The sequence below is a fragment of the Sceloporus undulatus genome, chromosome 2 (genome assembly GCF_019175285.1).
Source record: "Sceloporus undulatus isolate JIND9_A2432 ecotype Alabama chromosome 2, SceUnd_v1.1, whole genome shotgun sequence".
NCBI lineage: Eukaryota > Metazoa > Chordata > Lepidosauria > Squamata > Phrynosomatidae > Sceloporus > Sceloporus undulatus.
The window spans coordinates 181802547-181865546 of NC_056523.1; the positions used below are offsets into that span (position 1 = coordinate 181802547).

General features: G+C 43.9%; 1 protein-coding gene and 2 long non-coding RNA genes across 3 annotated transcripts in view; 1 reads left to right on the plus strand and 2 right to left on the minus strand.

Moving 5' to 3' along the window:
* Window positions 1-2436: 2436 nt before the first annotated feature.
* Window positions 2437-8442, minus strand: LOC121921546. Its single transcript, XR_006101966.1, has 2 exons — window positions 6905-8442; window positions 2437-3395 (listed from the first exon to the last, which is right to left on the minus strand). It is a non-coding gene; the product is annotated as an uncharacterized LOC121921546 (long non-coding RNA).
* Window positions 8443-19830: 11388 nt separating this feature from the next.
* LOC121920473 (gametocyte-specific factor 1-like) lies at window positions 19831-49612 on the minus strand. Its single transcript, XM_042447616.1, has 6 exons — window positions 49481-49612; window positions 47549-47675; window positions 44133-44216; window positions 43500-43560; window positions 37040-37134; window positions 19831-22777 (listed from the first exon to the last, which is right to left on the minus strand). The coding sequence occupies exons 1-6, from the start codon at window positions 49610-49612 to the stop codon at window positions 22764-22766; spliced, it is 513 nt and encodes a 170-aa protein (XP_042303550.1). The 3' UTR covers window positions 19831-22763.
* An 11480-nt stretch (window positions 49613-61092) lies between these two features.
* The window catches only part of LOC121923876, an 11707-nt gene continuing 9799 nt past the window's right edge, over window positions 61093-63000 (plus strand). Inside the window, exon 1 of the long non-coding RNA XR_006102482.1 lies at window positions 61093-61133. This is a non-coding gene — a long non-coding RNA (uncharacterized LOC121923876). The remainder of the gene's footprint in view (window positions 61134-63000) is intronic.

A 63000-nucleotide genomic window follows, 5' to 3' on the forward strand; every position in this document is an offset into this window, starting at 1 on the left:
CATGATCCTTGGAGCCATGGGGCTGGAGACCCTTGGGGCTGGAGACCCATGGGCTCAGCCAACAATGGCTGATTAGCATAGCCCTGAGGTCATTTGAAGTCAAAATGGCTTAGCTGGCTGCCTGAGCCATAAGCTCCAGAAGGCCTAGGCATTTGGCCTTTGGCAGCCCTACGATTGAGACATGATATCTTTTCCATTGTGTCTTCGATCCTGGCTTTTATCTGGGGATGTCAGGAGTGAAGATCGTTTTGTCGAACAAACATTCCTTCAGACTCGGCCCTGACAATCTCGCCCAGGAGGTGTGGATACAGGTGCAGGACGGGGGGGCTGCATGGTTCTGCTCGCCATAGCTGTCCTGGCATTCTTCCTTGCACTTTCCGAGTCCGAACAGAGAGACCTCACTGCCCCCACGTAGGTGAGGATGGCGCCCAGCGAGGCAGGTGAGTAGTGGCTGGCGTCTCCCATCTCCTGTGAAAGGTCGCACCTTGAATATAGCTTCTCCCTAGTAGGGAAGTGCACTTAAAGTTGTTGCACAGAAAGACCTAGAGACCTAGAGAGAATGCTCTACTAGGCCTTTGTATCTCCCTCAGGGCAGTTCTATGGTCATTGTCTGTAGGACGTTGGCCAGAATGCACTGGAGAGGACCTAGAGATTTCTAGAGAGGTGTCCTCTCAGGTAAAACCATGGTGGTTTTGTTATTTGCGGTTTTCCATATTTGGGGTCTTCTGCCCTACCTAGCGAATATGGAGGGACAAGTGTAATATTAGCAGTTTGATGATCAAGGGCGGGATAGGCAACCTGCGGCCCGCGGGCCGGATGCGGCCCGGCGAGGCCTTGGGACTGGCCCCAGCCTGGTCCTGCGCCGATTGCCGCCTGGGCCTTTGGCCTCTCGCGCACAGGGGCAATTGTCTAGAAGAAGCCTCAGAAACATGCATTTATATTAACATTTTTAAAAAATAAATATAAATAAATAAAAAATTATTTGTAGATACCGCCCTTCCAGGATCAGGGCGGTGAACAGCAATCAAAGACATTACAATATAAACATCAACAGCAATCAAACAATGCAAACAAAAATCAGCAATTTTTTTTTTAGTGTCCTCCATTTTTTAAAAAAGAGTCCACCATTTGAAAATTTTGTCCTCATTTGTCCCAGTTTATTTATTTATTAAATTTATGAAAATTATTTAATTATTATTTTTTGGCTTCGGCCCCCCAGTTGTCTGAAGGGACAGCAACCCGGCCCCCTGCCCTATGGTTATTTCTTCCATTTATGCCCAGGCTTTTCTCCTGGGCTAATCAAAGGTTTCTTGGTTCTGATTTTAAAAAGGAATGCAAGAGAGCACTCTGGACATGCTCAGGAGCTCCCAGGATCAATCATGACCATTAGTCATATATATAGCCTCATTAGTCTGTAAAATCAGTGTCTTACAGCACCTTTGAGACTAAGTGAAAGAAAGAGATGGCAGCATCAGCTTTCGTAAAGTCTAATTCCTCAGATGCATATGGCCACTAGGCAACATGGTGATGTCTGGTCTGATATCATAAGACCATAACATCCATTTTATTGTATTGATAAAATCGGTTTCAGCATGGCACAGTGGGCCCTTGGTATCCGATGGGGTCTGGTTCCAAAATTCAAATTCACGGATGCTCAAGTCCAGTTACAGTAGTCCCTGCTTATCCATGGATTCTCCAAAACAAACCAACTTACATTTGGTATTGAATACCTTACTCTGCAATTACCACACATACATACGCACACATGTAAGCATCATGTAACACTATGTCTGCATAGGCCAGCAGGATTCCAATCTACACTTCAAGTTTCCTCACTGTGTTTTGGATTCCCAGACTCTGCCAGCCAAATTCCTGGTCTCCTCCCCATTACCTTGTCAGACTCCCTGTTTCCACAACTCGCTTTGTTCACCTCTTACTAAAATATACAGCTGCTGGTCCAAGCATCATTGGATTTAGTTGTACACTACACAATTTTTTTCATTCTCTAGCAAAGCTGTGTAATGCTTTAAATTTTATAACAACACACAGGTATTTCTTGATTCATGTCATAAACTGTTTAACACCTAGTACAAGAGTAACATGCAGTTTCCCCATGACAAATGTCTCCACACTCTTGAAAATGGGGACAAGTGCCAGAAAGAATGCCAAGGAGCAGGAAAAACATATGGAGCTGCCTAAAATGTCCTCCTTCCTTCTAGGCTCCCAAAAGAAGCCCATGAGTGCTTCCTTTATCTTTCAAGGCTATCCCAATACCTCCTTTTGGGCGGGGCTCCTTGTTAATATTTTCCTTTATCTGACTTCAAAGATTTATTATACACCACCAGGAACAAACATCCTCTCATCCATACCCTTCCTCTTCTTGTTAATATTTAATAAAAGGCTAGAGGCATTACAAATCAAATTATTGACAGCATGGAAAATATGGAAGCATTTATTGCACATTGGACAATTTAAATTAAAAAGCAACCCCTGTCTCTGCTATTAGGAGGCGGCAGCAGCTTCCTCATTTCTTCTTCTTCCTTTTTAATTAAAGTGGCATCTGAAAAATAAAATCTCTAGCAGTTTCCGGAGATCAGTGCGAAGACTGTCGGCAAGTCCGGGCCGACACCGGGCGATGGCTTGGCTTCCCAACGTGGCAAATCTTTGGCATTACAGGAGCATCCGGCTTTCCCAGCTTAAGTCTGTGTCCCACGTCATTCTCCCCAGGAAGCAGGCCAGGGGACGACTGGAAGTGAAAGCCCAGGACCTTCCATTCCGGCCTGTGGAAGGGAAAGGGCTGGACTTGGGAGGCGATTGTGCTTTTCTTCTTCAACAGCATCTTCCTTTTGACCAAGCTTTTCAGAGAAGATTGACAGCTTGGAAACTGTCCAGGACGACACTCCTTTCCTCACAGATGGACGGAACAGGCAGCTTGACAGAGGGAGCCTGAGATCAGGCCAGCACCGGCCGCTCCAGCGGCTTCAAGTATTCCCTTTGACTGGGAGCAAAGGCTGCTGCCAATCTCAGTGAGGGCACGACGTGTTTGTAGGATCCAAGTCCCAAGGAACGGGGAAGAGAGGGAGGGCACTGAGCCTCGAGCTTACAACCTCTTTCAGTGAGGGGGAGAGGTGCCTGGCACACCGGTCTTTGTGGCAGTCCATTGGGGGGCTCAGCCGCTGTGGCCCTGCCCTTTCTATGCCCTGCTGGTGTTGGCTGTGCTCCCCTCCCCGGTGCTCATGGCAGATGATACTGGTGCCCCTCTGCAGGGCAGCAGCGACAACACACATATGCAGAGGGCAATGCTGGACATGCTAGGCCTCTGACGCTGCTTGTGGCTTCAGCTGAGCCTTCTCCATGGCCGTGCCGTAAGGAAGAGAGCGTTTGAAGAAGCCCAGCTGTGGAAGGAAATAGAGAGGTGGTCAAGGTCTACATGGAGAAAAACATCCTGTGATTGTCTCTAGAGCAAACCTCATTGAAATTAAACAGCTCTTGTGCAAAAACCCTTTTAGATTAAGTTCCTCACATTACAATGTGGGGCAAAAGGGGACAACCCCAGAAAATTCTTCCTAGGTCATAAAATGCTTGGGAAGGGCAATGCCATCCTTTCAGCATGTGTTATCACTAACACAATTTCATAGATCTTGCCTCCAAATCCTTGAAGACAAGAAAATTTAATATATTAAAGAGGGAGAGGTTCCAGGGTTTTGTACAAGGTACAAACATATCAAAAAGGCAGAACCGCCTTGCCTTCCACCCCATGCCAAAATCTACATTCAGAATAAATCATAATAAAGTGATGACATCAGCGCCGAGATCTGGTGAGGTCCCTCAGCATTCCTCTAAAAGGTATGCCTGGCTGTGGGACACAGACAGACACTTCTCTCATCCTGTCCACTCCCAATAAAGCACAGAATGGCTGTGTGGGCTGGTTTCAGCAGCTTTTTGCCAAGTCATAGCGGAACATCTTTAGGCGCTGCACAGGGAAGCAGGGAACAACAAACCCAGCAATGCCCAAACAGGACATCTGTATGTGTAAGGGGCACTTAAGCATCTGTATGTTCCTAACAGAATTCTGGCCATTATGTGTATACCTCAGTTCACGGTTGTAAAGACCTTCTTTGCACACTGCAATTTTAAGTATCCAATGAGTCTGAAATATGAGAATACAGCAAACTTATGTTTTGAAATAAACAGATCACAGAGGTACATTGTTCCCTCTGTGTTGAGTATCCAGGTGATGGCAAATTTGGATGGACCTCTGTCTCAAAATGTGTGTTGGTGCAGAACTAGAAAAGGTGTAGAACCCAGAGAACACTGGAAGCCATTGAGGAGAGCAGAAACCCCACCCCATGATCAATCCTTGGGAAACTGCAAAGCTTTCTTCTGGTTCTTCAGGTTGCATTATAACTCTTATTCTTTGCTATCTTTCTCTCTAACCATGAAGTCTAGAAGTATGGGCTTTTGGGTAGAAAAAGAAGATGGCCAGAATTCACTTGGGGACTGACATCATCGTAAGTGGACTTACATCTGTAGGAAATAGTACTGAGTAGTTTTGCAAAGTCTGTTATTACTGACTCAGCTTCCTCTCACTCTGAACCCTATTTTAGAACCAACTAAGGCCTGCTGTGACGATTTTAACAACTTTTTTGCAGATAAAATCTCTCGGATAAGGGCTGATCTTGACACCGGCATTACAACAGAAACAATAGGAGAGGCATCCAGAGCTTCCGTGGACTCTATTAAATTGGATCACTTTGAGTTTGTACATACTGATGAAGTGGACAAGCTTCTTGGAAGTGTTAAGAAGACAACGTGCTCTCTCGATCCCTGTCCTCCTTGGTTGACCGCCCAGGATGGTGATGCAGTAACATCATTATTACAACTCATAATTAATGCATCCTTCAGGGAGGATAAATTTCCATTGAATTTGAAATTAGCAATAGTTAAACCTTTGCTCAAGAAACCCTCCCTGGACCCCCTGGTGAGAAATAATTATAGACCGGTCTCTTTGTTGCCATTCTTAGGTAAGGTGATCGAGAGAGTGGGCATCGACAGGGGAAGTGTGACCTTGTTGGTGCTTTTGGACATCTCAACGGCTTTTGATACCATTGACCACGGTATCCTTCTGGAACGCCTGAGGGACTTGGGTATCGGGGGCACTGTGCTCCAGTGCTCCGATCTTACCTCTCTGGCAGATTCCAGATGGTGAAGCTGGGGGACACTTGCTCCTCTAAGAGGGAACTGACATCTGGTGCCCTTCAAGGAGCTATTCTGTCTCCCATGCTGTTCAGCATTTACATGAAACCGCTGGGAGAGATAATCCGGAGACATGGTGCGCGGTGTTATCAGTATGCTGATGACACCCAAATATGCTTCTCTATGTCTCTGACTGATACAGGGACTAAGGATGGCATCTCTCCTCTGAATGCCTGCCTGGAGTAGGTAATGGGCTGGATGAGGGAAAACAAACTCAGAAAACGGAAGTACTTGTGATAGGTTCTTTGGGTCTAAGGAAGGAAATTTGCCAACCTGTCCTGGACGGGGTCACACTTTCCCTGAAGGACGAAGTTCGCAGATTAGGTGTACTTCTGGACTCGTCCTTGCAATTGACATCTCAGGTAGATGCGACGGCCAGAAGTGCTTGCTATCAACTTTGGTTGATACACCAACTGCAACCCTACCTGGGCCAAAGGGACCTTGAAACAGTGGTACATGCTCTGGTTTCTGTAATGCGCTCTACATGGGGCTACCCTTGTATCAAGTCCGGAAGCTTCAGTTAGTACAAAATATGGCAGCCAGATTGGTCACCAGTGTATCTAGGTTTGACCATATAACACCTATCTTGAGAGATCTTCATTGGCTTCCTATTCGCTTCCGGGCATAGTACAAGGTGTTGGTTATCACCTATAAAGCCCTACATGGCTTGGGCCCGAGTGACTTGAGGGACCGCAACTCCCTGTATGATCCACCCGCACACTCAGAACATCTGATAAGAACTTATTGGAAACACCATCTTCCAAATATGTTTCCTCATCCCAAAAGGCCTTTACTCTAATGGCCCCGCGGATCTGGAATAGCCTACCGTATGTACAGCGCTGTGTAAATTTACAGCACTTTATAAATAAAGGTTAATAATAATAATAATAATACCTGAGGAGCTCCGTCTCATGACCTCCTTGGAAACATTTAAAAAGAGACTTAAAACGGTACTCTTTTGTCAAGCTCCCCCCCCCCCCCACCGAAGAATGAAGACCAATATCCCTGCTGACCACGATATTCTGCCTTGCCCCTGGATGCTGGATGGTTGATGGATTCTTGTACTGTTGTATTGATGAGTGTTGATGTAATATTTTTTATGTTTTTATAAGAGTGTTATATGTATTGATTTTAATAGTCTGTAACCCTGCTTCGATCCACTGGGAGAGGCAGGGAAACACAAATAATAATAATAATTATTATTATTATAATTATTATTATTACAATATGCATGGGGAACTGATACTCAACAAGACTAGATACATAATGGCACTGATGTGCATTGGGATTTGATGATCATTGGGACCAATGCACAATGGGAACCAATGCATGGGACTGAGGTGCAACAGGAAACTCTTGCCAGTGTCCTAGTATGTTTCTTTGCAATTCACTAATAGGGTTCCTTAGCCCCTCTGCTATGTAACTAAGTACATGTAAAGTTATGCAAAGTAGACTTCAATAGAGAATTCTGGCTGATGATTCTCAGCTAAATCTGCCAGAGAACATTGGAGCAACCATCCTTTCTGATATACACAAATGTTGCAGTCCTACTTGCACCTAGCATTTCGGAGATTCTAAACCCTTCACTGCAAACATGAATGTGCCCCCCTCCCTCTTCGTGGGATTGCTCCCCAATCAGCTATCTCACCTTGTATAGTACATAGATGAGGAGTGCCAGGAGCAGGAGTCCAATCAGAATGGCTAAGATGATGATCCAGAGAGGAACCCCTTGGCTGGTCTCTCCCTTGGCCCAGTGCAGTGACGTTGACACCTGCCGAGAGAAAGGAAGTACGGCTAAGGCCTGATACTAATCATAAGCCACTATGGAGCCAAGTATGGTCTTGCTACATTGGAAGAGACCCACATAAAAGCCTTAATCTGTTTTGTATCTTGAGGACAGTCTATCTGGCAACACTGTTAGTCAGGAAAGTTAAATCAGTCTTCTCTACACAGACTAAGGGTTCTTGGACCAAGAACGAAGTATTGTTTCATGCTTCCTGGCTAGGCTGTATGAGGCACAGCTGGCTGGCTGTCCAGCTGTTGTTAAAATCAGAACACTGAGCTACAAGGACCTTGGCAATAGGCTGCAAGGCAATTATAAGAAGAACCCTTTGCATCACACTAAAGGCCCATCTCTGTAACACATAATCCTTTTTCCTACTGCAGCCAATGGGAAATCCATGGGAAACCAAGAGGGCCACAGCACACATTCCCCCCCCCACACACACACACACTCCTGCTCACCAGGGTGGAGAGGCCCAGTTCAAGGGTGGGCAACTACAAAATGTCAGTGATCCTGCCAGTTTCCTCCAAATTTGGCCAACATGTGGCCAAATAATAATAATAATAATAATAATAATAATAATAATAATAGTAATAAGCCAAATTAGAGGCCAAAAAAAAAAGGCAAATAATCTTGTCCTCCATGAATTTGACTCATGGCCTTTAAAAGCTATCTAAATCAGTACATCTTGTGGTAGTAGACTCTATCATTTAACTGTAAATGGTGGCCCAAATATCTCCCTGTTGCGCTTCATTGGACAACACTGAGTCATCTAGGATCTAGGAAAATGTCTCCCTATCCACTTTTTTCACATCACATATCATTTTATGCACTTTGATATCCTGCCCCCTCATACATTATTACCCTTCTTTCAATACCAAATAGCCCTAGATATTGTAATGTTTCCTTTTAGGAAATTGAATCAATCTACCTGTGGTGTGGTCTCCCTCTTTTCCTACTGCCTTTTGCTTTTTCCAGAATTAGTGTTGTTTCTAATCAGACAAGTAGTCTTACAATATATCCCAAGTATGATAGCCTCAGTTTAGTCATTCTGTCTTTCAGTGAGAGTTCAGCATTTTGTCCTTGGACCCCCTTTATTTGTCTTTTTGGCAGCCTGAGAAAGTGTGGCAGCCTGAGAAAGTGTGGTTTGCTTAAGGTCATCCAGTGCTATCCATAGCTCAGCAAGGATTCAAATCCTGATTAAAAAAACTAATTAGAAATAGTAAGGCCGAATCACATGCCACAAAAGGAGTGATCTCTGGCTACTACAGCTGCAATTGCTCCAGGACTGTGGCAACCAGATGTCCCACTCCTGAAGCAAGCTGCCGCCGTAGTCTCAAGGAGACCATCAGCAATAGTGGATTAAATCCAGTCTTTTTGCCGGCAGCTTTGGGCTGCTTTAGGCAGTCTCAGAGTAGCTTCAGGCTGCTTCGGGGATGTGCGTTGTGTAAATGCCATGCCCCTGAAGTGGCCAAAAGCCACTCTATTTGGCCCATCTCTTTCAGGCCATAGTTGGGGTTTGGAAAAAATCTCTTGCAAAATGAAAGCACAAGGGCTTATCAATTATCCTCTCCCTAGAGTATGTAACTAAAACTCTTTAGGATTTTACTACTGTGGCATGTTTTAATATACAGCGCAACCGCGTCATACACAGGCATGCTATACGTGGCTTTCAGCTTATGCTGAAAGCCGCACGACAAAGAATCAATGGTGCACCCCCCACCACCACATCACATGCATGAGCCCCATTGGTTTCAATGGGGCTAAAGCACATGTGGAACTTGACTTACGTAGCAGGATCCAGAATGGATCCTCATGGAAGGCAAGGGCACACTGTATAATAATTATAGAAAACACAAAATTACAACTGTATTCTTTTTAGCAGGGTACAGTACTAAAATGTGGCCAAGATACCTGTCACAGTGTTCCACCATGAATACCACTAAAGTATGACTTTGGCCTGAAACAGATGGGCCAAATAGAGCGGAGTGCGGCATTTAGACGCATGCTCCCAATGGGGCTGGAAGCTGCTCTGAGGCCACTCAACCGAAGCTGCCAGCAAAAGGAGTGGATTTAATCCACTCCTGTTGGCAGCCCATATAGGACCATTTGAGACCATGATGGTGGCCTGCTTCAGTCACCACAGTCCCAGAGCGATTACAGCCAGAGTGGCCACTGGCCACTTCTTTTGGCCTGTCTGCTTAGCCCTTTAGTCACTTTTTGAGTGCCCCAGTAGTCTTGAACATTTCCTATCCTCAGTTCTGCCTTTATCAAACCATTTGTCAAAGGGTGGATGAGGGGGAGGAATTGGGTTGGGGTCCTGCTGTGGAGGATGACGTGCCGAGGGACCCAGGAGAAACCAAAGAAGAGAGGGCTCAAGGCGCTACAGCTGGCACCAGGGCGGAGGCTGGGGAGGCGGGAGTGCCAGAGGGTAGAAAAGGGCCAGAAGGAGCCCGGGAGAGGGAGGAGAAGTGGATAAGGAGTGTGGAAGGTGAGACCGGATATGAAGGGGAGGTGGAGACCTGTGTGCGGGACGCTTGGTCCGCCAAGGTGAGCTGGCGCTACTTGTGGGGACACAGCGAGAAGCCCACTCAAGGGGAAGACCGAGGCCTGCAGATAGAGAGCTGCTTTGCTGAGAAGGTGCATCCTCTAGCATTGGAGGAACCTAATGGGCCTTTTCAGGCTAGGCCGGTAATAAATCCGGGGCCCCGTCTGTTGTTGGACATTAGGGGATGGTGTTGGCCCACCCAGCGGGGAAGAAGAGGACAAGCCCTGAAGTTAGAGGGGTCCAACCCAGAGGGAGTGTCTGAGGAGGAGGACTAATTGTAAGTGTTGGTGGAGAAGTATCCTGTTTTGTGTTATTCCTGTTTGAGCACCAGTTATTCCCTGTTTAATTAGAGCACTCAGCATCAGTTGGACTCCTTGTGTTTTTGAGCCATGGACCCTCAGATAACGGCTGCAAATGGAGGCACACCCAGGGGCCCGGCGACACCATTGTTTAGTATACAACCTCCAAACTGCTGCTTGAAAACAGTTTGCAAAAGTTTGCATGCCAGGAATTGTTCGACAACTTGTATATCCCAAAGAACTGGATCAGATTTGGAAGAAGGAACCATAAGTGACAGAGGATGGTGTGAGCCCGTAGAGGGAGTTCCTGTTGCCAAAATCTTGATAAAGGCATACATCAGCTAAGAAAGGGTTTTTTAGACATTGTTTTTTTTCCTAGCACGACTATGTGGAAAATCTCACTCACACATTCCTGTTTTGTTGTTCACAGTAGTGTCCTACACTGGGGTGTCACCTGGTATAGAGGTGGGGTTTTGGGGCAGGGACAGGGTGTGTGCCAGCCCCTCCCTCCTTGATGCACACCATGAGGTAGCTGCGGTCCCAACCCTACCGGGGCGGACTGACCATTTGCTTCAGCCCAATGACTCTGGAGACCAGGGTTTGAATCCTGGCTTGGGGGATGGAGCAGACAGGCAGGAAAAAGAGGCTCGATCTTGCTTTTTCCGAAAGCCAGCCAAACCCCCACTGCCTGCACCAAGGTGGGCTTAACACCCATGGTGAGACCGCATGGCACAGCATAAAGCTTCCCAGTATTCCACAGCCTTGAGCCACGCCAGTTAAAAGTGGGGTCAAAATGGATATCCCTCATACGTGCCCCCTTCACCTCATGCCCCCTACTGGACTGCCTGGTTTGTGTATATTGTAGTTACATCCATGGGAGCTGTCACATTTTCCTTTGCTTTGCCGCTGCCCTGCATTTGCATTGGACCATTTATATGTAGATGAGAAGGTGCACATTTTTTTTGCTTTGCTTTTTAGCCCTGGACTGCATCTTTGTTTCAGTCACATGGAGTGTCCTGTGGGATGGCAGCTGGGCGGAAAGAGGTAATTGGTGGTCACAGATGGTGCGTTCATCCGATGGTGTGCAAGCATGGTGGAGAGTCGGGGGGGGGGGAAATAACCAAGAGGTGTTCGGCCTGCCTTCGGAGCTGGCCATGCAGACAGCGGGGCTTCTACCTACTTTCAGAAAAAAACTGGTTTTTTCCTAGCTGTCTGCTCAGCTCCACTGTCCTTCTTGCATGCCAATACTTTGAAAGCCTTCTTGCTGCCCCTTCTTTCCCCTCACCACCCCCCTGGATCTTTCCCCCACCCCCAGGGGGGCATACTACCCACCTTGAAAATCACTGCCTTAAACCATCTAGTTAACTCTGAATGACTCACTGTTCCAAGCTTTTATCTAGGACAAGGTAAACATAAAAGTCAGCCTGTGAAAGCTGTAGGGGGCCAGGGATAGGAATGGCAGACAAAGAAGATAAGCATACACCCCCACCCCAAATTTTGCATTTTTAAAAGAGACCAGTTCTCTCAGATGCTGTCCCAGCTTTCCTACCAAAGGCTGCCTGGCAAATTATGAGAACATGCAGTTCCCAGAAGATTTCCTTGGAGGGGTTTATAATGAGTCTAGGTGCTTTTATAAAGTGATCTCCCGCCAGGCTCAGAGATAACAGCCCAGCCCTTGACTATCAGGAACAAACCTGTGGCGCAGAGCACAGCAGTAAGTGAAAACATTAATCTAGATCTTATCCATTCCCAGCTACCTGAGAACAAGTGATGATTATATTTTAGGGATAGAGAAACTGAGGAAAACTGGTGATATTTGATTTTTTTAAAGGTTTAACTGAACCCATCTGTCTCAAGACAAGATAAACATGTACCTAGTGTTTGAGTGTTGGACTGTGACTCTGGAGACCTGGGTTTGAATCCCTCTTCAGTCATGTAGACCTGCTGGGGGACCCTGGGCAACTCACACTCTCTCAGCCTCAGAGGATGGCAATGGCAAACTCCCTCTGAAGAAGCTTACCAAAACAAAAAAACCCAAAGAATACTGCAATACGTTTGCCTTAGGGTCACCCTAAGTCAGAAATAACTTGAAGGCACATAACAATAACGATCTCTGCAAGACAAGATACATTTAAGCACATCTTGTGTGCACATCTTGTGTTTCATGCTTAGCGCCATGGGTGTCATCTGTGCCAGAATCTCCTTGCTAGCAACAAAGACAAAAAAAACCAACAAATTTTATTCACTAGCCCATAAGTTTCCTTCCATACATAAAGCCATAACATCCCACTGAGGAGTCATTCAGATGTTGCTTTTGTAAAATTGACTATGAGAATAATCTCACTCATGTTTCAGGTTTGTTATTCACACTATGGAACCACATCTCTGTGAGTTTGGTTGATCTCACATGCCAGCACTCATGAAGATGGAATCAACGATGCAAATGTATTCAACACACAATCAAGGCATGTAGTTTTAACCTGGATCTATCTGAACCCGTTATTCCTACTTCTGACAATGAGAATCTTTTTAAGTGGGGTTTTCAGTAGCCCCCCCCCCAACTTAATCGGGTGCATTTAATAATAATAATAATAATAATAATAGGTTTTATTTATATACCACCCAATCACTGGGAATCCGAGCGGTTTACAATACAGGGGATAACAGACAGTTCCCTGCCCACAGGCTTACAATCTAAAAGACACGACACAAAAGGAGAAGGGAATGGTGAGGGGGGGGAGGGAATCAGGTCCAGCAATTCTTCTCTCCCTCTGAGGCCTGGACCAAGGCAGATGGACCGGAGGGAGGGCTCTTCTTCTTCTTCAGGCTAGCCCCTGATGGAACTGGGCCAGCCTTCTCTCTCCCTCAGAGGCCGAAAGATGACAGTTAGGGAGGGAGGAGCCTCTTTCTTCAGGCTAGCCCCTGATGGTACTGGGCCAGCCTTCTCTCTCCCTCAGAGGAGAGAATTTAGAATTTAGAATGAAGGTGAACCAAGATTCAACCTGGATTCATCCTGGGTTATTTTTACCATCTGAATAACCTGAGACTCTCTAGGCTTCTACAGATAGCCCACTGAAACATACTGAGAATCCACCTTTGAAAGATGGAAGCAGTGCTCATACAGATGTTTGGAGCATCCTTGGACAATATCCTCTCCTTATCATCTCCTCCCTTGCTATTATTACTGCCCACTGTCCAGGCCCTTTTCTCAAGGCCCAATTTGCAAGGTTAACAGAAGGGAATAGGCTGTTCTCCTACTTCATGTTCCCTTGTCATGTCACTTGTTCTCATCCAGAAACCAGCCCCCCCCAAATCACAATTAACAAGGGAAATGACAGGTTGCTTACCTGTAACAGTATTTCTTCGAGTGGTCATCTGCGAATCATACAAATGGGTTTCACTGCGCCTGCGCAGTGCTGCTCGGAACCTGCTGGAATCACTGGGCAGAGTTTACTCTGCAACATTTTGAAACTTTTTGGCGGTAACTCCGCCCATCCGTTATAAGGCCCCTGCCTTCCCGCTCTTTTCCCCAGTTCCGCAATTTTTCCGCCAAGCAGGCGATGGAAAGAGCCAATGTGAGCAGGACACTGAGGGGACGGACGGGTGGGATTTGTATGTATTCGCAGATGACCACTCGAAGAAATACTGTTACAGGTAAGCAACCTGTCCTTCTTCTTCGTGGTCTCTGCGAATCATACAAATGGGTTTAGACTGACAAGCTAAGGTATGCGGCAGAGGGAGTGTCCTGAGACCAAAGCTATGGTGAACCAAAGGTACAGTGGTACCCCGAGATACGAATGCGCCGCCTTACGAAATTTCCGGGTTACGAAAAAAATCTATTTAAAAAAACTGTTCCGGGTTACGAAAAAAATTTGGTTACGAAAATTTTTTTGGTGCTTTTCGGCGCTATTTCGCACCAAATCGCGGCTTTTCCCCATTAGCGCCTATGGCTTTTTCGGCTTACGAAGCCTTTCGGGTTACGAAAGCGGCGGCGGAACGAATTATTTTCGTAACCCAGGGTACCACTGTATATTTATTACAATAAAAACACCTTGAACCATAAAAGAGTCAGTCTTTTTGTTCATGCACAGATCAAATAGCAATAACGTTGCTAAACCTGAGGAGGGAACAGAGCTCATGCAAGACCGATCCCATGAAACTTGTGCAAACCAACATTCAACAAATGTCAACAGTGTCAACTGTACAAGAGTAGTAAACACAAAACATCAGTAGTGCAATCAATGCAACCCTGAAACCAACACAGCCCTCCCGAAAGCTGCATCTCGGATGGCCCTGGTGTCCAACCTATAGTGCTTAATAAAAGTCAGAGGTTGGGACCAGACAGCAGCCTTGCAGACATCCTCCAAAGGAATCCCCGACAGGAATGCAGAGGATGCTGCCATTGACCTTGTGGAATGGGACCGAACCCTGCCAGGGAGAGGCTTGCCTAACAGTTCATAGCAGAGGTGGATGGTACCAGCCACCCATTTGCACAACCTCTGCGCAGACACAGGCAACCCTTTCTTCGGTTCCGAGTAGCATTGGAAAAGTCTCTCGGACCGACTTGAGGCAGCAGTTCTGTCCAGGTAAAATGCCAGTGCTCTCCTGACATCAAGAGAGTGTAGGCGTCTCTCCTCATCCGACGTCGGGTTGGATGCGAGAGTGGGCAACACAATGTCCTGGCACATGTGGAAAGCAGACACAACCTTCGGCAAGAAGGTGATGTCCGTACGGAGGACCACTTTGTCCTTGTGGAACCTCAGGAATGGCTGGTCCCTCCGTAAAGCACAGAGTTCGCCCGCACGGCGGGCAGAGGTGATGGCCACAAGAAAAGCGGTTTTCCAAGTCAACAGTCTCGTCTGCTGTGGCCATCGGTTCAAAGGGCTTGGATTGGAGAGCGGACAGTACCGACACAGGAGGATACAGGTTGGCACAACCCTTCAGGAACCCCTTCACCAAGGGGTCTTTGAAGAAAGAAACCCTCCCCCCGAACTGGTATTTGGCACAAATGGCAGACAGGTAGCATTTGATGGATGTGAGGGACAGCCCTCCATCCAAAAGTGCCATCAAAAACTCCAGCACCACTGGAGTGGACACCTGTGCAGGAGACAAGCCCTTTTGGTCAAGGAAGAGGCAAAATCTCCTCCATTTAAGGGCATAAGAGCGCTGGGTGGAAGGTTTCCTCGCAGCCAGGATCACCGTCCTCACTGCCTCCGGCAAGGCAGTCAGGGCCGAATCCTCCAGGCTACCAGCGGCAGTCTCTCGATGTCGGGGTGGAGAATTCGTCCGTCCTGGATCGACAGCAGGTCCGGGCGAGGATTGGAAGGAGGAAGCATCTCCTGGAGAGGTGGAGAAGGGATGCGAACCACGGCTGTCTCGGCCACCACGGGGTGATCAGGATCGCATTCGAGCGGTCCGTTGTCATCTTGGACACCACTCTGATGATGAGAGGGAACGGAGGGAAGGCGTAGAGGAGCTCCCCCGTCCAGAGGAAAGCGAATGCGTCTCCGAGGGATCCGTCCAATCGCTTCCTGGAGCAGAACTGGGGACAGTGGCTGTTCCACCTGGTCGCGAAGAGGTTGATCCGGGGGGTTCCCCACCGATCGAAGAGGTCGCTGACCGTCTCGGGATGGAGCCTCCACTCGTGGCACACCGAAGGAGATCTGCTGAGGTGATCTGCCAGCTCGTTGTCCTCCCCGGGAAGGTGAATCGCCTGGAGGAGGACGCGCCTCTGGATGCACCAGTCCCAGATGTGGAGCGTGAGGTCGAGCAGGGTCCTGGATCTGGTACCACCTTGTTTGTTGATGTAGTACATCACGGTGGTGTTGTCCGTCCTCAGGAGGACCACTCTTCCTGTGACAGCAAACTCGAACACCCTCAAAGCCTTCTCCACTGCGAGCATCTCCAAAGCGTTGATGTGGAGGAGCTTGTCTTGTGCGGACCACCTGTCTTTGATGACGAGATCGAGCAGGTGGGCATCCCTCCAGGGATGCATCGGTTGTCAGAGTCAGTTGTGCCTGAGGCTGATGAAAAGGCATCCCGGTGCAGACGTTGGAGCTGTCTAGCCACCATCTGAGGGAAGCGGCCACCGGTCTTGGTACCGTGAGCCACGGAGAGAAGACGGAGAGGAACCAGGATTGGAGAGGTCGAAGACGAAGTCTTGCCCAGGGAGTGACGAATGCCGTCGATGCCATGTGGCCCAGGGTGACTTGGACGTCTCTGGCTCTCACCCTTCTGTGGGAGATGCACGGCCTGAGGGACGTTGTCAGGGCCTGAAACCGGTCCGGAGGGAGGAAGGCTAGGCAGTTTTCGGAGTTGAGGATGGCCCCGATGAACTTGACCTGCCTGGTCGGTGTGAAGTGGGACTTTTCCATGTTGACGACCAGCCCGAGGGAGTCCAAAAGGTGCAAGGCGAATGAGACTGCTTCCTGCAGCTCGTCTTGGAATTCGTCCAGGTAGGGAAAGACCATGAAGCCCTTCTGATGAAGGTATGCCACCACTGGTGCCATGCACTTTGTGAAGACTCGTGGAGCCGTGGCCAAGCCGAAGGGAAGCACGTTGTAGTGGTACGCGGTGGAGCCGACAGCGAAGGCGAGGAATCTCCGGTGGGACTCTCGGATCCCGATGTGGAAGTAGGCGTCCTTCAGGTCGACGGTCGCGAACCACAGGCCCTGGTGGAGCAGAGGCAGAATGGAAGCCAAGGTTACCATTCGAAAACGGCGGTAGTCCAGAAACAAGTTCAATTGTCTCAAGTCCAGGATGGGCCTGATGCCCCCATCCGCTTTCGGTACCGTGAAGTACCTGGAGAAAAAGGCCCGAGAACATTGGTCGGGTGGCAAAGGGGAGATTGCCCCTTTACCAAGCAAGGTGCGCACTTCGTCGAGAAGGGTGTCCAAGGGGGGAGTGGACATGAAGGCTCCAGTTGGAGGGAGCTCTTGGAACTCGAGGGCATAACCCCTGCGGACGATGTTGAGAACCCACGAGTCCGATGTTATAGAGGCCCAGGTGTTAACATAGGGCCTCAAAATGTCCAGGAAGAAGAGGGGTGAAGGAGAGACGAAGCGCGCTGTGTCCCTTCAGGCTCTCTTCTTCCCCTGGTCGGTGTCCTGCCGGCGGGACTTGCGGTACCGAGGCGGGAAGTTGCGACGGCCAGAGGAGGAGGAAGACTGCGAGGGGAAGCGGTGTCTCTGGGAGCCCTGCTGCTGGGACTGCCGATCCCGGGGGAAGGTCCCCTGTGACTGACCTTGCGGCTGCCACGGGCGCTGACGCTTCCGGAACGGAGAAGCCGGTGCTGAGGACATGCCGTGCTTTTTCGCCGCCGCCTTCATCCTAAACTTGCGGTTCCGGCGGTCGTTGGTCTCGGCGTGGAAGAGCCCGGTCCCGTCGAGCGGCATGTCCTCGATGGCCGCCCTGACCGTAGGGTTGAGGTCGGAGGCCCTCAACCAGGCGTGGCGTTGAAGTGCCATGGATGCTGACATGGCCCTCCCGGAGCAGTCCGCCATATTCCTGGAAGTAGTGATTAGCCAACTTCCAATGGAATGGGCCTCGTCCCTGATCTCCACCAGCTGCCTCTGGATGTCATCTGGGATGTCCGGGACGAGGGGGGAGATCCGTTCCATGAGGGTCTGGATGTAGGTCCCCATGCAGGCGGTGTAGTTGGCAGCCTTGACCCCAAGAGCCGATGCCGAGTAGACCTTCTTGGCCAGTCCGTCCACCTTCTTCGCCTCCCGGTCGACAGGGGAGGTGGCCTGCTTCGGGACGAAGCTGTGTTGGGCTCCCTCCACGATGGCAGAGTTCGGCCTGGAGTGGTCGGCCAACCAAGGGCAACTCGCCGGAGGCGGATCCTATAGAGCGAATCCACCTTGCGGGAGGGTGCCGACAGGGTGGCCGGAGAGTCCCAGGACCTCTTCACGATGGTCTGGAGAGAGGGAAGGAGAGGCAGGCACGGCGGAGTAGGCACCCGTCCGTGCACACGACGCTCAACCGGGTCCTCGGCGTCGTCTTCCGCGGAAGCGAGCTCGATGTCGAGGGCCCTCGCCATCTTAACGACGTGCTCGGTAAAGGACCGGACGTCGTCCGATGGGGAAGACGGCTCTGGGTTGTGCATCCTCTGGGGGGAGGCTGGGTCCGAGAGGACATCCTCATCCGAGGGTGCCTCAGAAGGAAGCAGCGGCTCGTCTTCGGAGTGCAGGTCGGAGGAGAGAGGGTCCGTCACTCTAACCTGGGATCTCGGGCGGGTTGGAGCGAGGTCAGCTGAAGACCGGGAGCGCCTGCGGGGTGGAGACGGCGACCTCTCGTAGACCGACACGGTCGGGACCGATCTGGACGGGGTGGCCCGGTCTACGGGATGGGGGTTCAGCCTGGTGAACTCCCTCATAGCTCTGTCCTCCGAAACAGACACGTAGTACCGGCGCGACTGCGTGTCGAAGAAGAGGTCGGGAACGTCATGCCCGCGGGGCTGGTCTTCCTCGTCGTTGGTTGCCGGATGGGAGGTCGACCGGTGCTCCGGGGAGCGAGGAAGAACGGTGTCGTCCGTCCCGTGGACAAAGTCCATGGTGGGCAGAGGCAGTGGAGTGTCCGGTACCGGGGTCCCCCGGTCTACCGGCGTCGGCTCCGGGTCGCGGGGAGCTGCCGAAGCGGAAGCGCGGGCCTGTTTGGACGGGGAGCGCTTCTTCTCCTTCGCCTTCAGTGGATCGGTGGCGGGCCGATCCTTGGAGGGCTTGGACTTTTTAGGGGCAGGATCACGACCGGGGTTGTCGTGGTGCCTCTTCTTCCCAGGCCTGGGAAGCTCCTCCGTTGGGAAGAACGGGTTGTCCGGGAGGTCCAGGAGGCCAGCAGCCGCTGCCGACAACGAAGACCTTGGGGACTTTGCCCCTTCCACAGGCCCAGCCAGCTCCTTAGGCTTCGCATGGCGAGATGCCTTGGAGGATGAAGGCGAGGCGAGGTGGACCTCTGGCTCGGTGGCCTTCTTCGGACGCGAGCCCTCCGATTTCCCCGCCGGTTTGGAGGTCGGCTCGGTAGCCTCAGTCCCCGACGACTTGTGGGGGCACTTGGAGGGTTTGTCGGTGGCACTGGGCGGTTTGGAGCCACGGGCCACATCGGAGGTGGTGGAAGGGGTCCCGGCCGGGACACACACCACGCTGGGAATGGCGGCTCTCCCAGATCCGACGCTGGACACACTGGCCCGAGAAGAAGAGGCGGGGGGCGCCGAAGGCGGGACAGAAGATGACCGCGAACCTCCCTCTTGCACCTTCCCCAGGGCGATCGCCGAAGTGAGCCGGGACTCACGGTTTTTCCGGGCCTGGGAGGAGAGGGATCTGCAGAGCAGGCAGGCCTTGGTGTCATGGTTCTTGCCCAGGCACAGCAGGCAGGAGGAGTGCGGGTCCTGGACGGGCACCTTGCCCCCGCAAATGTCGCACTTCTTGAAAGGCGCAGGCATTTCCAAAGTCGTCAAAGCCAGTGGGAGAATCCGTAAACGAGGTCAACAGTCCGAAAGTCCGAAGTTACCAGGGGCGGGAGACAAAGAATGGTCAAGATACAGTCCGAGGTCAAAAATCGAAAGTGATTCCAAGCAAGCAAAAGTTCCCTGAAGCAGCTAGCGCGGCGGAAAAAAGGAACTGGGGAAAAGAGCGGGAAGGCAGGGGCCTTATAACGGGTGGGCGGAGTTACCGCCAAAAAGTTTCAAAATGTTGCAGAGTTAACTCTGCCCAGTGATTCCAGTAGGTTCCGAGCAGCACTGCGCAGGCGCAGTGAAACCCATTTGTATGATTCGCAGAGACCACGAAGAAGAAACAAAGAGACCTCTTCCCTGAGGCTAAATGCCAACCCTAGACCCAGAATCACAGAAAGGAAGAGAGCCCAAACCTTTAGCCACGGAGGCCTATCAGCTTATATTCCTTGAGTGTTCACTTTAACAGCTCTTCCTGAAATTCAGTAATAAATGAGTCAACTCAAAATTATTACTAAGAATGGTTTTAATGAACAGTTCTTTTCAATTCTTTCAAATTTTTACAAACAGAAGAGAGAACAAACATAAGTGTTCATAAGAACAGCTTTCTCAGCATCTATAACTAAAATGCCAAAAAAAAAAAAAACAATCTACCAAAGCTTATTAAACAAGAAAGCCCTCTGTGGGATGTATTTGAGGGGCTTAATCTTAGCAAGCAGGCAATTCAATTAAAGACATTCTTCAAATAAACCTTTCATCTTTATTCAACAAAGAATCATGTCTCTTCTACTGATGCAATTGACCCACAGGCCTGTGAAGTCAGAGAGATGATCAGTAACCAAACTGTGTTTGCCATTTTATTGAATGCAGTTAGAAAAAGAAACAGAGGCTGAGCATTTATCAATGAAATATATTCAAAATGATCCCCAAGCCCAGTTCATATTTATGGCACTAGCTTTATTATCATGCATGACCAATAACCCTGCTATGTCAGGGTTAAGCATGCAGTTGCCCTTATGCAACCTTCTAGACAATTCTCACAATTCCTGACCCACTGGCCATGCTAGCTAGTGCTTATGGCAATTGTAGTCCAACATATCTGGAGAGCACCAGGTCAATTATGGCTCTACTAGAATTTCAGTACCAGCATGAAAAGGCAGGCAGCAGAACAAACCAAAAATGAAGTAAGAGCAGATTCACACAACATTTTAGCCAGGGAAGTGACTTCCTTTAGAGTTGCTTTTTCATTCAGCAAACTGATAATGGGAAATCATCATATCTTTCACCCATGTCAGCTCTCTACATGTGTGTTCAGAGATAATCAATGTTGTAACTTGCTCTAGCTGCATCTGTTCACTCCTTGATGTGTCTAAAAAAGTGCCAGACCTACTTAGGGGACAGTACAAACCAGCATGAAAAGACTGCTTCCAGTCAGCTTGGGGGCATAGCATATGCATGACTCATGCCCCCATGATGCCCAGAAGCTGGCTTCATGCCTGCACAGCAACCGGCTTCAAGGCACTCAGGTGGCACAGCATTTAGAAGCCACAGACCACTTGAGCACCTTAAAGCCATGGTGGTGCAGAAAAGCCAGCTTTTTGCCAGCACAGAAAGGAGCGGTTCTTTGTTGCTTCTTTTTGGGCTGGCAAAAAGGCCGTGACGTGTGACTGTCATGGCCTCAATCTGGCTTTTTCAGATTTCGGCAATCTGTTCTGCCCCAAAGAATCAGGACACTGACTGAAAAAAAAAATTGATAGGTTGGTACATGTCAAATTCTTTCATCCTACCTTTGGTGTCTTCCAGTTGTATGAGCAGCTCTTAGATGACAAGAATATTTAAGAAGTCTTGAACACATATGTTGGTTCCAACTGCACAGGCCCTTCTCCGGGCATTAGAAGATTTCCAGGAGATGAGAACCAGTACAGTACTAAAGGAAAGGGACACAAAAGCTGCTCCTGCCAGTTATATATTCCTTTCAATGTTTTCTATCAAATAGGATCTGCTTATATAGAAGTAGCCCTCCCTGTCCACCTCTCAATGTACATGACTGAAATTTTAGGGTGGGTGTCAGCATCTTTTTCACTTCTGGAAATAAAGTATCAAGATCCAGTGTGCCTTTATATTAAGCCATCAATAATAGCCACAGGTCCACAATACTGCAGGTGCTGTATTCAAACTTCTTGTCCAGAGAACAATTTATCATTAAATGTTATTCCTCAACCTATACCACAAAGGGATATGAGCAACTTATGGCAGGGTGATTCAGGTGAATAAAGAGAGTTAGAGAGGGAACGAGCAGGAAAAGAAAGGATCTGACTGCAGAGGAAACAAAACCTGATATAGGCTGCATCCGCACTTCAAAAATAATTCAATTTGACAGCACTTTAACTGTTATTGTATTCTGGGAACTGTAGTTTTGTGCATTTAGCTTTCTCTATCAGAGAGCTCTGGTGCCAAAACAAACTACAATTTCCACAATGCCATAGCATTGAGCCATGCAGTTAAACTAGTGATGTCAACCTAGATTATTTCTACAGTATGGATGGCCTCTAAATATACCATTTCTCATGTTGTTTAAAGATATAAGACAGAATTTAGTACCTCAAGTGGCATTAGGGGATGCTGGAACAGAAGTGCCTAACAACATGGTGATTCAATCCTTTAAACAAACACAGAATAACACTGCTTTTAAACATAAACACACACACACACACACACACACACACACACACACACAAAACCTTTTGAATTGTAAAGTATTTTGGTTGTGTGCAAAAAACTGACCACTCCATCACATCAAAGGTTGTATCCTGAACCTCCATAGAGGCAGTTAATGATATCCATCAACTAGGAATTTATCCTGCTTGTCTTTTAAGGACATGTCTACTTCACTCGTTTTTTCTTTTTTTAGGGAACCCTTTGTAATATAAGGCTCATTCTGTTCTGGTAAATAGGCAAACCAAAAATAGTAAAATAAAAATTGCAAATTACTACAACTATTTTAAATCACAACCTTGGAACTGTAGCACTAGTTTTGTTTGTGTGCTGAGAACTGATCCCATCATTTAGTCACCACAGTAAGGATGTATCCTAAAACCTTTTACCAAGAGGTTAGACGTACCCCATCAAACTGTAATTTCTTTTTTTTTTATCTATGGCTTTTGTAAAAACACTGTCTACTTCAACCAAACTTTTAAAGGAGGAGTTCCTGATGTATAATGCCTACTAACTAAAATAGTATAGGTAACCATACTGTTAACTGCTACATTTAGGATTAAGAACTTGGATTTTTAGGGCTTGTTTAGTTTTACAAACCCCCAAAAGAACACAAATTTAGTCCAAGACTCTCTGCTGGCATCTCAGTATTTTTGTTAGATTAGATAATGAGCACTTGATAGCCACTGGAAAGGATGGTTTCTGTCGTGGTCTTCAATTTCCAGCATCTGCAATTAAATTGAAAGCAAGCAATTTTAGTCCTCAAAATAGAAGTCATGATAATCAATGTGCAAAAAGTGTCAGGCCAAAGAGTTTCATAAGTCTACTAATGTGGAGGCCATTATCTCAAGACATTACCACCAACCTTTAAAAAGTTAGCTTGCTCTCAGAAACAAAATGGGCAAAATGCTTTTCTGATAGATTAAAAACCAGAACCACGAACAAATTCAGTGTTTATCTTGTCTTTGTTATGCTTTAAAGGCCAACATAGTGAAGCTACTGTATTTATTTTTAATAATATTAAAATATCAATATCCAACCTTATAACACAGGATCTCAGGACAGTGTACTTTTTTGTCATGCAGGAAAATAGGAAATTGCATAAGAGTTTTGAAGTCCTTTTGAACAACAGGAGTTCTGTCAAACCAGCCTTCCAATTAACTCTAGGTCAGGGTGGGAATCACACGTGCCAAATGTTGTTGGACTGCAAGTCCCATTATTCCTGACCATTGAATATACTGACTAGGGAAGGACTGCAATCTTAACTGGATATACAAAACAGCAGCCCTTTGGACAAGTCTTAAGAGGAGGCAGCCTATCACAGGGGTAGGCAACCCCCCGCCCGTGGGGCACATCCGGCCCGGCGAGGTGGCGGGACTGGCCCCAGCACGGTCCTGCCGCCGCCGCGGTGCCAATTCCCTGGTTGGGGCACGGATTTTGCCTTGGCTGCGAGCCGGGCGGCGCTCCTCCTCCTCCATGCGCTCCCGCAGCGGCCACCCACCTCCTCCTCCCCCACCTCCTTTCCTTTGGGTGCTGTGCGGCTGCACAGTCCGCCCTCTTCCTCCTCCTCCACGGCCCACCTACCTCCTCCTCCTCCGTGTTGGGCCGCGGGCACTTCCGCTGCCCCTGTGCGCGCCCTTGCAGGGCTGTGCACAGGGTTAAGGAGGTGGGTGCCCGTTTACAGTATTTATTTTGGTTAAGTGTGCTGTTTTTAAAGTGCATTTTTTCCAATATTTATTTTAATTATATGTGTTTTTAAAGTGCATTTTTTCCAGTATTTATTTTAATTAAATGTGTTTTTAAAGTGCATTTTCCCCCAGTATTTATTTTAATTACATGTGTTTTTAAAGTGCATTTTTTCCAGTATTCTGCTTTAATAATGATAGTGGTGATGATGATATCAGTCAGTTTCTGAGACATGCACTCTTTCTGAAGGTGAGACAATGTGACTTTCCAAAGTGCATTTCTGTGTATTTTCAGTGCTTTTAATGCTAAAAGGTCCGCTTTAACAATGATAGTGATTTCGGCCCCTTGGAGCCAGTTCGGCCGAAGGAAGGGGCCGAGGAGGAGAGGGCAGGCACACACCTCCTCCTCCCCACGAGGCTTTGGCAGCCCTGAGGTGTCCTTCGGAGGACACCTCAGGCCTGGCAAAGCCCCGAGGACAGGAGCAGGGGCCATGCGCCTGTTGCTCCTGCCCCTCACGGGCCCTTACTAGTCTCCCCAGCTGTCTCTGAGAGGCAGCTGGGGGCCAAAGGAGGGCAGGAGGAGCAGGTGTGCGCCTGTCACCCCCTCTCCCAATCCCCCCCCCCACTTCTAGCGGTCTCTCAGACAGCTGGAGGTCGGGAAAGGGAGCAGAGAAAGCCTCGCCTCTGGAGGGTGGAAGCTCCACCCTCGGCATGCGGCTCCGCCCCCGGAGGGTGGAAGCCCCCCCCCCAGCTTCAGCCCCCCAGTTGTCTGAGGGACAGCAACCTGGCCCCTGGCTCAAAAAGGTTGCTTACCCCTGGCCTATCATCATCATCATCATCATCATCATCATCATCATCATCATCATCCTGATCCTGCTTTTCTCCCAAAATTGGGACTACAAGTGGCTTACAATTTAAAGCACAGTACAATTAAAAAATATGAAAGTGACCATTAAAACATAATTAAATTAGTACAATATTAAACTGATCACTTGTTTTAAAAACAAACAAACAGAAAAAGCACTTAAAACAGAACAACATGCCCAAGACATTCTTTGTTTTAAAATTCTGTTTTGAATTAAAAAAAAGTCTTACCCTGCCGATGGAAGGACAAGGAGAGGGCCATTCTGGCCTCTCTGGAAAGGGAGTTCCAGAGTCTAGGGAGCAGCCACTGAGAAGGCCCCTCTCTTGTGTCCCCACCAACCATGCTGTGATGATGATGGGACTGAGAAAGGAGCCACTCCGGATGATCTCAGAGCCCAATCTGGCTCATACAGGGAGATGTGGTCTGCCAAATAGCCTGGATCTGAGCCACATAGGGGCTTATAGGTTATAACCTACTTTGATAGACCACAGGCAAAGCTGGAAATATGCGGGGGTAGTTACTCCACACGCCAGTGTGCTAGAACTCACTGTATTATAATCAGAGATACAACTTTGAAAGAATTCAGAAACCAGTTTTTTTAAGTAACAGTGTCAACCCGAGTATCCAACGTCCCTTGTCTAACCCTGTATGTAGCCCAGCTAGGGAATTCCTGCCTATGCCACAATCACCATCACTATTAAGTTTTCATCCATTTTCTTCTGCTTTCAGAAAACTGACTGAAAGAACTCAAGCTCAGGAGTCAATGACTACTCCTGCAACTCAAGGCTGGTGTAATGCATCACAGACTGTGTGCTTAGTTAGACTGAAACACTTCCATGTAGGAAATAAACACGTGATCTGCATGTGTAATTTAAGAAAGTTACATGAGGTGTTTCGCAGAAAGTCCTGTTTAGCAGAAGGCAATTAATTATGTACATTTGCCACTTAAGGTTAGTTTTTAGCCATTACCTATCACTCAGTGCACTAAACTCTCACGTATCATTATGTCAAACAACAATCCCGCAAATGAATTACGTTTCTCACCAAGATTTGTAGTAACATACCTGCTTATTCATGTTACTCATAGCCAGAGGGGCAGGATACAAATAAATGTATTATATTATTATTATAAAAAAGGTCGTTGAAAAGATTTCCTCCTGAACAGTTTCTTACTGTAGGTAACAAGGTTCTTTTTATGTCTGGACTAAGACTGTAAATCAGAAACCTCTCAGCGACTCTTTGGTGGCATGAGACAAACTGTCTTCTCGGCCACTGATTTTCTCTTGCAAGCTACAATCCGAGGACAATACCATCTCTTTGACAGGATTGGTGTCAGGATTACTGACATAACACGATGTGCACTGAACACTGAAATGTTCCATAAAAATGCCACTGACATGCAATGTCTCAATCAGGCAAGCCATGACCCCTTCCTACTGGCCATGTTTGCTGGGCTTATGAGAACTATAGCCTGCAGCATCTTCTAAAGGGTACCAGACAGAGGTAAGTTGGGATTAGAGCAAAGCAAGTACTGCTTCCATACTTCAGGTATATATAGTGGGAGGGATCCATCCTAAAGCTCCTAGTAAGGCTATCAAACCAAGATGGTTACTACAGGAAGGGGGGGAGAATGCCCTCTTAGGGAGCTCCCCCCCCCCAAATAGGTTTGTCCTTAAATGCCCCTAGCAATAATTTGAGCAATTTGTCACACTTTGACCCTCCTGGACCATTTAAAGCACAGCAGTCTTTCAGGTCATCTTTGGCTGTGGGGAAAAAGAGCTCCCCTGGTTCTAAAATGGCCAATAGAGAGCCAAAAACATGGAGGAACTGTCCTTTATGTCCCTCAGGAGACAAAAGTTTTCCATAGTCCAAAACACACTGCAGAAATAATGCAGTTTGAAACTGCTTTATAGGAATATGGACTGGATTAGCATATATATTACAGTAGTCTATAGGAAGCCACAATTCAAAGTAGGTCAGGGGGATTTAGGGTTGCAGATTCAGAGTCAAGGCTCTGGAGATTTTCCATCACCTGAACATTGTATGACAAAATTTCTGAATCTTCAGATAAGAATGACCTTCTTCTGAGCACTCATTCCCCACTTCACCCCCAGAAGTACTAAAGATGACACCAGCAGAGTAGACTGAAGTTTTATATAGAGTATTGAGTTCACTACCATTTTGTAATTCCAAACACATTAAACAAAAGTACCAATACATCTTGTACTTTGCTAAAAAAAATACAGATCAAATATGACACATTCAAATCCCATAGGCAACATTATCTAGATGGCACAATTAGATGGACTCAGGAAGGCACAAAAAAAAAAGATGTTTGGGTTGCTGTTCTGAAACACTGCACTTAAAAGGACATTTTAAAGTGCAGAGGTACTCTAATTACTTCCAATAATACAGTATCATTACTTTCAATGGTACTGTGACTCAACCCATCTGCTCACACTGTTAACTCCTCTTTGATTACCTTATGTAGACTATATTACTGCCTTTCACTCCATTTCAATCAGTCTGGCTCCACGCAGCTAGACTGCACACACACGTCAGCAAGACCAGCTAAGCCAAATTTGGAAGTGTTTAAAGGGAGTGAGTTTTGAAGGATCTTGAGAACAAATAAGGCCTACCCTACTCTCTGATTTCATGTATTTTCCAGGTTCAAATCAGTGGTATCTTCTTTAAAGCTTTCTACAGCAGAGTCCATTTTCATCTCTTGAAATATAACCACTGTGCTTCCTCCATTTATGCCAAACTCAGTTTTCTCCCCTTTAACATTCCCTTTATTTGAAAACATGCAAAATCTATTACTTTTTTCAAAGTGCTTCTTAGCTTTTCACACTTCATTTAACCGATGATCAATTACTTTATGAACTGACTTGTACTGCATGTGCTAATCCAGGCCATATTCCTATAAGCAGTTATTTCAGCTTTGTACCTCACTTCCACAGAAGCTGGAGAACATACTTTTCTTATAGGAAATGGTGCAGATTTCTATGCCCCAGTTGTTTGTTCATGGCCTTTGCCATCTTCTCCCATGATGATAGGATAGAGAGATGGTTAACTTTAAATCTTGAAAGAAGTGCTGAAAGAAACTCTAGAATATCTTCCCATTTCTTCAACAGACTCAAGATCCTCCAAGGGGAGAAACACAGAAACGTATTCCTGTACATAATAAGTTCACAATCAGCCACTGTCTTGAAGCAAGAAAAAAAATCTGCACGTTTTGCTGTCATAACAGTGCTAACAACTTAAAGAAAAAACATGGCAGCATTACAGAGGCTGCATGTGACACTGTCTCCATACTATCTTGAAATGTAATGAGCTGAGGCAGTGCAAAATTCTTATATAGACAAAATCTCCTGCTTTTAGCTTGTAGTGTCCCTTCCATGACATGGCATGAGTTGCAGCCACCTGATTCAGAACATCCCTGTCTTCAAGATTAAGTAATGAGTTCGGTTATGTAGAAGAGAAACAGACAAACATACCCCAAATGATTTTCTGGCACTCATTTAAACAAAGTGTGAACACAAGAAGCAAAGTAATTTACAACAGTACAGCTGTCCCTCCGTTTGTGCGGACTTTGAATCGCATCCCTCGATTATACATGAGGGTCAAACAGAGGAACATAAAGTGGCACATGCCCGCGGGGACGCACTGCCATTCAAGCCAATTTGCCATCCTTAAACACTGGTATCATAGAATCATAGAATCTTAAGAGTTGGAAGAGACCACTAGGGCCATCCAGTCCAACCCCCTGCCATGCAGGAAATCCAAATCAAAGCATCCCCGACAGATGGCCATCCAGCCTCTGTTTAAAGACCTCCAAGGAAGGAGGTGCTGTAAGCAACTCGAAAGATCTCTGCAGTTTGAACTTATCAAATTCAGGGGTCAAAACTTTGAAGGAAAATATGAAAATGGTTCTACCTAGAACAAAGCCTTTCCCTCTTTGGTATCAGATCTCCATGTGTAGAAACCATATTTGAGGAATCCTGATGATTAGTTCTTAAGTCCAGTACTTATTCTCAACGTAGCTTTCTGAGTGTCAGGAATAGCTACCTTTCTGCCCAGTGATCAGGGGCTTCTGGGAACTGCACTTCCAAATATGTGTGTGTACACACATACACACACAAAGAAATACAACTGCCTTAGGGACCATTTATACAGTGTTGAGAGTTAAATGCTCCAGACAGATCAGACATATTCCCAGCAAGCAAAGATAACTCTCTGCCAAAAAAAAAATTTTTTTTTAAATAGAGGCCTTCTCCTTGCCTCAAAGGAATCGACAGGAGCTTCTGGGTTGGCAAACCAGAGGGTGGCAGTCAGAGGCTTATCTCTGGTCTACTGCATGCATTAACTGCTGGCAGAGATTCACATTAGCAGCAAACTGTAAATAAGAGTATTTTGCCAGCAACAGATCAAGAATGCATTAGCACACTATGTAATGGCTGTGTATAAGATATAAAAGAAAGTGCATGCAGCTGGCCTACCATCCATATAAGAATTAAATACTGGCAACAGATTCTAGATTACAAACCCTTGTTGAAGCTTGGGATGGAGGTGGGGGAGCATAACCTTGATATTCAGCATGACCCTATGGTCTGTCACAGCTCTAGCTTTTTTCCATTTCTTTCTTTCTTTCTTTCTTTCTTTCTTTCTTTCTTTCTCTCTCTCTCTCTCTCCTTTTTGACAGACAAGGTGAATAAGTCTAAAGCGGCTCATGCACAGAAGACTAAGGTGTGAAGCAAATGGCCCGCCAGGAGCAGACGGAGAATGCTCTGCCCATGATCACGCTGAGACCGTGGCAACTGTATGGCCCACTTCCAAAGTGGGCTGCTGCCACGGTCCAAAACTATCCGCTGCCAGGAGCCGATTATTCCATTTCCTTTCAGATTCAGTCCAAAGAACAGGACCTTAGCATCGGAGCAGCTTCCAGCTGCTTTGGGAGGATGTCATCTCACACCACCAAAGCAGCCGGAAGCCCCTTCTTTTGGCCCATGCATTTCAGGCCATAGTTCACTTTCAGAACCAAACCTCACAACCCAAGGAGAACCACCATTTGCTCCTCCAGCCCATCAGGGATTCCTCAACAGGGATCACTCTTAGCATATAACAAGCGCATTGCTCCATTTCAACCCTGCAGTCCAAACTAAAATCCCAACACTGTCAAACAGGCATTAAACTATTCATTTATACATAAACTTTTGTTGTTGTTTTGTGCCACCAAGTCATTCCCGACTTATGGTAACCCTATCACAGGGTTTTCTTGACAAGATTTAATCAGAGGAGGTTTGCCATTGCCTTCCCCTGAGGCTGAGAGAGTGTGACTTGCCCAAGGTTACCTAGTGGGTTTCATGGCAGTCACCCAGTGAGTTTTGAGGGAAAATCGAATCCTGGTCTTCAGATTGCAGTCCAACACTCAAACCACTACACCATGCCAGCTCCCCACACATGGACTACCACAGGATAATTTAAGGTGGTAAGGAAGGAGGAGGCAATTTAGGAAGGTCTGAGGACTAATTTTCAATGCACTGGACCTTCAATGGGCCACAGAATTCCAAAAAGACAAAAGGGAAATGTCCATTTACCATTTCTACCATATTGATGGGGGGCTTTGTTTTGTGGAAAACACTACCATATTTGGAAGCCTTCAGGAACAGAAAAACAGCTTTTCTTTTTTTTTGCAGAGGGGAAAACCAAGCCTGCAAAACAAAGCCTTGGGGGCTGTTTGCAACCCACGGACCACACCTCACACCTGCAAACAACCCAAATTTATTGACCATGAGAACACTCACAAACAGGGCAGGAAGCCATAGGTTAGGGATCCTTAAGAGTCAAATGTGGGGAGCTAAGGGGGCATATCAGCTCCCTAGGAAACCTTGAAGGGGCACACACCGTCCCCAAACACCCCCAGTGCAAAAAATAAAGATCAACATTATTTTTTGCCTCCAAACTCTCCCCCCCACACCCCTGGGCTGTGAAGGGCATTTTCATCAGGTTTTTAGCCCCCCTCCCCCCGGCCTTTTTAGGCCCAAGAGAGTTCCTTTTTTTACAGGAGGCAACCCAGAATCACTTCCTGTTTAGTTGTGGTTTTTAAAAAAAGTACTTTCCAGGGCCTAAATTCACCCCAGGGAGGGGGTAGAGTCTGAAAATGTGGTAAATATCCCCCTCTCACCCCCTTGAGGGCCTTTGAAGACAAAACATTTTTTGATCCCTAGGAAGGCCTAGGGCCACCAAAACTGCCTGTTGAGGCACATGTGGTGTCCATCCGTGTTTTAGTCATATACACATGAAACAACAGTATGCAAAGGAATTTTGTAGCACCTTTAGTCTAACAGAAAGAAAGAAAGAAAGAAAGAAGAAAGAAGCTGGTAGCTGTGGACTTGAGACACATCTGAGGAAGGAGACCCAAATCACAAAAGCTCATGCTACCAGCTTCTGATTTTCCAGACTAACATGGCTATGTCTTTGAACTCCCCCAATGTGAAGCAACAGTTCAGCATAAGGAAAGTTGAACAGTGACTGTAAGAAGCCACAACATCTTATTATCCAACTTTAGCAACTGCAGCTGTTCAGGCAGCCTCCTTGCTTTAAAACATTACATCCACATACATCCTATGACAAGAAGAAAAAGAAGACCAGAAACATAAGAGCAGGAAGATCGTTTCTTTCTTTGTAGGACCTGTTAATAACCTTATGAGAGGAATGGGGATTTTGTCACCTCACAAAAAGAACAAGAGGAGGAAAAAAAATTGAGTCCAGCTATTTCTTTGGACCTCCATTAAGAAGAGACAAGAATAACTTCATGCAAACACATTCCTGATTGTTAGATGCACATGAGATCTGAGGAAGGGGATACTTTGCAAACCCAGACTAATGCAGCTGTTCACCACTAAGTTCTCACTGAATTTGACAGACATTAATAATGAAAATCCCACCAACTATTTTGGGTCTTCTGAAATGCCAGACACTATTTATGGTCCCAGATGGGCTTCTTCCAAATCACTCCCAGCTTATACTTTAAACAGCTGCTTCTGAGAAGGCAGAGGAAAACAGTGCCCTCTCTTGCCTTGTAAGAGAAAAGCAACAGAGAACCCACATCACTATTTATATAGCATGTACTGGGAGAACAACATAGGAAACAGGTGGAAAAAATAAAAATAATGCAGAGGGTGGGAAATCTGAACCTCAAGGACAGTTCATGAAGTTTATGTTCTGAATTTGTACTGGATATGAAAATGGTCAGAAAGTCAGACTAGAGATTTAAGGAGGAATCTTCAGGAGGCCAAATGATTTGAAAGGGTGAAGGATTGTAGTAGCCAGGCTAAATGGTAGTGAAACGTGTGATAACAGCTGGAGAGAAGGTTGCAATAGCCATGGGGAGAGACAGCTCCCCAAGTCCAGCTGCCAAGTCGCTAGGAAATGATCCTCTGCCGTTCGATGCCAAGAATAAAGACAGAGACTCATATTTTCAGAGAATGAGAGCTGAGGACAAACAAAGTTTATGAAGGGGTGCTGAACACTTCTTAGCCTGACACACTTCTTCAAATCTGAGTGTAGTTTTGTCACTGTAGTTCTTTTGTATTTTTGGCCCCATACAGACAGGCCAAAATAAAGCTGCTCCGGGTCACTTTGGAGGTATGCTGTTTCAACGATGCATGCATACTAAGCGCCCAGAAGCTGTGCCAAAGCTGTGCTCTAATCCTTAGGACTGGACTATGGCTGTGGCACAGCTTCTGGACTCTTAGCATACATGCATCATTGAAACAGCATGCCTCCAAAGTGACCCGAAGCAGCTTTATTTTAGCTTGTCTGTATGGGGCCTTAAATTGCCAATTTGCAAGATCACAGGTCTAATTTTTGCATTTTTTCAGATCATTGATAGAACAATGTCAACAAAAAGTGTGGAATTTTCAAGTGCTGAACTCCAGGACATCATGAAGCTCCTGTTCCCAACAAAGAAAACTCCAAAGGAAATCCATGAGTGTATAGTGTAAACACTGAGTGCCAACTGCACCTGTTATATTCAACTGTTAAGTAGTGTGCCAACTTTCAATGTGGGGATTTTGAAACCAAAGATGTAGCAAGGTCTGGGAGGTCTTTAACTGTGTCAGCTCCTAAAATTGTTGAACATGTTCATGACCTGATTTTGGCCGATTGGAAAATCTCAGCTAAAACAATTGCCAAGACACTAGTGATATCCCCCAAACACAAGGGGTTTATAATTTCTGAGCAGTTGGCCATGCAGAAGTTGCCAGCCAGGTGATTGCCAAAATGTCCAAATGCTGACCGGAAACAAAAACGAGTAGACACCTCCAAGTTGATTTTGTAGCATTTTGAGTGATCTAGTGATAATGCTTTGGAAGGACTCATCACTGTTGATGAAACATGATTACATCACTATGATCCAGAGACAAACCACTAGTCCTTGAAGTGGCAGCACTCAAATTTTCCATGGTTGAAGAAATTCAAGTCTTAAAGGTCAACAGGAAAGTCATGGCCATCGTTTTTGTACATAAGGAAGCTATTTTGATGACCCACTATCGCCAAAGGGCCAAGCAATTAATATAGAATACTACTCTAACTTGCTGTGCTGATTAAAGGAGGAACTGAAAGGAAAAACAGGAAGGGAAGGTGTGGAAAGGTGTTTTCCTTTTGCAGAAAATGCACCTGTTCATAAGGCTGGCAAGACGATCAATTTTCTGAAGAATTTTGGGGCTGAGCGCATAGACCACCTATCTTGCTCACTTGATTTTGCTCCATCTGACTATTTTCTGTTTCCAAACCTTAAAAACGGTTTGAAAGGAAGGAAATTTTCCAATGATTCAGAGGTGATAGCAACAGCAGACCAGTATTTCAGTGACCAGACAAAAGGGGTAAAGAAATGGGAAGGGTTAAAGAAATTTGAAAAACGATGTCGAAGTGCATCAAACTTCAAGGTGAATATGTAGGATAGCATGTAAGGGGGTGTTCTCACTTGTGATTTAAAACTAATTTAAATACAGCGGTTCATTTTAAAGCGATTCAAAATACAGCGAGTGTTATCCCGCTTTTCAATTTGCTTTATTTGTATCGTTCCCATTTACTTAATGTTTTATTTTAATTCGCTGTAATTGACGCTGTTTCGTCCCCATTCAAGGATGAATCGGTGTATATTTAAACTGGTTTAGTTACTTTTTTGTTCACATTCACTTGTTTCGGCTGTCAATCAAAGCGACGTCATCATGACGTAACATTAATTCGGAGTAACATACACCGATGTAGCCTGTACCTGCGTCCCCACTACCTGGCCGTTTTTAATTCGTTATAAATTTCGCAGTTGGTTTTTTTTAAAAGAGCCAATCAGGAGGTGCTTATTCGTCCTCTTCTGTGTCTCCCCATATTAACTGCCATAACTCAGTGCTAGGGAATCCTGGGAATGGTAGTTTATTATGGCACCAGCACTCTCTGGCAGAGGAGGATAAATGTCTCACAAACACAACAAACACAACTATCCCATAGTTCCTCTGGAAAGAGCCTCGGTTCCCCAAATACTCTTTGGCTGCCCCATGGGGAGAGAATCTTTGGGGAAGATTGCTCCCAGGGCTGTCAGGAGAGCCATGAAGCGGGGATATGTCCTGCAAAGCCCATCTGGTGCTCAGGCAGAGGTGGAAAAGAAAAAAAGAATAGTTAAAAATGGTGTTCAATGGCTCTCCTCACACATCGGTCTATGAAAGAGGAGCAGAGGGGAGGTTGCAATCCATTGGAGGAAAGGCTATTATGCGAATGGAAGAAAATGGCGCTGGCAATGCAGAAAGAGACCAAAGAGGGTGACACCCCCAGGCCAGCCCATCGCGCTCCGCTCCTCCCATCCAGTTGACCCGATTCAAAGGCCGAAACATTCCTATTTAAATACTCCGAATCCTATCCCGAATCAAGGAAAAATTGTAGGCTCGACCCTTCTATTTTTTTTAACCCGGATTATACGCCATTAACACGGATTAAATAAAAATCCGCTTTATAATTCGGATTTTAGTGGGAACATTGCGAGTTACTCTGGAACTGTTCAAGAGTTAATTCGGTTTCTAATAGGAACGCTATACCTTGGATTCGATTTGTAACACGGAATATAAGCCAGTGAGAACACCCCCTAAGTTTTATGGCACTAGGTCATTCCCTTTTTGGCCAGGCTGAGAACTTTTCAGCATCCCCATGTACTGTATGTGGACACCTGCAGTGGGTTACTATAGCATGAACTATAAGTTAGTCAAGGGAAAACATGGGCAATGGGCATAGTTCTGCAACACTGTACAAGAAAAAGAAGAATGACTTGCTGACAGGCTTAACACTGAGAGCGAAGAAGTGACACAAGAAATCCAAGACAAAATGAAGGCTTCATGCATGACCAACAAAGGGATGGCAGTGTCAAGAAAATATGGTGAATTGTGCACTTATTCAGTTGAGCCCCAGCTGACATTCATTAGTCATTAAATACTGTTCCAAGTTGTATGGCACTGGGGCCATGCTTAAAAGTGAATAATGAATCAGAAAGCATAAGCTGACTCAGAGTCCTGGTTCATTACTGTATAGTACATTATGAAACTAAAGCTGGTGAAGAGCCTTAATTTGTCCTCCAACATTATTATTCTGAAGCAAAGAGTCTTGAAGCAGACCTCTAAACTTTTAATAGTTAAGGATCCATATCAGAACCTAATAAACTACTAAGTGAATGCTTCCAAAGGAGTTTAAGTGATACCTAAGACCAAAAACACTGCTACTGGTCTGGTAGACTAATAGTAATTAGTGGCAGTGCTGGCAGTTGATAAAAGTGATGGCTCTTGATAAAAAGCCCTATGGACAGTAGTGCTGGTGTTATGGCTAGTACAATTTCAGTTATTATCAGCCAACTGGCTATTATTTGACCATGATCAAATGCTAGAATTTGGAAAAGTTACATTATGGGCTACAAGTCTCAGAATCATACATCATGAGGGATTCTGGGAGTTGTAAACCACAAGGTAACGTTTCCCAGCTTTGTCAAACACAGCCCAACATTTCACAAAACCAAAAGCCCTACTGGTTGTATTCAGTCATAATACTAAAACTTGGTTAGTACTAAGTGACTAAATTGAGACTGTAGTACATCATGAGAGGGCATGAATTATTAGAAAAGACAAGGGGCCTGTGCTTGCAAGACATGAGCAGAGCAGTTAAGGACAAGGGGTCTTGGAGATGTCCCATGCACAAGGTTGCCATGAGTCAAGGTCGACTTGATGGCAGTTAAAAATGACAACAAACTATGTGAACAAGTATTCCCCCCGCCTCAGGCTCTCACATTCCCCCCACTTTTACCTTCTGTGTGTCCAAACATTTGGAAACTTTTGTTTTTATACAAGTGTAGTTTGTTGGCTTTTCTGAAACGCACGCTACACATAACAATAACTATGATGGTTACTTTAAAGCAGGGTTGGGAATCAGGAGGCGCTTTCAAGAAGTTGGTGAACAGCAACTCCCAGCAGTAACATAGCCAATGATGAGACAAGGTGGGAATTGCTGTTCAATAACATCTGGAGGGCAACCTGAAGCTCATCTCAGCTTTAAAACGTCAAGCTGATTTTTCAAGTTTCATTTTTTAAACAAAATAGTGTTTTCAGCTGATGCAATTATTGGTGGCAATAGTTAAGCAAAAATGGAAGCTTCTGAACTCCTTCCCCTGGGGCTATGGAGGAAGAAGAGCTATGTAAGTCCAAGAAGCCTAGGCCTGAGCACATGGCATTGAATTGTAGATTTCTTGTCAATTCAGAACATGAGCACTATATGGGAAAATTACAGTGCCATTTTTTAAAGAGAGTTGCTTGTCCACTGACAGTGCAGAAGTTGGAGGAAATCAAGTAGTGCAGCAAATCATCTTTTGAGAATTAGCTTGTTTTACATCAATTAACAAACCTCTTTTCATTATTAGCAACAGCTTCAAGACTTTTAACAATCTGCTGCTGTACTTCTAATTAAAGACAAATGTTTTAAAACTGCTTGAATTTTATTTCACCAAAACCTCCAAAGTGAAATGCTCAAGCCTAGTGGCAGTATACGCATGTAGAACAGCAAACTCTTTTACCACTTCTAAAATTGAACTATCTCCTACCAATGAAAAAGTGCTGTGGCACTCTATGAACAGATGGGTATAATATATGTCCATATCCAAGAGCAACTGGGAACCCCTATAAATGACTATTACAGTACTTATATAAATTTTCACATGTGGGGCCACCAATGAAAGATCAGTCATGTAATTAGGCTTCTTGGGCTACTGACTCATTACCAGTCACTTAGCATCTATCAACTGTCAATAAAAAAAAATAAAGATTTGCTGAATTCTAACAAGAACCAATGTATTTACTCCAATGGAGAGTCAGCAGACCTCATTAAAGGGAGGATAATCCAATGTTACTTACTGTTCTTCCACGGTAATACATATGGCATGGACCTGGGAGCACGAAGGCATGATGCTAGGTGATTCTTATTTCCCATTGCTGTATTTGATCCAGACCTGGGGAGCAGAGAAGGAAAATATTAATGTACTCACTCCTTTTAATTCACCCAAGTACTTCTAGTACAGGGACGCTTAGGAACATTAACTGCCAACCTGTTGAGAAGTTATGTCATTGAAACCCGACTTATGATTCAGTATGGTGTAGTGGTTTGAGTGTTGGACTATGACTCCTAAGACCAGGGTTTGATTCTCACTCTGCCATGAAACCTACTGGGTGACCCCGGGCAAGTCACATGCTCTTAGCCTCAGGAGAAGGCAATGGCAAACCTCTTCTGAACAAATCCTGCCAAGAAAACGCCATGATTAAAAGGTCACCACAAGTTGGAAATGACGGAAGATACAACGTTTAATTGCATTGTTGTATTCTCACGAAGGGAGGCTTAGCTATGTTCTTGGGACCACTGCACAACTGGAGCTAGTAGTGTGGCTGTTCTGCTATGGGTCCTACTGTGCAAAGGCACCTCCCATTGTGTGATCCCAATATGCAATGGAGGCCCCTGATGACCAACAAGGCACCCCTGCATTTGAGAAAGTAGGCTTAGGTCTACAAAAGTTGATCCTACCAGTTTCTTTCTTTCACTTAATCTCAAAGGAGCTATGAGATCCCTTTGCATACTGATTTTCCAGAATGACACAGCTATGTCTTTGAATTCTGCAGTTCACTAGGAAGGCTGTGTATTTAATCAGAGAAGCAGCTATGTCATCATAAAGTTATGCATTGTAGCCTCTGACACACAATCACAGCCAGCATTTCTTAAGAAAACCAGTCACAATTATTATTATTAACCTTTATTTATATAACGCTGTAAATTTACACAGCGCTGTACGGACAATCTTTTTAGTTGGGCGGTTCCCTGTCTTCAGGCTTACAATCTAAAAAGACACGACACAAAAGGAGAAGGGAACGGTGGTGGGAAAGGGGATCAGGTCCATCAGTTCTTCTCTCCCTCTGAGGCCTGGACCAAGGCAGATGGACTGGAGGGCTTGCCTTTTAATACAAGATTAATACACATACTGAGGCAGACAAGGGCACACACCTGGGAATGCTTCTCTAAACAATATAGTCTTTAACTCAATTTTGAAACTGGTTAGAGAAGTAATGAGGTGCGCATGCGGGGGAAGAAGGTTCCAAGAGTGAGGGGCGGCAAGTGAGAAAGGATGAATCCAGGACGGGGCAGTGGAAATCCTAGGCTGGGACAGGAGACCTTGACTACCAGAACGGAGGGTACGAGTGGGAATGTAAGGAGAAAGAAGTTCAGATAGATAAGGAGGGGCCAGTCCATGGAGTGCTTTGAAAGTCAGCAACGACAGCTTGTACCGGATGTGGAAGGGGAAGGAGAGCCAATGAAGGGAGAAGAGAGGAGAAACATGGTCAAAGCAGTGAGCAGATGTGATAATACGTGCAGCTGAATGCTAGACAGAGATTAAAGGATAGAGGTGAGAGAGAGAAAGCCCTGTCAGAAGAAGGTTACAGTAATCTAGTTGCAATACCACTAGGCAAGAAGCTCAGTCTTGGACATGCTGAGCTTCAAGCACCGATGCCACATCCACTGAGAGATAGCACTCAGACAAGATGAAACTTGCTGTTCAAGCCCCGGGGAAAGATCAGGGATGGAAAGATACAGATGAGTGTCATCAGTGTACAGATGATAGGAGAAACCAAAAGAACTGATGCGTTTTCCTAGGGACAATGTGTATAGAGAAAACAAAAGGGGACCCAAGACAGAGCCTTGGGGAACTCCAACAGATAAGGGAACAGAGGATGAAGTCTGACCACCCATGACCACTGCAAAAGATTTACCTGACAAGTAAGATTTAAACCAGTCGAGAACAGAGTCAGAGAACCCAAGGTCAGAAAGTAAATCAACCATGAGACAGTGATCCACAGTGTCGAAGGCCGCAGACAAGTCGAGAAGAATGAGAATAGAGTAGAGGCCATTTGCCTTGGCCCGCAAGAGATCATTTGAGATCTTGGTGAGAGCCGTCTCTGTAGAGTGCCATGGGTGAAAACCAGACTGGAAAGGGTCCAGGATGGAGTTGGCTTCGAGAAACTCAAAACAGAGAGAATTAACGACCCGCTCCAGAACCTTAGAAAGAAGAGGAAGAAGAGAGATCGGACGATAGCTAGACAGAGGGATCGAGAGAGGGTTTCTTCAGAATTGGGGAAACTAGAGCATGTTTTAAGTCTGAAGGGAAGGAACCCGGAGAGAGAGAGAGAGAGAGAGAGAGGAGTGAGGGTAGAAAAGAAGGGGCTATAGAGGTTAGAAGATGGGAGGGAATAGAACCAAGAGAACAGGTTGTAGGTTTGGAACAGTTTAGCAGTGTAGAGAATTCATCCAGAGAAACAGGTAGAAACATAGAGAGTTTATTAGTAGAAGGTACCAGGAGACTGGTGGTAGGGGGCAAATCAGGAGGAACTATTTCCGATCAAATAGCAGTGACTTTTGTGATGAAGTAGTTGGTGAAGTCAGTGGGGGGAAATGAGGAGAGGACAGGGGGAGAGGAAGGTCACAACAACCTTAATAAATTCTAGTGATATGTACCTGTGCCATGCCACTTCTAAAATATAAATACATTTCAAGTAACTGATTTGCCAATACCTTCCATGAATATAATCATATCTGGCTCTCCCCCATCTATAACACTAAACACATCAATGCTACACTACACACCATTAAGTAGTACTGTACTAAACACTGCACATTTTAAGGATTAATCCTTACAGAGATCCTTAAAGGCAGGCCACTATTTATACCACAGAACTGAGGCTGAGAGGCAGTAGCTTGCCTAAGTTCATCCATCAAACTCTCATCTTAGATCTTACAAAGCATGGCTCCATGCTTAGTCATTGCATCGTTAACATCTTTCAATTCCTCAACAGTATTAAACAAAAGGTTACTAAAGTAAAACTGATCATCTGAATATTGCAATTTAGAACAGTAAAGCTGATTTGTGCTAATTATTCCTGAAACATGTTCAAAGCAGAGACTTCATTAAGGCTTAAATGCAACACCAAAAGTCACTTACTGCCTGTCCACAGATAATATGCTGTAAGCACTCCATTTACGAAGCTGAGATGGCAATAATGACCAGACATTCATTACACCTCATTTCCCATCTTTGAAATGCAATTATACTTCACAAGTGGTCAAATTATTTTCAAGTCTGTGAAGCAATAGTTTACAGATGCCCAGGTGTTAAAGGAGTTAATTTTTGGTGAGTCATGATGGATTAAACCCACTGTCAATGTTTTTTTCTTTAAATCAGAGGCATGTCAGCAAACATCTTTCAGCACAGCAACTGACAAAATGCTATAATAGGCAGGGAGTTGCTTATCAAAAGTCCACTTAGGGCCTGAACAGACAGGCCAAAATAAAGCTGCTTTGGGTCACTTTGGAGGTATGCTGTTTAAATGACACACACATCTTAAGAGGCCAGAAGCTGCGCGAAGCTGCACTCCAGTCCTTAGGACTGAAGCGTGGCTTTGGCGTGGCTTCCGGCCTCTTAGGACGCATGCATCATTTAAACAGCACACTTCCAAAGTGGCCCACAGCAGCTTTATTATGGCCTGTCTGTTCAAGCCCAAAGACTTCAGCCTACAGGTGGGAAGAAACACCAATGTTAGACCCTAGATCACTGCTTAGGTAAATTCTCAAACTTAAAGATAAACATTCCCTTAGAACTCATTGATACCTCAAAGAGTCTACAAATGTTGGATATAGTAGACATGTCCATCAGAACTGCTCCCCACCAACTTGCACAGGATGGGCTTGCACTTCTCTATCTCTACAGTCAAGAAAGGAACTTCACTGTAAGTAACAAATGTCTCATTCTCAGAGCAGAGAAGAAGGGCCATCCAGGAATCTAAATACAGGCCCCAGTGACTGAATCTGTTAAGGGAATCCTGCTGTTAACACTCACCTGCTAAAAACCACATGAGCATAAGTGAACTTGTCTACTTATATAATACATAGTGTACTTATTTCACAGAGGGGTGTTAATGTGGGGAGGGGGGGAGTAGTAGATATGGCTACAGCTGCTGCTGCTGTTCTGGTAGAGGAAGGTGTTACATTTTATTGATGGCTGCCCTGAGCTGTAGGGCAGGATATAAATATTTTAGTAAACCAATAGAGAGAACAGGTAAAAGGAAGTAGAAAGAGAGAAAGGTCGCACTCAAGATGGATGGAATCTATTAGAGATCACAAGTATGAGTTTGCAGGAGTTAAGCAGAGCAGTGGAGGACAGATTTCTCATCAGCAGGGTGTCCATGGGTTGAGATCGACTCGAGGGCAGTTAACAACAACAGAAGGCAAGCCTTTAAGCTCTTAGGAGGCTGGGTTTTCCCCCCCTAAGGAAACAAGTGAAGAACAAATTGTAGCAAGTTCCCTAAGGAAACAGGTAAAGAACAAACAGATAAAGAAAATACCTTCTGCCTTTTTGCCTCTCCAACTAATGCATAGTGGTGCTATCTGTAATGCTGTAAACCTGCTCTGAACAAAGCTTGCAGAGAAAACCCAGTGACAGTTCATCTTAGGGTCACAGCCAACAAGTGAAGGCTGAAGAGTTAAGACCATCTGGTCGCTGCAAATTTTACAGAGAGGAGGATTAGCAGAAAAAGTCAATGAAGCAGCTGTAATCTTTGTTGAATGTGAAATGATATGCTTAAATTTTGGCAACTCTAGTAATACATATTTGATGGGAAAACAGGATTCAATCAACTATCCAAGCTGGAGGCATTGCGTTTTTCCCCCAAAATTAAGAAAGGAGGGAAAGAGACAAAGAAATTCTAGTTTTTCATCTATAAATATTAAAATGCCATACACACATCCAGCTCATGGTCTTTTGGGACATGTGAGAGGGCATGAGGCAAAAAACAGGAAATAGATTCCTGTGAATGGTGAATAATAAGAGTTTATCTTTGGTCTAAAGTTAGGATCCAGATAGAATGACAGTATCTTTCCCTAACTTACACTAGAAAGCATTCATGCTTTACATACAATCCTAGGAGATTTAAGGGTCACCACAGTTCAAGTACCATTTACTGTACAATGGTCTGCAGAATACTTCTGACTATGACTGAACTGTGCCCAACTTTCCAAAGGAAGGCAGCAGTGGCCCATAAGAAATGCAACTTTTTCTCCCTTAGAACTGATTCTGGGAAAGCAGTCAGTGACATGGTTTGGGTTAGGATCATTTTCAGTGATCAGGGGAGAAGGAAAAGTCCTGGAAATTCTAATTTGATTTCCTTTCAAGCACTTTTAAATCCATTGTCAAATCACCACCATTGCAACAGAGGCTTGTTGGAGAAGCCAAAATTTTGCTCACATACCCAACCTCCTTTTCCAGCCCTATTCTGCAGTCTCTCTCTCTCTCATATATATGCCAGGAAAGATAAGTAGGTAAGAGTAATTTATTATTATTTAAAAAGCATTTATTTCATTTACCATCTTCATTTTGCTTGCTGTTTCTGCTACCCAGACTTAACTAATGGTTGGTAGATGAAAGTCACCACTGGGGTAGGGGAGACTAGCTGCTCGCTTGTCTGCCAACAGTTGCTTAAGCATTATCTATCACAAACAAGAACCCCCCCCCCTCCAACAAGGAGGGGAAAGCCTTTTAAAACATAAAGACTGTTTCATTTAAATTTCTGTATGTGTGTGGGGGGGGGGGTCTGTTTTGTGTGTGGGCATGTGTGTGCCAAACTAGGAAAAGGTTCAGGGAAACATCTTTGAGGAGGCAGTGGATGAGCAGTTAACAATTAACAATTGCTGTGTGTAATAAAGTGTTAGCATAAACGAGCACTGTGATCCTGGAAAGGAGTGACAGAAGAGAAAACATAGGCCTGTTACAGACAGCCAAAATAAAGCTGCTTCGAGTCACAGTGGAGCTATGGTGTTTCAATGATGCATGCATCCTAAGAGTCCAGAAGTCACACCAAAGCCATGCTCCAGGCTGGAGCGTGGCTTTGGTGCGATTTCTGGACTCTTAAGACGCATGCATCATTGAAACACCATACCTCCACTGTGACTCGAAGCAGCTTTATTTTGGCTGTCTGTAACAGGCCATAGTGATTGCATAATAAGTGTTTTGGGGTTTTTTTTAGAAAAAAACAAACCTTAATTTAGTAGAACAGCCTTGTGCAATAAGGCCCTAAGGACTGCTTCTCTATTCACAAAAGAGCACAACATGGCTAAGTTCAGGGTTGGGAAATGTGTGTCCCTTCAGATGTTGGATTGCAACTCCTTTCATTTCTTACCACTGGTTATTCTGGCCAGGGCTAATGGAAGTTGAACTCTGGAAGTCCAGAAGTTGATCATTCCTGGCTTAGGTATCACGAAGGCCCTGGCTATAATGTAACCTACCTGTTTACTGCACAGCAGCTGGTGCCCCAAATGAAGATAGAGTTTGACTGGTCCACCAGATCTGCCAAGATAAACAGATCATCAAAACTACTGTTGTACAACAAACAAGAAACATAGGCCTGTTACAGACTGCGAAAATAAAGCTGCTTCGGGTCTCTTTGGAGGTATGCTGTTTAAATGATGCATGCATCCTAAGAATCCGGAAGCTGCACCAAAGCTGCACTCCAGTGCTTAGGAATGGAGTGTGGCTTTGGTGCGACCTCCGGACTCTTAGGACGCATGCATCATTGAAACACCATACCTCCACTGTGACTCAAAGCAGCTTTATTTTGGCTGTCTGTAACAGGCCCATATAAAGTAAAATAAACTGCATTCTGTTTGAGAGAATAACACTGATCTAGCATCAGCTGTATGAGGGAACAATGTAAATTTAGAGGAGTATAACAATTTATATTCTTAAGCTATTTATATCCTTAAACTATAAAATGCTGCATTTTTACATAGCACAGGTGGGTTGGAGGAGAACAGATATTTGTTAAACATATATTTTCATGATAATAGTGCTTCAAGAAGAAAAGGATTTCATCTTACAGTTGTTCCACTCAAATATCTGCTACATAAATCTCACTTCACCTTTGTCCCAATCTTCTTCACATGGAGGAGACTGCCATGAACTTATAACATTAACTTCTCTTCTGTGGTTATTCACCTGATTTGCTAGAATAAAACAGATTTGTTGTCACTCAGAACACTTTAAAAATGTTTTGCTACACACCAAGCCTTCATTTTCTGGTATGGCTCAGGTCTTTTTGCTTAGATATTATAGCAAATGGAACTAATGTCAAAACATATACCCCATATTGTGCTGCCTACTTATTGTTTTTTAATTAATTATTTCCCCCTTTTTATTAGTTTTATTTAAAAAATTACTCAAAGAAAAACCAATACAATATAAAAGACAAACATAGGCATGGTGCATGGATATAGAAACAACAGATCACTTCTTTCTATTTGGGCCAGCTAAAAATAGAATAGAAAGTAATTTAGTTCATGCTTGTTTCATGCAATCTTTCTGCAGAGTTTACTGGGTGCTTGTCAGATTGGAGGGGAAAGTCAAGAAGCAACATGTCCTTTGAGAAGTCTAGCTGACCACTCGGTGGTTGAAGACATTGAGAACTGGTCAGTGAGGAAAGCTGCAAGAAAGAAAATCAACTCATTCCAGATGTGGCGCTGGAGAGAAGTACTGAGGATATTGTGGATGGTCAAAAAGTCAAACAAAAACCAGAATGACAAAACATAATGAGAAGGCATAACTCATTAGAAAATACAATAATGCTGGGAAAAGTAGAGGGTTGCAGAAAGAGAAGACCGCACATCACATGGACAGACTCAATCAGGGAGGTCACAGGCATATATTTGCAGGACCTAAGCAGAGCAGTGGAAGGCAGGGACACTTGGAGGTGACTCATGCACAGGATCACCATGAGTTGGGCGACTTGAGGGCAGTTAACAATAACAATACTCTTGAGAATTCCTTCCTTTGTAGATGCTCAACGGGATTTATAGGGGGAGAAAACTAGATGCATAACAGTCAGTCAAGAATTTCAATCCCTAGATCGGACTGACGTGGCTGTTTCAATAAAATGACTCTTCCCATGTGTGTTTTTCAACAAAGTCTTGTAGATGCCTCCTTCATTTCAGATATGTTATCTTTACAGAGTTCTTCATAAAAGTTAGAGGTTGGACTAGTGACATTTCCTCTACTAATACAAGGTGAGAGGTAAAAGAGATCTGAAGCATTTGAAACTTATTAGGCTTTATATGTCCTAGCTGTGTTGTCAGATTTTCTATTGTGTAAGTTTCTCATTTGTGAATAAACCTCTAATACATTAGACTCTACAGTCTTTCCATTCTTTAAATTGTGTAAATTTGTCTGTCATTTAGAATTGTAGGTGTAGAAGAAATGGCCTTGAAGGGGATAGTTTAGAAACTAGTGTGTGGTCTCATTGTGTCCAAACAGTTAATGAAAGGAATACAAATGGGCTTTGTAGTTTCCTGAATTGCTTTCTTGTAGTTTGAGAGTAGGATCAGAAGGAAACAGTTTAAATTTACCAACCGACTTTTCCACTTCATTAAGCATTCTGTGTTGGTAATCTGAAGCTGTAAGGGTTTTTGCTGCTGCAGTCCTCTCACTTTTCTCCTTCCAGCTATCTTCTAGCTTGAGATCTCTGGTTTATCTCGTTCCTGTGGTAAGAGTTTGTCTTCGTCCATCACCTCCTCTTCCACTTCTGGGAGACTCGAATAGCTAGGGCCTCTGAGATACGTGTTTTAGTTGTTATCGTCATGACAGTGTCTTTATGCATAACAATTAATTTAAAGATGAATCCCCATTTGTATTTTACTCTCCCTTGTTAGTGCAAGAGCATGAAAGATTCTGACACTACATCATTTCCTTAAGGTCTCTGGTGAGGGGGTCTTGGAAGATTTGTGTCTTGTGGCTCGTGTAGTTTAAATCATCGATAGCATCTTCTTTGCCCTCTTTTCCTCCTTTATTTGCTTTGTTTGGACCATGTGCCATACATCTTCTGCAGGCTCCAGTTTATCCAGGCCTTTGCAGAACCCAGTATATGCTTTTAGTTCCTTCACAGGTGGATGGGCAGGAGGCTGGCAAAAATCTGAGATTGGCTGATCTGTAAACTACTTTGTTCCTTGCATTTGAAAATGTAGTTAAATGTATTTTCACTGTTTATTCTCACTCCAATTTTGATAAGATTATTGAGATCATGCTGCACATTCTCTTTAAGCATCTTGCATGTTGGACCATCGGCCACTCCATCCCACCCAAGTTATTGTTGTGGGGTTTGTTTTTTAACATGAGCTGGCTTGGTCAGAATTTTGCATTTATTTAGAACAGCTATAGTTTAATGTTACTTGATCTGATTTCCATACCAAGCCTGGAGAATTCTAAGGGCACCTTCTAAAACAGATATGATGCATCCAAAACACCACACAAAAGGATAATATAGGTAATGTATCTACCAAGCATGATTTTAACTCACCTGTTCAAAGTTATGGCACGCTGAAGTAGGAACAAATACTCTACTTACTGGTAACATAACCAAGGTAATAATGTAACCCATTTCAGATTTAAAAGGTTTTCTGAAAATACCACTTGCCCTGAGTGCCAGCTGCAAACTACTGTTCAATTCCTGCTACTCTGGTCTAAATGCAACTGCTTATTCCAACAAGTGTAGTAAATTCCAGGTTTGCTATATTTTTGGGAATAGAGAGACAGGATCCTAGTTCATCTCCAAAACTACCCAGGTTGTATTTGATCTTTCATACTCTTGCCCATCTCAGCACAAGAGATCTGAAGCATCCATCCAATGTGTGGATAAGTAAAGTATTCTGACAGAAACATTGAAGACTAGCTAGCACATTGTGGTTTGTTTTAACCAAGAGAAGAAGAAAAGAGGCAAATTATAGGATGCATTTTCTTGCAATTCTTTTCCAGGTGAAGCATCACACCAGCAGAGAAAGTCGCCTTTAGGTAGGAAGCTAATATTCAATTTCCTCAGCAGGAGTTTGTGCTGTAAACGTCCTGTAAGCTAAGAACCTTCATTCATTTACTTCATAAAAGGACATGTAATAACAACTTTTTGTCCCTGCCTGCTTGCTTCATACGAGAGCTGAACAGGAGATGTTGTGTGACCTAAGATCTTTATTACCGATATCCTTCTTTGCTGGCAGGAATCTAAGTCGTTTTCATTTTAATGTGTAATTTAAAGTACAGGATTTAACAATAAAAATCACTGGTTTGTAAAACCAGATGCTCAAAGTGTGTGCAAGCTTATTAGGGGATGAGGGGAGCATTCTACTCGTTACTCCAAACCATGGATCAGTCAGCACAAGCAAGTTTTTAACACACATAATAAACTCTGAAAGGACTTTTAGAAGACAAGAGGAGACAATTTGACAACAGCCCTTTTAAATGTTACACAGGTTAACATTTGCAGCTTCTAACAGGTTAACACAAATGGATTTCTTACCAATGTCCTGCTCAATACATCTTTTGTCATCACAGCTTGATATGTGTTGGCTGAACTCTTCTCTGAGGACCTGATGACGGGCATTAAATGGGCATGTGACCAGCTTTTTTACAAGAGTAGGATGGTTCTATGAAGGCACATACATGTAGTACATAGTTAGCAAAGCCACAACTATCCTTTACCAATCAGAATACAAATCTTTGCCCAACTGCTTTACTTTCATCTATGCAATGCAAATATCAGAAACTATGTACAGATTGAGTCTTTCTTATCTGGAATTCCAATATTCAAAATATTCCAAAATTCAAAATTGTCCATGTTGGTGACTGAAACAGTGACACCTTTGCTTTCTGATAGTTCAATGTACACAAACTTTGTTTCATGCACAAAATCATTTAAAATTATTTAAAATGTTCAGGCTATATGTATATGTTACACATGAAACATAAATGAATCTCATTTAAATTTGAGTCCCACCCCCAAGAAATCTCATTATGTATATGCAAAAATTCCAAAATCCCCAAAAATCCAAAATCTAAAACACTTCTGGTCCCAAGTATTTTGATTATGGAAGACTACGTCTGTACATGTGTTTTTGCAAAATCTTTTATCTTAACCATAGCAACCTATTAAACCTGAAAGATATGCACATCATGCAAAACAGGCTGTCCAAAAACAAGCATGAAATTCCACTACTCATGTAAGGGTTCTGTTCTAGAAGCATGAAGTTCCTGGGGTGAATTCCATACAGGTAGACAGATGGCAACAGTTGTGGTGCATTGCGCATGAGCAGCAGTGACATCCATTTGGTACACTCTATTAAAGTATACATAGTATATCCCATGACATCCAGAAGACTCATGGATTATACCATATATCATTAAGACGTGGTTTGAGCATTGGACTATGACTCTGGAGACTGCTCAGCCATGAAACCCACTGGGTGACCTTGGGCAAGTCACAATTTCTCAGCCCCAGGAGAAGGCAAACCTTCTCTGAATAAATCTTGCCCCCTTCCCAAAAGAACCCATGATAGGTTCACCTTAGGGTCACTGTAAGTCAGAAGCAACTTGAAGGTACACAACACACATGCATATATTAAGACACTGTGAAGTACATATACCTACTCTGTGTGTTCAGGTCAGTCTCCTGAAAATGCCGCAAAATGGCTGGCAATGCTTCTGAATCCGCACAAATTTGTGGTGGCAGGGTGGAAATGGGCAAGTAGTTGTAGGGAAGTAATGCAGCCAACCACTGGCCGTGACCACCTTTGCATAAAAGAACCAAGGTAAGGAAGTGGAGAGACTCATACATATTCTGGAATATTTACAAAAAATCGCCATTCAAACCAACAGGGCTTGAATATCAGTGGATTTCCACTTTCTTGGGTGTGTGTGTCCAGAATGGATCCCCTGAGAAAATGTAGGGGCAACTGTTTATGTGTGGCCCAAGTACCATCAGCATTATACTTTCTTGTCAGTCTAGGACCCCTCTGTCAAGGATTATGATAGCTTTTCATGTTATGAAATTCTTAGCAACACTCTTTTAAAGGGGAAAAAAAAAACACCTTGCCCTTTTCTTAAAGTGATGAATATGAAAAGCCTTACTAAAAAACATAGTATGTGTTCTTTATGGCTAAGAAATATTTGTCACTCCAGAGGACCCAATAAAAATGGTTTCTACAGTTGAAAAATGTTGCTGTGTGCCTTCTAGTTATTTCAGACATGTGGCAATCATAGCAAGGCACACTGTTATACCAAGCCATGTTAGAAAAGAAGGGAATGGTGTACAATTTGCTGAAACTCATTTCATAAAATGGGAAAAGAGAACATCTTCTAGAAGTGATCATATCACTTATTTAACAGGAAATAAAGATTAAAAAATCATACATATTCAACCCCAGCATTTACATATACAATTTTCATACCTTACCTTACGGCATTTGACAAGGTGGTAGGGGAATCTACATGCTCTAATCTGATGATTTTTGTCATATGGACACTGTAATAGTTTCTCGGGATCCAAAGCATCTACTACAAAAGAACACACACAGGATGACAACATGCTTTCAAGTCTAATGGGCTCCCCCTCTTACTTCAATTAAAATACGAAAACACACAAACATATTAGAACTGAGCAGATCAGTAAGAAAAACTATCAGTCTTTAGTATTCCATAGTCACAAAATTACTTTTATGCTTGGTGGCTAATTAAATTCCCTCAGAAGATTTAGACAATTAGGGCACTAAACAAAAGAATTTGCAGTTAGCAGTGCAAGACAGTGCTGCAGCTGTTAATGAGCACATTTATGAAATAAACAGAAAGCTGGAGAGAAACTAAATCTTTGAAATTATGTAATTAGATAGTCCAATTAAAGGAGTTACTCAAGGAAATTGAAGAAATATCACTACATTGTCCTCACTGGTCTTATAAAACACATGAATTTTGAGCTCCTTTCCTTAAAGAGGGGAAGTTACTGTGCTACAACCTTTACGAAACAGCAGAGTCTAGGGGTAGGGGAAGTCAGGGAAGGAGACCAGGTGCTGACCTGACGCTCCTCTCAATCCAGCAGAAGTAAACAAATTTTAACAACAACCAGGAGTATACGCACCAACCACAGATGCACAAGAGAAAGAAATAGGGACAACACAACAACACAGGACATTAAGCTAACCATCGGTGATTAGAACGCCAAAGGTGGAAACAAAGAGGAATCAAAAACAGTAGGCAGATTTGGTTTCGGCAAAAGAAATGAAGCAGGTGAGCATCTGATAGACTGCTGTGAAGCCAACAATCTATTCATTGAAAACACCCTTTTCATTCGGCCAAAGCGAAGGCTATACACATGGACATCACCATATAGACAACACAAAAACCAAATAGATTATATAATTGGAAGCAAAAGATGGAGAAACACCGTTTTGATGGACAAGACTAGATCAAGTATTAAGAAAAGAATAAAACTAGTCATCATATCATTTCAACAGAATTTACTGTAAATACAAGGAATAGATTTGAATTACTATGCACAATAAACTGGGAACCAGATGAACTATGGTCAGAAGCCAGGGACATAAGAAAAGAAGGATGCAAAAAGACACTTACAGTAGTCAAAAAGAAAGAGAAGAAACCATGGATGTCAGCTACAAGCTGTAAAAGAAAGAAGAGAAGCAAAACAAAAGGGAGACAGGAACAAACTCAGAACCATGAATGCTACAGTTCAATGAATGGTGCGAATAGATAAAGACAATTACTACAAAGATCAATGCAGAGAGATAGAGGACAACAACAAAAAAAGAAGAACATGAGACCTATTCCACAAGATCCAGGAAATCAAAAGAAAATTAAAACCAAGAACTGGGACACTCTATGACAATAAAAACAGCATTATTCAAGATCAGGAAGGAATAAAAAGACACTGGATGCAGTACACAAAACAGCTATATAAAACGGATAACAAAATGAAGAACATATAGATTGAAGAGGCATATGAAGATGAACCCCAAATTCTAAAAACAGAGATGGAAGCTGCAATTAGAGAAATGGGAAAAAATAATCTCCAGGAACAGATGGTATTCCAATTGAATTGCTTCAATCAACACTAACAGAATCAACACCAGTGCTAACCAACATATGTCAACAGATATGGAAAACAAAGCAATGGCCAACAGATTGGAAATGATCAATATACATCACCATCCACAAAAAAGGAGACGCAAAAGACTGCAGGAACTATAGGACCATAGCTCTAATCACTCATGCAAGCAAAATCATGCTAAAAATTCTGCAACATTGACTCCAACCATGGAGAGAAATCTCAGATGTGTAAGCAGTATTCAGGAAAAGAAGAGGCACTAGGGACCACACTGCAAACATACAGTGGCTAATGTAGTGCACCAAGGAATTTCAAAAGAAAATCAGCATGTGCTTTATAGACTATAGCAAGGTCGTTAACTGCATAGATCACGAAAGACTATGAAATGCCCTTAAAGACATGGACGTGCCAACACATCTGCTAGTCCTAATGAGGAATCTTTACTCAGGACAGGAAACCAGTGTCAGGATGGAATATGGAGAAAAAGAATGGTTCCCAACTGGCAAAGGGGTCAGACAAGGCTGCATCCTCTCATCCTATATGTTCAACTTGTATGCAGAACGTATTACAGAAAAAGCAGGATTGGACACAGAAGAAGGAAGCATGAAAATAGGAGGAAGGAATATCAACAATCTAAGATATGCAGAAGACACCATACTACTAGCCAAAACATCACAGGCTTGTAACAACTACTAAGGAAGATCAAGGAGGAAAGTGAAAAGGTAGGCTTATTGTTGAACATAAAGAAAACAATCATAAGAAGACTAAGAAAAAAGTTTAATAAGAGAGAATCTTTGTAGCACCTTTGAGACTCAACTTGAAAGAAAGAAGTTTTGGGGGGGGGGTGGGGGGGGGGGGGTGGTTGGCAGCATGACCTGCCTAGAACTTAAAACGATACTTCCTCAGATGCATGGGACTGTAGTTTATTGTGGCAACACAAAAAGCTTCTTTCTCAACAAACTACAATTCCCGATTACAAATAGCACTGACCAAGGCATTAAGTGGTCTCAAACTGGATTATTATATTCTTGCAGTATGGATTTGGACTTGAGATGTTTAAATAACTAAGGTTCCAAAAACACCTCAGAATAATCCAGTTAGAAACCTCTTTAACTGCCCTGGTTATCTCATTGTGCTAGGGAATCCTGGAATTGGTAGTATTTGTTGTGGCATAAACTTTTAAAAATGTCTAAAATAAAAACTTTCTCACAGAATGTCCTTCAATGGTCTCACAAAACTACAACTTCCAGGGTTTTTCCCTAGCTTTTCGCGGCAAGGGAAATGCAGAGACGAGTTGGGGTTTTCACACTCTCACAAGCATCCTCAGCATGTTTTTGGCTGCTTTTTTTGTCATCTTTGCTTACATTAGAATCCTTGTTTTTCCTTACAATCATTTGCTAGGTTATGTCCCATTTTTTTTGCAGTGAACAGGATGTGAAAGACCACTAAGTCAGCATGGCTTTTATCTATATCTTGATATGGATAAAGCATTGTCATCAAAAAAAAAAAAAAAAATTTGAGAAGAGGTATTTTCCATTCCTGTAGGTTTGCCAGCAGAAAAAAAACTGTAAAAAAAAAAAAAAAAGAAAAATTTCACATCTCAATCTTGATGACATTGCTATCCTGAGAGAGGGTCGCACCCCATGGTTTTTGTTGCCAATGGGGTTGCCACACCTAGCAACGATGAGCCAGGGGCCATCTAAAGGGCCTTGAACTGGATTATTTGTGCAATGTGTCTTGGACCCAACTCAGGCTGCACTTTCCACTCCCGAGACAATCCATGTTCATACCGTTTTAACGGTCATGGCTCATGCATATGGGATCCTGGGATATGTACTGATTGTACCTCTTCAAAGCAGTACCCACAACATTTTATGCAAAAAGAAAGCTTTAAATGTTTGAAGGGTCAATATATTTTGAAGTTTTGCGCTGTCCAGATTAAGGTGTCGGGGATTGTAGTTTTATGAGGCATTTAGCCTCCTCTGTCAGGGAGCTCGGTACCCCAAGAAAACTAGAAATCCCAGCGCCATGACATGAAGCATGGGCGTTGTAAAGTGGTGTCACTCACGACTTGGATATTTTTCTGTGCATGGATGCGTTTAAGGTGCTCTGCAATGCATTGTAAGAAACAGGCAGTTTGGTGCCACTCTGGCAGCATCTGCAAATTGCAATGCCAAAATGAACCATTTGACCTGCTTTAACTGCCATGGCCCAGTGCTATGATATCCTGGGATTATTGTAGTTTTTCGTGTCGCACCAGAGTTTGCTGAGAAAAGGTGTAATGTCTCACAAAACTAGAATTCCCAGGATTTCCATAGCATTGGAGCCAGGACAATTATAAGGTGTGTACAACTGGATTTTCTGCAGGTGGTTTCGCAGCCTAACAATTCTATTATGGCCCAAAGCTTCCTGGACCCCTCATGCCAGAAGAAAATATATCTTAAAATGATATTAGTGGACTGAATGATTCCTTGTTTGGTGCATGGTAATTTGAGAGTGTGAATAAAGTAATTACAATTATTTTTTATCAATTGTGTTTACTTTTTTTGCCAGAATCCGCCATATATTAGCATTAGGGGACTTCTGGGGATTTTGACTGAATAGTCCAGATAATATTGGGGCATCAGGGATTTGGATAACATGCCTGGGAATATCTTCAAGGCTGTTGGCAACACTGGTTCCGGAGAGCCCATTTTTTCCCACCCCAGGTTTAAGATTCAGAGGCTACTGCACTGCACTTTGTTTAAAAAGGAGTTTAGTAAAAGTTTTTGTTGTTTTTACTTGCCTAACCTACAGATTAAAAAATATGTTTTTTAACAAACTATCTACTTTTGCATTAAAGTGGATCTTTTTTTTTTTTTTCCCAAGAAAGTTACGTGTCTTGTGATTAACACAGCCCTGAGAAGGAAAAATTCAATAGAGGCCATTTTCCTAATACAAGGGTAAAACACAGGTTTAGCTGTTGAACCTCTATACAGTATATCATGCAGCCATTAAATACACAAGAGCTGTTCCATTATATTTTCCATAGCAATAGCTAGCTAGAAGGTGAATAAAAGGCATGGGTAATAAATGTTGAGGTGGAGATTAGCCCAGTGCAGGGCTCGTGGTTTTACCAACAATGCCTGGTTTTCAAAAAACTAAACAGAATAGATTGTTGCACAGCAACAGCCCCTCCCCCACGGAAAAGGAAAGTATGCAATAGACTACTTGGGACTGTTTTGTCTTGGACGACCCGTCATTTTTTTGAGTTGCACTTTTTCTCTTTTTCAGACTCTGGGGTTACTGACTTTAGGGTCCCCGGCCGCCCGAGCAGCAATTTCGTGGTTAGTGCCGCTTTAAAAATCTGAAAATGGATCAGGCATTTTGACATGTCTGCTCAATAGGAGCCCAGGCATGCTTTACAAACATGACAGAGAATGGGCATACAATAAACCAACTGAAGAGCAGTGTCACAACTCACAATATCTGTTGCCCAGCGAATTTAAAACCAAGGTCAGGTTAGAAGCCCAAAACTGCTCTTTTGCATTCAGCTCTGAATCCAAGAATAATAACTCGCTGGACTCAGAGAAGTAAGCCACAGTAATAGTTGCAAGTCGTTCCAAAAAGATTGGACCTGATTCCACTAGTAGCCACACACAAGGCGAGAGCAGGCCCCTCCATGTCCTGAAGGTTTACTACTGACTGGATCCATAGAGCTCTCTCTTCTCTGCCAGTGTTTGTTTCTTTGTTTGTGTTTGTATACTGCCTACTGCCTTCTCTCTGAGGGCACCCCAAAGAAGGTGATGCCCAAGAGTGGTCACGGATATAAAAAAAATTAAAAATTGGTAAAACAGTAAACAAGTGTAAAATTACATAAAAATATACAAATGTTAGAAAGCAACCATTAGACTAAAACCACACACAGTACTCCATGAAAACCAATCTGGATATATTAAATACAATGCCGGCTTAAATAAAAGCGCCTTAGCTTGCTACGAAAAGCAAACAGGATGAGACCAGCCTTGCCACCTCCCGTGAAGGGGATTCCAAGGGGTGGGAGCAGCCACCAAGAAGCCACTCTCTCTCGTGTCCACACCAAGCGAGCCTGGATGTGGTGAGACCAAGAGAAAGCCTTCCCTGAAGATCCTAGTGTTCTGGCAGGTTCATATGGGGAGTACAATTATTTAAATAATCTGGATCTAAGCCATATAGGGCTGGATAGTCATAACCGAAGTTTGAGAATTGTACCCGGAAACCAAATCGGTAGCCACTGAAGCTGTTTTAATAAGGAATTTATATGCTCCCATAACTGACCCGGGTCAGCATTCTGGCTGCAGTTTTTCTGAACCCATTCCAACAGTTTCCAAAGTCAGCCCTACGTAGGTGTGCTACAGCAGGTCTAAAGGGATGTAATAAGGCACATGTCACTGTAGCCAGCCTTGACGTCTCAACTAACTGCACAGCTGGAGCACAAGATTTTTAGCTGGGCAAATGCATTCCTAGCCACGGCTGAGACCTGGGCATCCAGGCAGAGTGGAGTCTAGGAGGACACCAAGCGTGACCCTCATATTCAGGGCAAGTTATAAACCCCATCCCACGAGGCAAGGCCCCTGTTCCGGATCTGCCACCGTCGTCTTCTCTGGAGTAAGTTTCAATTTTATGCCTTCACCCAGTCTACTACTGACAGCAGACATGGTTCAGTCCAGAGACAGCTTCCTTGGAACACATGAAAAGGAGAGATAGGTTTGGGTGTCATCTCATATTGGTGACACCATTGAATGGGGGACTTGGAGGTGGCCCATCCACAGGGTTTGCTATGAGTCAGGTTTACTTGAGGGCAGCCCAACACAACAACAGTGTTGCAATAACATTTAATGAATACAGACTTCAGGATCCTCTTCATCATGGTGGTTACTAGTCCGTGGTACTTCCAAAAGGCGGTGTGTCCCAGTATGAACTTGCTGAGGAACATGAACGAAATATGTTATTACATGGGGCTCTCACTGCTAACAGGTGGCCCACTGTAAGAAACAGGATGCTGGGCTTTGGTTGGTTAATACAATGACTTTAATTTTATTTTATTCCAGTACCTGGTGACCCCAGACCAGGGTGGCCCACCCATACCTTCCACCTGACCTGATGGTAAGGTAGTTTCTGATAGTCCTCTGTGTCCACTTTTTTTGCCCTAATAATCACCCAGTGGGTTTCGTAGCTGAGATGGAACACAACCCTGGTCTTGGAGTAGTCCAGCACGAAAGCCATTACAACACACCATGCTTTCAATACTGAATATTGTCCCCCTGCCCCCATTAAACGAGTTCCCAGCTCAGCCATGAACCCAAGTCACACACTCTCAGCCTCAGAAAGGCAAGGGCAAACCTCTCTGAACAAATCTTGCCAGAAAACCCATTATAACTTGCCATAGGGTCACCATAGCTGGAAATGACTTGAAGGCACACAACAAGACGACAACCCCATTAGACCAGGAGCTCTGGAACAAACACACACTGCAGGGAGTATAGGGTGTAGTATAGAGCCTTGGCACAGAGTGACCAGATGGTCCTCCTTTTCCAGGACATACCACAATTGAAACCACTTCCCCAGGAGAAATTCAAAACGTCCTCCATTCTAAGCATAATTAAGAAGAATGCTTTATATTTAGATGCATGTTTTTATCTTTTATTTGGTAACACTCATTTCTTACAATGGCCTCCCTTTGGTTGGACATCTGATCACCTGCCTTGGCTGTTAAAGTGGTGTCAAACTGCTTTAATTCTGCAGTAGAGGCAGCCTCCCATGACGTTATCAAACCTATTTCCGCTTTATTCCTATACGTGAGACTGGGCAAAGGCAACCTACCTCATCCCTCGACTCCCATTAAAAATTCCTTCCTTCGTCACAAGCCTTGTTTGGTGCAAACAGGGAGGGCAGGAAGAAACTGCGGCCAAACATTTATTCCAGTGCTGGACTTTGTTGTTGCTCTTGTTGTTGTGTGCTTCAAGTTGTTTCGATTTATGGCAACCCTAAGTCAATCCTACCACAGGTTTTCTTGGTGAGATTTTATCCACGAGGTTTGCTTGCCTTTCCCTGAGGCCTGAGAGAGTGTGACTTGCCCAAGATTAGCCAGGTGGGTTTCAATGGCATTCAGGAATTGAACCCTGGTCCCCAGAGTCCAACACTCAAACTACTACACCACACCAGCTCTCCAACCTAGTGAGTTCTTAAGACAATCTTTTTAGACCAATCTGGAAGAGCCCTTTATTTTTAAAATTTGAACGCATCCTCTCTGCCGTGATGTCCAAAGTTTGGGTCCTCCAGATGTTTTGGACATCTGTCCCAGAATCCTCACTGTTGACCAAGCTGGCAGGGGTTCTGGGATCTGAAGTCCAAAAACCTGGAGAACTAGTTTGGGAACCAGTGCGTAGGCAATTGCGTAGTTGAGGGAGAAGGGCGGGAATTGATGGAATGTATTTTAGTATATGTTGGCATTTTTATATTGTACAGTATTTTATCTGTTATTGTAAGCCACCTCGATCCTGGTGGAGAGGTGGATAAATGAATTATTATTTTATCAATGTTGTGTTGTTTTGTGCCTTCAAGCTGTTTCCAACTCATGGTGACCCTAAGCAGGTGAGCCTATCGTGGGGTTTTTTGTTGTTTGTTTTTTTGCAAGATTTGTTCAGGGAGTTTGCCATTGACTTCTGTGATGGCTGGGTCTTCACATCTGGGAAAATTTCCTGAACACAAAGGGTTAATCTGGAGGATGTGATGCTAATGAGAGATGAATACATTACTGATGTCTTTGACATCTGCTGATGTAAGTTCTAACTGACCAATATAGAGTAGACGGAGATTTCAATAACTTTCTATGGGGATTTTAAAAAGGCTTGTGAGCCATCGTCTTTTGTCTTCCCTTGAACTCTCCTGAGGTGGAAACCAGTTGCTGTCTCTTGAGTCTGGGAGAACAGACTCAAGTGAATGCGTCGAGAGGCAGGGGGCACCTCTGATCCAGGAACTCCAAGGACTACAAATCCCATTGTTTGTGAGTTAGTTATGGAATGTGTTGCTAGTTTCGTTTTAGGCCTTTTGTTATTTTCAACAATGCTTTCTGAGAATGATTCTTGTAATTATGTTATTTGACCTGCAGGCAAAAGGTGCTTTGCAGAGTGTTATAAATTCTTTCTATCCTATTCTATCCTTTTGTTTAATATAAATTTTTCTTTCTTAAAAAGCATCTGCTATCTTCTTATCCTGTACACGTGCCTTTATTCGGTCATGATTGCTGTGGGTTAGCAAGAAAGGAAACTAGATCTCTCTTTTCAAGCAGTCCCAGTGTGTGCTGAAATTGACGATGCAGCAGACTTACCTCGGCTCTCATTGCTCAACAGGAGCAAGAATGGAGATTCTAGGAATCCTGAGAGAAAAGTGTGAAAAGAGGGCTCCCTGGTGAGTAAAGGTCACGCACAGGGCGCCAGGGCTCAAGGGAAAGCCCCCAAGTTTACATGTTGGCAGGGTGGTTTTGGACTGTTGGAACATTGCTTGCGGGCATAGAGTGGTGTTCAGCTCTTGGAGTTTTGTATTTATGTTGATGATTGAAGAAGTATCTTTTCTCTTTCTTTCTATCTTCTCCGAACTCTCTCTCTTGTGCTCCACTGCGAAGTTAAGGAGATTTGCTGGTCTTACTTGTTCTTTGCTTGGAGGAGGCCTTTTCAAAAAACTGCCTTAAAAACTCCTTGAACAACCTTGCCCAAGAAAGCCCACATAGGGAGTCCCCTAACTGGGAAGGGACTTGAGGCACACAATATTCACAACACTTTTCTCCCAGCCCCAAGGCCTCAATATGGCCCTGCTGAGTTGGAACAGGAGGGAAGGGGTTAAATGGCCGCCTTGGTCCCCTGGGAGGAGAAAGGGGGAGTTAAAGTAACCAATTGACATGAAAAGTCGCCTAAGAAGAAGAGACCAGGGCAGAGGGAAACTAGGGAGGGCAGGGAAGATCCCATGCCTCTCTTCTCTCCCTCTCTCTCCGCCTCCTCTTTTGGGGTATAAAAAGGGATTGGGAGTCCACCGTGGCGCAGCAGAGCCAGGCTCCAGGAGGAGAGCTCCTTTTGCCCTGTCTGCACTTGGTTACACGACGAGAGCGCTTCCAAAGCGAAGAAGAAAGGGCTTCAGAGGCTCCTGCGAGCCTTCCCTTCTCAAGGTGCTTTGCAAGACAGAGTACTCACTTCTGTGGCAGGAGATTTTGTCTCTGGACTTATGCACCACTATACACACCCACCCATCCATATATATATATTATATATATATGCAGAGAGAGAGGAGGTTGTGTGTGTTGTGTGGGTTTATATATATATTGCTACACTTGTTATACTTGTTTGTATATCTATATATATATTGGTTAATCTACCTATATTGTGCTATATTATGTTATAGAAGATATACACACACATATCACACATACATGGTTTATCTACTTGCGTTGTATAGTATAGAGACAAAATTTACTTGTATGTTGTGTGTATATATGGTAATCCAGAGAAAATGTACTTCTATATACATATTTTGTTGTTTTATGTATATATTGTCAATGTTATATAATATAGAGATAAATTTACATAGATAAAAATTTTGTCTCAATAATATAGCGTGTATTTACAGAAGTTAAATTATCTCTGTTTCATACATCCACAACTTATTAATTAGCCATATATATATATATATATAGTAAACTATCTGTGTGATGTATAATATGAGATAAAATTTGCTCAATATAAGCCTATATGTGCACCGTGTTGGTGTGTGTATATATATGGTTAATGTGTTATATATAGAGAGATAAAATTTACTTATATATGTATATAGGTCCAATAGTTACAGAAGTAAATTTTATCTGTATTTTATATAGTGATATATAAATACAGATTATAGATAAATTACTTCTGTTAGTATTACAGTCAGCCTTCTTATACACGGATTCAACTACACGGTTTAAAAGTTCAAAAAAGGTAAATTTCAAATTCAAACCTTGATTTTCCATTTTTTATTTTTGCTATGCCGTATATTTAATGGGACTTGAGCATACACGGATTTTTGTTATACACGGTGGATTTGAACAAACCCCAGCGTATAACAAGGGTCCACTGTATGTGTTGTGTAATCAGTTATAGATACACACGTATATATGGTATTCAGTCTGTTGTGGTATATAAATAAATAGAGATTAAATGTACTTATTATATGTGTGTGGTGTGTGTAATGGTTAATCTAATCTCTTGTACTACATAAGTATAGAGATAAAATTATCCTCCCAATGTTATCTTTGTGTGTGTCTGTGTGTATAAACTCTGATAGCAGTTGGGACATGATAGGTGGTTTGGAGCTTGGGGTGGGATTAGTTTTACTGTAAATGGTATATATATCTATACCTATATTTATATGTTGTACAGTTTGTGTGTGAATATATGTAATGTATGTATGTATAAAGTGGGAAAGCATATGTATGTCTGCACACCACACATACCACAGTATAGTATGTTACAGTATAGGCATAATATTAGTGTGTGTGTTTGTACTGTATAGGCATAAATACTTTTAACATTAAATCTATATCTACCCATAAAACCAATCCAGTTTGAGTTTAAAATAATATCCATGCCTATATATATATATTGATAAATAGATGGACAGACCCACTAGCACATTATATTTCTCTCTCTCTCTCTCTCTCTTACTATATATATTATATATACACACACACACACACACACACACAGGCATAGTTATTATTTTAAACTATCAACAAAGGGCCATCTTAAAACTGCACTTGCTTTTCATTTCCATTCACAAAGGATTTTTGAATTTGATTACATCCTCACACACCATGGCGTGTGTGTGTGTGGTGTATATATATCTCTTTGTCCCTGGCTTGCCACTCCACCAAATGCATCTAAGGAAGTAGACTGAAGTCTAGGAAGCTCTGCTGCCAACTTCTTCCTTTCAGTTAGCCTCAAAGGTGCTACAAGACCTCTCTACGTTTTAAGATTCAGTTATCTACAGTTTACTAGTAAAAACTAGCCTGTTTAACTTATAAATGCATCCATGCTATTTGTTTTTTGTGTTGTGTAACTTCCAAGTCTTTCTGACTTCAGTGTGAACCTATCCTTGGCAAGATTTGTTCAGAGGAGTTTTCCATGGCCTTCTCCTGGCTGAGAGAGTGTTGGGCCAAGACTCTGGAGACGGGTTCAAATCCCTGCTCAGCATAGAAACCCAGTGGGTGACCTTGGGCAAGTCACATCTCTCAGCCCCTGAAGAAGGCAATGGCAACCTCCTCTGAACAAATCTTGCCAAGAAAACCCATGATATTTGCCTTAGGGACAACATAAGTCAGAAATGACTTGAAGGCCTACACCACAACAACCTTCGCTCTGGATTGTGGCCTACTGCTCCCTGCCACCATTTTGGGGTAGGATGGGAATGGCTCACGCAGTGGTCCCCAAACTGTGCCCTTAAGAGATTTTGGGTTTCATCTCCCAGAACCTATGCCATGTTGGACAATAGTGTGGGATTCTGGGAGCTGAAGTCCAAAAAAATCCCTTGGTGGGGAGCACTGATAGCAAGGACAACTGCCTCACCACACCAGCATCACACCATTGCTTTTAAAAAATCACCTTATATTTAAAATGTTTCTAAACCCCCAAAGGACAGCTGGTTGGTCTATAAAGCCAATGGTGGGGTATGGATGGTTTACAAATGTCCCTTTTAAACGGGTGACTAGACGTTCCTCCTTTTTTCAGGACATGACCTCCATTTCAGCCTGTTGCCAAGAGGAATTCCAAAAGGTCCTCCATTTTGAGCATGACTTTACATTATGAGCATTTTACACACACACACACACTTCAGCCTTCTGCCCAGGAGGAATCCCAAAATGTCCTCCATTTTGTGCATGAATTTATATATATGAGCATTATTGTATGTATGTATGTATACACACACACACACATTATATTTAGATGAGTGTTTTTGAATGTTTGGTAAAGTCCAAACATTTTCCTTGAAGGTCCTACATTTCAGTGCCTTTCCCCCTTTGGCAAGGACAGGCAACCTGAGTTCCTCTTTTTTTCCAGGACATGTCCTCCATTTCAGCCTTCTGCCCAGGAGGAATCTCAAAATGTCCTCCATTTTGTGCAATATTTATATTATGAGCATATATGTATGTATGATACACACACAACCACACATTTATATTTAGATGAGTGTTTTGATGTTTGGTAAAGTCCAACATTTTCCTTGAAGTCCTACATTTCAGTGCCTTATCCTCCCTTGTGGCAAGGACAGGCAACCTGAGTTCCTCTTTTTTTCCAGGACATTGTCTCCATTTCAGCCTTTGCCCAGGAGGAATTCCAAAGGTCCTCCATTTTGAGCATGACTTTATACAGTATTATGAGCATGACTGTATATGTATGTATACACACACTTAAATGAGTTTCCAGTTTTTATTTGGTAAGCCTACATTTTGGAAGGTCCTATTTTCACAATGCCTTGTCTTCCTTGTAGTGAGGAGATAAAGTAGGACTTCGGAGCTACAAGTTGGAGAAGCTGTGTGGTTGTGGCTTGCTACACATAGAACATTGTGCGCTTCAAGTCGTTTGACTCCGGCAACTATATAGGTTTTCTTGGCAATTTCTTCAGAGAGGATTTGCCATTGCCATCTTCTGAGGCTGAGAGAGTGTGACTTGCTCAGTCACCCAAGTTTTTAAGATTCGGTGTTTACTTTTAAGCAATTACATTTAATATTATTAGATTTTACAGAAAAGAGATGAGCAAGAAGAAAAATGTTATTATTGTATTGTATAAACAGATGATAAAAACTGTTTCTAAAT

Coding starts and splice junctions, on each gene's coding strand:
- LOC121920473 (XM_042447616.1), bottom strand. CDS start 49,612: ATGTTGTCATCCTGTGTGTGTTCTTTTGTAGTAGATGCTTTGGATCCC. Junction 47,676..49,480: donor ACCTTGTCAAATGCCGTAAG/GTAAGGTATGAA, acceptor GTGCCTTCATAG/AACCATCCTACTCTTGTAAA. Junction 43,561..44,132: donor TGAAGAAGATTGGGACAAAG/GTGAAGTGAGAT, acceptor TTATCTTGGCAG/ATCTGGTGGACCAGTCAAAC.